This window comes from Pongo pygmaeus, chromosome 3 (assembly GCF_028885625.2).
Source record: "Pongo pygmaeus isolate AG05252 chromosome 3, NHGRI_mPonPyg2-v2.0_pri, whole genome shotgun sequence".
Taxonomy (NCBI): Eukaryota; Metazoa; Chordata; class Mammalia; order Primates; family Hominidae; genus Pongo; species Pongo pygmaeus.
The window spans coordinates 184,239,070-184,311,158 of record NC_072376.2 but is presented as its reverse complement, the minus strand read 5'-3'; the positions used below and the strand labels follow the sequence as shown (position 1 = coordinate 184,311,158).

At 34.8% G+C, this 72,089-nt stretch overlaps 1 long non-coding RNA gene across 1 annotated transcript; it reads right to left on the bottom strand.

The window, feature by feature from the left end:
- Positions 1 to 34,376: 34,376 nt before the first annotated feature.
- On the bottom strand, positions 34,377 to 53,027 carry LOC129035107 (uncharacterized). The gene is made up of 5 exons (XR_008502109.1): positions 52,795 to 53,027; positions 38,117 to 38,179; positions 37,636 to 37,706; positions 37,196 to 37,329; positions 34,377 to 35,657 (listed from the first exon to the last, which is right to left on the bottom strand). It is a non-coding gene; the product is annotated as an uncharacterized LOC129035107 (long non-coding RNA).
- Between the last annotated feature and the right edge of the window lie 19,062 nt (positions 53,028 to 72,089).

The window sequence follows — 72,089 nt, the reverse complement described above, 5'->3', positions numbered from 1 at the left end:
ACACAAAACATGGTTGTGCAGAAAGTTAGAAGGATCCTGATTCATTTACATTATGATTGAGCTACCAGAAAATTTCTAGACACTCTACCCTTAAATTTTTGTTGTGCAAGACAAATAAATCTGTTTTGTAAAAACCACCATGGTAGAATTTTTGGTTTTTCATTGTTGAACATAATTATAACAATTATAATTGATGTATGGGGAAAATAGCATAAAGTAGCTATAAAGAAAATAGATAAAGTAGCAGTTAATACAGAGACCTCACACCAGGAACAAATTAGGCAAGTTCAAGGCTGTGTCATTGGAGCCCAGTGGGTAAGATGTGAGTCAGGACCTATTATGTCTAGAACCTTAGAGTCTGTCCATCATAATTTGGATTATATCATAAATCTAATAGGGAAGTAAAGAAGTTGTATCAGCAAAGTACATAATGTGATATATTTTACTATAATTATTCTGTCTGTGATATAAATAATGTATTATAGGAAAAAGGAGAATAAGGAAGACCAATAAGGAGATTATCAGCACATGTGGCAGAGATTGCTCTTTATCAATATCCATCTTCTTCCCTTCTCCTGGCATACATGTACACTTCATTATCCATATTTCCTTGCAGTTGGATCTGGTCATCTGATTGTGTTCCAGGTAATAAAAAGTGAGAAGTATTGTGCGTCCTGTGAATACCGAATCTATTACATCCACGGTCCGTCTCTCCCACTACTTATTTTACTCCATGATTGTTCCTCCTCTCTGGCTACCTGGGAGGGTAATGCCCAAGGGGACATTGGAAGTTATATATTGAAGATGGTGGAGCTGCTCTCAGCCTGGGTTAAATGATGGAGAGTAGTGGTACTTTCCTCATCTTCTTCCCGAAGAAACAAGAAGAAACAAGAAAGAAATACATGTTTATTTTTATTACATTTTGGGTCCATTTTTTAAGCTACTTTACTATGCTATCAACTAGGTACAATATTAGATATTATGAGAGAAGCTGGTTTCTGAAGCAAGATGTTGAATAGTGTTTTATATTGATTGAGTTTAAACAACTTGAGGATTAGCCTTCTGTAATTATTTGTCAAGTTCAGATTTTCAGGGACTTTTTTTTTCAATTGAATAAAGATTTGAAAGTACTGATTAGAAGATGCAAATAGAGGGTTGACTGGGGAAAAGTGTAAGTAAGAGTATGTCTCAAGAGGTGTTTTCTGATATTGAGCACTAGTGATTAGGAGTTTGTAAATGGGAACAGGATGCTTATGCAAATTTCACTAAGTTTGCTGAGGAGCCTGTCAAGCTAACTAATTCTGTCAGTCCAACTGGGGTTTTGCTTTCTCTTGTGGCTAATTAATTCTAATATGACCATATTATTTATCTTTCAAACTGGGACAATTTTGGGAGTGACTGGGGGTGAAATTAACTAATCCATTGGGAAAATATACATAAATGGGGACAGTCTTGGCCAAACAGGAATAAATGATGAACAGATGTCCATGGCAGTTAATGCAGAACTGGTACAGGTAGGGCTTTTCCTCAGCATCCCCAATTCCAGATGGCTAACTTCCTGAATCAGAGGCTGTCAACAACAAAGCACTCAACTCTCATGTTGCTCATTCAATTTTTATAGGTTATGTCTTTAGGCGTCATGTACATACGCTGTATAAGTTTAATTTTGACAAATGCAAACATTTCTATGAAAACATACAACAGTTGACCACCCCAGAGAATTGCCTCATTCCTCTTTTTATCAGTCTGCCCCCCGAAGTATTGTCTGTTCTGGTTTCTATCACTATAAATTAGTTTGGTCATGGTATGGCTTCGTATAAATGGCTTAGTAGAGTTTGTGCTTATTTTGTGTTTGATCTCTCACACAGCATCATGTCTGAAATACATGTGTCAGTAGTTTGTGCCTTTTTATTGCTGATTGGCTCTATCCAATGTTATTATTAATGCTATTACAATATGTTTTATTCTTTCAAATTGATTTATCATACCTGTATATAGTAGCTCTAAAAATAAGAAAAAAACTTTAGAGTTATAGAGAAAACCAGATGCCAAAGTCTTTTTAATAATTATCTTTATACTTGATTATCTCTATAAATTATCCTCTATGAGTAATTCTCAGATTCTGTATCACTGAGTATAGGAGATTTACCAAGGAGAAATTTATGGGACTAACAGTTTGTTATGGAGTCAATGGAGAGACTCCATAAAGAGAGATACGGGTAGGGGTAGAAAAAAAACCCAACAGGATGAGGTAAACTCCTTGGAGCTAACAACTGAGGAGCCATTACCACCTTATGCTTAAAGAAACCCTGGAAGGAACAAGCAGAGAACCCCAAATAAACTAGCTGTAGGAGATGTGTGACATCTTTGATTTTAGTGGCTGTTATATGCCTTCTCAAGTCTGTTTATAATTCATTTTTCAGGAAAATCTTTAGAGAAAAGTAGGAGAGGTCGATATTACAATATATTTACATTGATTTGGTGAGAGAATAAGGATCATCTTGGCAGTTATAAAACTGATCTTTGTTAACCAAGAGAAAAGTGGTATAATATCAATTTAGAAATATAGGTAAAATATTATGGGTTACAGAGATGCAATAGTTATAAAATCATACACATTAAGACTGTAAAACAATTATCAATGCTAGAGAGAGATATACCTCTCTCTGCAACTACATGCCTTATATTGTCAGAAGTTGATCTAGAAAACATTACTTTCTTTATTCTGAAGTATATTAGCAATATTTACCTGGTAGAAAAATGTCAAATAACAGAATGTATGGTAAGTATGTTAATGCCTTAGCTGAAATAGGAATAAGCCAAAGAAGATGAATTATTGTATAGGACATACAATCAGATGTCTGTTTTTTTCTTTTTAATTATTTATTTTTATTTATTTATTTTTTATTTTTTTCTTTTTATTTATATATATATTTTTTTTTTTAGAGTCGAGGTCTCCCTCTGTCTCTCAGCCTGGAGTGTAGTGGTGTGATTATGGATCACTTACTCCATGCTCCACCTCCTGGGCTCAAGGGATTCTCCTGCCTCAGCTTCTCCAGTAGCTGGGATTACAGGTATGCATCACCATGTCTGGATAAGTTTTTAATGTTTTTTAGAGATGGGGTCTCACTATGTTACCCAGGCTGGTCTTGAACTCCTGGCTTCAAACAATCCTTCTGCTCAATCTCTCAAGTAGCTGGGATTGCAGGCATGAGCCACTAGCATGGCTCTGAAAAAAAGTTAGACCATTCCTTTAGATGATGATAAACAGTATAGATAAATAAGTTACATATATACACAACATTTGGGCAAATTATTTAACTGTTTGCCTCTAATAGTTCTCTTTTTAAAATAAGTAAGAAATAGCCTTATGTTATAGGGTTATTATGGTAATTCAAGAAGTGAATATGGCCAGGTGCCTGTGGCTCACATCTGTAATCCCAGCATTTTAGGAGGCTGAGGTGGGAGGGTTACTTGAGGTCAGGAATTTGAGACCAGCCTGGGCAAAATCGCGAGACCCCATCTCTACAAAAAAGGACATGTAAAAATTAGCCAGGTGTGGTTGTTCATACCTGTGGTCTCAGCTACTCAGGAGGCGGAGGTGGTACAATCACTGGAGCTCAGGAAGTCAAGGCTGTAGTGAGCCATGATTGTGCCACTACACTCAAAAACAACCCCAAATATATGGACGATAACTTAGAGAAATGCCTGTTACATAGCAACTCTTTAATAAAGGTGAGTTGTTGCTAATGTTGTTAGAAACTGTAAACGATTGCCAGGTCCCTTTGGTAAAAAGTATTGTTGCTGACAAACATCTTCACGACTAAATACTGTGGTGAGATAATGCTTGTCTCTTACTTAGTACAAAGTGGAGAAGAATCTGTAAAAATTATGAGAGTGGCATGTGAAGGATTTTCTTTTTTTTTGAGACAGAGTCACTCTCTGTCACCCATGCTGGAGTTCAGCGTGATCTCAGGCTCACTGCAACCTCCGCCTCCTGGGTTCAAGCAATTCTCCCTCCCTCAGCCTCCCGAGTAGCTGGGATTACAGGTGCCTGCCACCATGCCCAACTAATTTTTATATTTTTTAGTAGAGATGGGATTTCTCCATGTTGGCCAGGCTGGTCTTGAACTCCTGACCTCAGATGATCTGCCATCTCGGCCTCCCAAAGTGCTGAGATTACAGGCCTGAGCCACTGCGCCCAACCATGTGAAGGATTTTCTTGTATCCTGTATGATATGAGAATGAACATTTCCCAGAAGCAAGAGATATTTAAATACTAGTGTTCTTGAGTTTCAGCTATAATGTTTATATATTGCCCTTAAATAATAAAAATTGTCTTTCACGATTTGAAAGAGAGAGGACTTTCTAAAAACATAATGGGCATTTTGTTTTTAAAATATAAAATCACCAGTAGAGGTAGTTGCATTGAAATTTCTAGAACCTCAGAGATAATTTATTGCTGTTTCATTTTAAAAGTTGTTGATGGAAACACCTTCATGTCATATAAAATGGACATCATTCTAATCACCAACTCCCCCAACTTCTTGACACACACACACATTCCCAGTTCCAGGATTCTAAAGCAAATAAGTCATTGTGGCTAGCAGTTCCTCCAATTATCTGTAAAACCCAAGTCTACACTTCTTACTTCCACAAATCTTCCACTTTAGAAAATGCCACATTGCTGTCTTCTTCTTTTAAACATTGGTGTCTTTGGGGTCATGTTTTTTGTTTAATTATATGATGACTGAGCTTATGTAATCTTTATACATGTTTCAGAATTATGAAGGAGAAAATGTTTTAAAATTTGAACAAGTATTTCGAAACGTTGTGTTTTGCCAACAAAATCAATTTGAAGTTAATTTTTATATTGCTCAATTTGAGTTATATTACTTAATGCTATGAATCATTCAAGTCCCATTATGAAAAAGAGAGGGAGAGAGAGAATCTCAGAGCTTTTTGAGTATATACATAATGAAAACTTCATATGATAGTTGCAGCGATGATCTTTAGTTCAATGATGTCCTCTGTGTGTGCACCCCCAGCTTCTCACCCTGGGTTTGATCGTGTAACATGCTTTGGTCAACAGTACGATGAAACAGTGCAGAGTCTTGGACAGTATTTGAACACTGAAGATTTATTTCTGTTGCTATACTCAAGACTATTTCCACCCTGATGTAAAAAGCCTGTGAAAAAGCCTGTTCTCACTTATAAGTGGGAGCTGAACAATGAGAACACATGGACACAGGAAGGCAAACAACACACACTGGGGCCTGTTGGGGGGTGGGGCTGGGGGAGGGAGAACATTAGGAAAAGTAGCAAATGGACGCTGGGCTTAATACCTAGGTGATGGGTTGATAGGTACAGCATACCACCATAGCACATATTTATCTCTGTAACAAACCTGCACATCCTGCACACTTACCCCAGAACTAAAAATAAAAATTAAAAGAATGAAAAAGCCTGAAATAGCCTACTGGTTAATGAAAAGCAGGTGGCCCATTCACTTTTATCCTCCCACCTGATAGGCAATTGAACTTCTGGAGCAGACCTATGTAGGTGACCAGAGGCACACTGCAGATGTGTGCGGAAGCCCAGCCAAGACCACCAGATGAGCTGCTTAACTCAGTCAAGCCCAAATAACCGACCCACAAAATCACCAGTTAAATTAATAGTTGTTTCTTTAAACTACTAACTTTTGGGCTGTTTTGTTTTGCATCAAAAACTTAATGGTACATTCATAATATCATTTTGAGTATCTGATTTTTTAATCTCCCACTGATACCAATTACTGCATTTCTAAGTCAACAGCAAAGATATGGCACATTTGAATAAGAAGAGCTTATAAAAAGTCTAATAAAGTGACTTTATATGTATATATAAACATACATTTAGACAAACTGTAAGAAAAACATAAGAATTAGTGCAGTATCTCAGGATTTATAATTTTCAGAACACTTTCGCACCCAAAGTGGTGAAAGACTGTGAATATGAAGTTGTTCTGAAATGCAGTGACAGAGAGGAGTCAGGACTTTTGTTTGAGAAATACAACAAATTTATGGAAAATCCACATGGCATCCTGTCCTAAAATCACTATTCTCTTTAACACCAATTAATATAATTGCTATTTGCTCACACAGGTTCATTCATTTGAGACATGTCATCAAGTAGTATGCTTAAGTTGTATGTAACTGAGAGTGTGTACATGTTAAACATGTAAACAACTAGTAATTTCTACTTAAAGCTTATCATGCTTACGTGTTTGGTGAAGTATATTGGTCTGATATGGGCCACTCTGAAAGTCATCAAAAACAAGATGTGCTAATGAGGGTAGAAGACTGGTTACATGAAAATATATATGATTAAGCAAATATAGCAAAATATTCGTAGTAAAACTGAGGTGATGAGTATACAGGTATTTACTGAATAATTCATTTAACTTTTCTGTATGTTTAAAAATGTTATAATAAAATGTCATGAAAAGATGAAAGAATAATGAAAGATATTCCAATATGAAATAGGCATGTAACTATTCTAATATCAGAGAAAGGAAGCTTTAAAGCTTACTTTGGGGACATTGAATAACAATGAGGGTTCTAATAACTTGGAGAATATTGCAGTTTTAATGTATACGCATTTAATAACTTAGCTTCAGAATTTATAAAGCAAATATCACCAGATCTAAATGAAGAGATAATTATCCAAGCAAACTGAAAGATTTTAATATATCTGTTTCAATAAATAATAGAGAAAGCAGGCCAGGCACAGTGGCTCATGCCTGTAATCCCTGAAATTTGGGAGGCTGAGATAGGCGGATCACCAGAGGTCAGGAGTTCGAGACCAGCCTGGCCAACATGACCAAACCCTGTCTCTACTAAAAATACAAAAATTAGCCGGGTGGTGGTGGGTGCCTGTAGTCCCAGCTACTCTGGAGGCTGAGGTAGGGAGAATTTCTTGAACCCAGGAGGTGGGGGTTGCAGTGAGCTGAGATCCCGCCATTGCACTCCAGCCTGGGCGACAGAGTGAGACTCTATCTCAAGAACAAACAATAACAAAAAAATTAAAATAGAAGCAGCAGATAAAAACTCAACAAGGATGTAGATCTCACCCAAGATACGCATGTGGACAGTAAGAAGACACATGGATAAAACATTGTGTGTAACACAGAGAATACAAACTAATTTTAAATGAATGTAGATTAGTTATAATGCCCATATTCTAGGCAAATAATGTAAGCCTCAACAAATTTTAAATACTCAAATTTATTTTGACAACATTCTTAGACAAAGGTAGAATTTAAGTATAATTTTATTTTAAAAAATTAAAATATTTAAATATTAGGACCAAGCAATAGAAAAAAATTTCTATGTTTATTAAAAAATATATGTACATTAGTTCTATTGGACAATTGGGGTGATTTAAAAGTATTGCTGGAGGAGGTCTATCAATACTATTCAACTTTATTAAAAAAAGTTTGGCTTTATTAACATTTTTCTGTCATGCATATTTTTCTATTAATTTCTGCAGTTTAAATCACACATTGGTCTAAAGAAACCAGGATGTAAGTTAAAATATATAAGCTAGCTTAATGATAGTGATAATACAGTAGTTTAACATTTGTAAGATGCTACTAAAATATGTCTATACAAAAAATAATAATATCAAATACATGTATTTAATGAAAAAAGTCTGGAAGTCAGTGATCTAAATCCTTACCTCAAAAAAGTAGAGTGACATGAAGTAAAGGAAAAAACAAAACAAAGAGAATAACAAACTGCAGAAATTAATAAAACAGAAAAATATAAATAGAAAAAATATAAATTTTTGGTAGAGAATCATCAAATGATAATTTTATAGAAAAATTATAAACAAATTTTATTTATGATAAAATTTAAATATAGAAATATTATATTTCTCTATAGAAATATAGAAAAAATATAGATAAAGAAATCATATAAATGATGGAAAAATATATATTTTATAAATTTATACAATAGACAAATTATAAATAAAGCCAAACTTTTTTATCAAGTTGAATATTATTAATAGATCTCCAGCAATACTTTGAAACCAGCCAAATTGTCCCATAAAACTAATATTTATGATTTTTTTGAATAAACATAGAAATTTACTCTACCTGGACTTAAAACTTGAAACTTACATTTTTCTTATCTGAGTTTCTTTTTCAGGAAACCAAACCTCAGGCAAGGACCTGAAACACAGTAGATCACCACATCCAGACAATCAGACCCCAGACCTCTCATCCATCATGACTGCTTTGTTATCCCTTCCTAATTCCTGTTTTCCTGCTGCATTCCTTCCCACAGGTAGTTATATTTCTTCCCTGTTCTATAAACCAACAATTTTATTCAGTTGGGAGAGATGGATTTGAGGTTTGGTTTCCATCTCTTTAGCTGACATCACCTGAATAAAAAGCCTCCTTCTCTGTCAATACTCATTGTCTCACTGATTGGCTTTCTGTGCAGTGAGCAATGGAACCTGGTCCAAATCCTTGGAGTTACAGTAACAACTTATTATGGATTAAAAAAAGAGTATAAATGACCATTACATGAAATAAAAGAGACATAACTAAAATTTAAAAAGATGTTATGGATATTATGAAGATAGGAGATTATATCACCTGCAAATGTCTGCCAGTAATTTTAAGTACTACATAACAGTAACAAGTTTCTTGAAACAAGCAAGTTATCAAAATTATCAAAAGAAGAAATAGAAAATCAGAGTATTTATTTAAAAATTGTAAGTAGTTCAAAGCAACAAGAGAAATGTCAAAAACATACTCTCACATTTATGAATATTTCATTTACAGTGAAGTTGACATTGGTAATGCATTGGAGATAGATGAAAATTTTTAATAGATGTTACTGGCTAATTTGTATATCCACATAAGAAAAAAATAAATCATTAGCCATACATAATAATATCAGTACTTAAGGTAAATATCATAGTAGCCAGCAATAAATAATTTTTAAAAATTGTTAGATATTTGAAGCAGCCAGAAAGTATGACCAATAACTAGGAAAATATTCAGTTACTATAATCATACATAAAATAAAAGAGATGATAGATATAGAATACAGTTATTAAAGTACCTATTTAGAGTATTTTCAAGTAGTTAAACATCAGTGTAAAGAGATGGAAATCAAAAATTTAAAAAAAGTAAATTAAGGAAAATGTACTAGGAGAAATACAATGCCTAAAATGAAAAATTCTCTGAGTAGAATTAATGGTAAATTAGACGATGAAAAAGATAAATGAACTGGAATACATAGAAATCAACAGAAACAGCAAGAAATTAAAGGAGAAAGAGAGAGAAAATATAGAAAGAAATCTGTCTCAGGAAATTAATAGAGACTATAATGTTTGGATTAATGTCAAGTGGTCTAACATAGGTATAATTGAAGTCTAAGAAGGAGAAGAGAAAAGGGAGAAGCAGAACAAAAATCTATAAAGAAATAAGGGCTGAAAATTATCTAAATGTGATGAAAACTCTAAATGTGCACATCCAAAAAGCTCAAGTAAGTGCAAGTGGCATAAGCTCCAAGAAAACTACACCAAATAGTGGTATAATCTAATTGATTAAAATTAGTGTTAAAGAGAAAATCATAACAGCCACTGGAGACAAAGATACATCAAGCAAGCTTAGAGGGAAAACTATAGGAATGACAGCCAACCTCATCAGAAACTAGTCAAACCAGGAAATAATGAAAAGTTATTTTTAAAATGCTGAATAAAAAGCATTTATAAAAGAACCCTTAAAACCCAGAATTCTGAACAGAGTAAAAATATGTTTAAAAAATACATACAAACAGAAGTTGAGAGAATTTGTCAACAGGAGACCTACATTACAACATGGAAATGTGGGGCTACACAAAAGAATTAAGATTGTGCCAAATGGTAAATATGAGGGTATCTACAAAGAAGAGTTTTATCATTTTTATATCTCTATGAAAAATAATTGATTTTTGAGCTCCACATAGGATCAGAATGTCAAAACAAACTCACAGAACCAGAGATCTTACCCAGTATCATGTTTTACTAAATTATTTTAAACATAAAACCAACAACAACAACAAAAATGGTTCAGATAAAAAGAGCGATCTGGGACATCAGGGAACCCTTCCTCCATCCAAGATATGCCCCTTTGTCCTAGAATAGAAGAGATCTCTAGCTAAAGCTCACGAGGCTTCTCACAAAATGGGGATTATTTATATAATGAAACAGCCCAGAGGGTTGTATAAACTATGTGACATTTGCAGGGATTATTTCTCATATACACTAGGTTCTATAGGTTGGTGCAAAAGTAATTGTGGGTTTTGTCGTTACTTTTAAAGGCAAAAACTGCAACTACTTTTGCACCAACCTAATATTTACGATGGAACATTCAACTAAGGCTATCTCAGGGATCAAAATTCTTCTTAACAATGTATTTAACCTATTTGATGTCTAGTTGGCAAAGATGCTTCTCTGGGTATTTACTGTCCCTTCTTCCTCCTAGAAACTTTTCTCAGGTAAAAGGAGACAATGGATCACCATCCAGCTACTTTAACTCCTTCCTTTCAACTTTTGGAAACAAAATTAATAACTGAAATAGTCTGTTCTTACATTGCTATAAAGAAATACATGAAGTTGGGTAATTTATAACGAAAAGAGGTTTAATTGGCTCACAGTTCCACAAGCTGTACAGGAAGCATAGTGGCTTTTGCTTCTTGGGAGGCCTCAGGAAACAGCATTATGCTGGAAGGCGAAGGGGAGGCAGACATATCTTACATGGCCAGAGAAGGAGCAAGGGAGAGAGAGAGAAGGTGCCACACACTTTTAAACAACAAGATCTTGTGAGAAATTTGTCACAAGAACAGCACCAAAGGGATACTGCCAAACCATTCATGAAGGATCCACCTGCATGATCCAATGACCTCCCACCAGGCCCCATCTTCAACATTGGGAATGAAAATTTAACATGAGATTTGGGTGAGGAAATAGATTCAAACCATATCAACGATGATTTATTTTTGCTTTTGTAACCTATGTAGAAGTACAATATCTGTCAAATACAGCAAAATATTGGATCATGGGGAAATGGTATATTATTGTAAAATTCTTATATTATACCTGAAGTTATATACTCTTATTTGAAATGTGACTGTGATAATTTAAAGATGCATATTTAAAACTCAAGCAGCCACTAAAACAATAAGATAATTGCACCTAAAAATAGTAAAGGTGCAAGAGAATCTAAATGCATACACTAATCCAAAATAAGGCAGGAAATGGGGAGTGAAGGAATAAAGAAACCATTTTAAAAAACAGAGAATAAATGTCAACATGACAAATAAAACTTAAAGAGTTGTAGTAAATGTACATAATAAAATAATTTTATTAAAAGAAAGATTTTCAAATGGGATAAAAAACCAGGATCTAACTAGATGTTGTCTGCAAGAAACATAATTAAATATAGAGATACACTGGCTGATATACTGTGCTATGAACATTCTTATCACAATAAATATTAACTGGGAAAAAGTAAAAACAAGAAATGTTGTTAGAAAATAGAAGCTTATTTCAAAGTGAAAAAAAGAGTCACTTTTATCAAGAAGACTATCAAGATAGTGGCTGTATGCAGCCACTATCAGCACTTCAAAATACACAAAGCAAAAACTGAAAGAATTGGAAATTTAAAAGTAAGAATTCTCAATTATAATTGGAAATCTAACACTCCTCACATTAGCTGAACAATTAGCTTCCATAATGGCTAAAAATCAACACAAAAAAATATGTTGCAAGTGCACTACTAAACAGTGTGAAGAGTAGAGTGAATAACTAAAATGTGATATTTTAATAAAATACTGTATGGCAAGAAAATGAATTTCTATAGTTATACACAAAAATATGTATGATTCTCACGGAAATTATGTTGCATTAAAGAAACCAAATATAAAAAGTGCATATTAAATTTACCATTTACACAAAGTTAAAAAAAAAAAAAACAGAAAATAACCTAGGTTAATACTCAAGAGAGCGATTTCCTGTGGTGGTTTAGTGACTGAGAGCAACATGGGTCTTCTCAGATGCTATTAATGTTTAATTTCTTGATATGGGTGCTAAGTAGGTATATTCACTTTGAGAAAATGTTTTGATAAATATATTTATAATTTCTCTGTGCATGTTAAACTGTAACAAACTTATATTAAAAAAAAAAAGAAAAGAAAAGAAAACCGGAATACTGGTACGTGACATGTAAAAAATGCTTATTAATAGAGACATTGATGTGTGTTTATGTGTGTATAGCTATTTATATATACAGTGTGTGTGTATAGATATAGATATGAATAGATATAAACCTGGTTGAGGGCTACAGTTATGCCTTTATATAATTGTGAGACTTTAGTGCAATCACTTAATTTCTCTTGGTTTTATATTTCCTTCTGTCAATGACTAAGTCTGGCTGGATAACATAGAAGATGCTATTTCATTTAAGTGTTGCGTATTACAATATATGAGGTAATCATGACATAAATATAACAGACTACTAACATGATATTGATCCAGGAAATATATAGGACAATTGAATTGGATGCCCATTTGTTTAAGTAAAAATTAGAAGTAAAGGAAAAACGAAATGCCAGAACTGCCTGCATTTCACTTTCATGTATCCACTTATGTGTAATTTAAAATCTTTAACACATTTCTTTTTCAAGATTAAAAAATGTGTTTGCAGACAGCTTGGTAATGTATCCGGCTTGGAGGTTTAAAACCACATATGTTATAAAATATGTATAAAATTATCCTTCTGTTTTTTAAACAGATATCATACAAATGCCAGGAACAGACATTATGTTTTCTTTATGATTTTAATTTGCATTTTTTCACATAAATGATAGAATATTCTTAATACGCCTTTCTTAAACTGGCCATCTAGCAAAGCATTGAACAACTCAATTCTGTGGTATATAAGCAAAATAATGTTTATTTTAATATTGAAAATTAAAGCATCTGATATTTACATCGTGATATTTCTCAGTTACCCTCAGGATCTGATGCTGGAAAATCTATAATTTTACTTGGAATTTGAACCACATAGAATACATAGAATTAAGCATTATCTTTCACAAAAATGTTGAATATTTTGCATGTTTACTTTAAATATATATAACTTTTACTCCATGCATGAAGAAGAATTACACAATTCCTTTCTATTGTATTGAATTTCAATATGCCCAGGTAGAATATCTTCTATGCCCTGTCCTTCTTCATTTTTTGAAGACATTATTTGTTAGAGGGTTTTTTTTTCTGTTTTGTTTGTTTGTTTGTTTGTTTTAAGAAACAGGACCTCGCTCAGTTGTCCACTGCAGCTTCTAGCTCCTGGGCTCAAGTGATTGTCCTGCCTCAGCCTCCCAAGTAGCTGGGATTGCAGGCATGTGCTACCATAATCTGGCTAATTTTTAATTTTTTTAGAGATAGCATCTTGCTATGTTGCCCAGGCTGATCTCAAACTCCCGGTCTCAAGCAATCCTCCCACCTCAGTCTCCTAAAGTGCTGGGATTATAGACATGAGCCACTGCACCCAGTCTTGTTTTTTGTTTTTTGTTTTCCTTTAAATCAGAATGTATGATAAGAAAATATTTCCCAAATTGGTTATAAACACCTCATCTTCTTAACTCTTAAAAAAACTTGCATTTATACACTCTCATATATGCATACACACATATGCATTATGTATATATATACACATATAATATGTACATGTACAAAAATTATATGCATGTGTGTGTTTAAAACTGTATATGTAATGCAAATACAGCATGCATAACTATACATTATCATAGGTTGCAAAATTAAGCAAAACTACTCCCTACTCCATCAAAGTAACAGTTTTTTAGGATTACTTCATGAAAAAAAATTCACATACCTGTTTATATGTTTTTGAGTATGTACAGATGAATGTCTCTTATTTATACTACCTTAAGTAAAGAGCTAACCAGATTCCTGGGAACAATCAATAAGTCTCTTTGGTACTTTTCCTCAAATGTTCTTCCAAGCATTACCTGTGGAACTAATGATTCCCTTCCTTTAGCCGGAATGTTGAGCAAACAGCATGAATTTTCCAGTCATTTTTGAATAACAAAAAGTCTTCTAGTAACTTCCAGTCCTCAAAACATTTTCACTGCAGTGTCATTTTATTCTACTTTAAAACTTCTCTTTTCCCCAGTTTGGGCTTGCTCCAGGAGGGTGGTTAGTGGTGGAAACCCCACTGGGCCTGGGTGGAGGAGAGAGGGTTGTCTTTCTCATTGTCTTTTGTTTTACACTTTCTCCTTCTCCCTTTTCTGCCAGCTTATTATGTGTGATTTCCAAATTCCACAGGGTCAAAACAGTATAGGAAGGTGGAAAACCTTAGGAGGCTGGAAAGGTCTTACTACACTGAAATGCACATAAAACTAGCATACCTGTTCTCTGAGCTTCTCAGATGAGTGTTTTTGTTCCACAGGGCCTCCTCATCACTAGACTTTTCTTGCCTGAGTTTTTCTCATGGCAGATGCAGGCATTTCTCTAGCTAATTGCCAACAGTCCATGGCTGTCTGCCTGTAAACCTCTAGTCTCTTTTAGCTGAGGCCTCCTTCCCTTTCCAGGTCAAACTCCCAAGCCAATTCCAAGATAGCCCCTTGCCAATACTCTTGGGGCAGAGGTGATGTCTCTTGGATCCATTGACTTTCAGGACCCTCTACTCTTCTGCTCTTTACTCGGTAGCTTCAGGCCACATCCTCAAGGCTAAACTCTGTATCAAGTGTAAGTAAATCACCAGTCAATGTCAATTCATTTTAATATCTGGATAGTAACGCATAAAGTGGAATGCATGATTTTATTTCCTATTTGTTGTTAATCACAGACAGTTAACTTTCTTTCTCATAATGACATTTGATGCATTTTTAATTCTTAGAAATACTAGCAAATTGTCTTCTGAGAGTTTACACTCCTGCCAACTAACAGTAGGCAAGAGTATGTATTTTTCATCACCATAAGTTATACTAGCGTAGCAGACACTGTCATTTATCTTATTTTTCAAGATATTCTTTCATTTTTTATTAATTTATAGTATCCCAGTGTGCCCAGGTCAAGGTGAGGAGGCATGACTGTTCTAAGCTAGTAAATGCAATTTAATTATCTTCCACCAGTTTTGGAGAGTGTGACTAAGTTAGCCAAAAGGAGATAAATTAGTGAAAAGGAAAGCCCAATAAAAGATTCACCTCTCTTCACCATATATGAAAATGTAATAATTAGATCTGAGGCAATCATATTAGAATCCTGCTAATTTCGTTTAGCAAGATCTCCCCACCATTGATAACTAATCAATATCTAATCAAGTTCCTCTTAGTAATTTTCCCTCCACTGTCCCCCTCACTCTGCTTGTTGGCTATAGATATCCTCAGCTGTCTTTGCTGTGTTTGGAAATGAACTCAGTTCTATACAGAAATTGCATCCCCGAATTGTGATAGCTTACCTAAAGTCTGCCTTGCCATTTTTAACAAGCGTCTGATGCAATTGTTTTATTTTACACTGGTTTAAGCTACCAAGGTATTAGAAAGCATGAAATGCTATCTCCCTCAGTATTTATATTTCAAGAGATGAAACCCAGATGTGGAGACATCACTGGTTCATAGAAGCAAAAGTCACCTAGAGTTTATTTGGGACTTAGAAAGGCATATTTACATTTCAAAAGATTAGGCGAGAACCCAGGATTCTTTCTAACTTATATCAAAGGAGGAGAATTTATTTCACCCTTCTCTCAAGAGGGGTTTGGAGAGACAGCTGCTTTTCTCTTGTACATAAACAGAGAATTGATACTCCTGAAAATACTGGAGGTTATAATTCTTCCCCTTTAGGTCATATCTTACTAAAATCAAGACCAAGATCAACCAGTCCTTTGGTAATCTAGAAACCGATTTATTTTCTCTCAGTAATTTGACCCAAAATTATTTGGTAAGTTAGAGGTAGGCCATGTTCAAAAAAATAATAAAGGGAAAAGCAAAAATGAGAAAAGATGAAGCAAAGTAGAAAAAGAGAGAGAGAATCTGGTATGCAAAGAGAAGCAGAGAAAAGAGAAGCTAGGAGACACCAGAAAACAGAAATATTAACCTTAATTCTTGTCTTTCCATTTATAATCACCCTGTTATAATCATCTCTGTTTTTGAATACCAACCCTGTAATTTATGTCTGATTTGCCTATTTGTTTTTAGTAACCATTACTGCCTCCCATTCCACATTAAAATTAAGTTACTTTGAGTAGATTTATGTCTCTTGAAACACCTGACCCTTGAGTAAAATATTTTGTTCACTTAGGTCTAAAATTTAAATTATATATCAATTTTAGAAAATGTCAAATTAAGTGGTGGAATTTCTGTGACTATCATTTTAAATTTTCTCATTTCTATATAATATATTGTTAGTATATTTGCTGTATTTGCCCAAAGTTACCTACTGATACCATCAGTGAGTATATTTTTGAGAAAAAATTCTGACAACTCTCCTCTATATTAGGTTTTTCATCTGCATTTCATTTTAGAAAACTGCACTTTGAACTCATAAGATGGTATATAGAAGACTTACCTTTGTTAAAAAACATATTTCTTTTAGCAAAACTATCACTCTTTATGCTATAACATTAAAGTTTTTGCTTTTCAGATAATGGAGCTAGAGAAATTTATTTATATATTTAATACTGAGTCCATTATTATGAATCAGTGTTTCCTAAATGTTTGAATAGCAGAATCACAAGTAGACCTTTTAAAATACATATTATTGAGCTTAATTCCAGTCCAACTAAAGAAGTTACCCCAGGTCTAAGTCTGATTCTATTTTATTTAAATTACTACAAAATATTCTAATGATGTCATGTTAGGGAGCCAATGTTATACTTCTCGAAATAAGCGGTAGAGTATTATCACCTGGAAGCATTAAAACAACAAACAAATAAAAGCTGATGTCCAAACCTACCCTTAAGTACTCTGAATTAACTGGTCTGGAGTGAAGCATGAGCTCTGGTATTTTTTCAAAACTCCCCAGGTGATTCTAATGTGCAGCCAGATTTAAGAACCTTTACTCAGGTATGCTGCAGAGGCTATCATGCTTAGAATAAGCTTTTATTTGAACTGTCCCTGGAGAATTTAGTGATATTGTTCTCATCCGAGCTCTATCTCTGTTGTAATTGCTTCACTATTCAGAAACTACTGGCATGAGAAAATATCTCAATCGAAATCTCACAGCACCCAGTGACAACATTGCTCCATGTTACATCTGCAAAAGGGATAAAAGGAAATGAACCTTTTTAACAAGCATGAAGGTTTGTGTGCACCTTAGAAAATGTGCTTATTTGCTCATCAATTTAATTCATCCCATAATTATTTATTGAGCATCTACTATGTAGCAGATGCTATGGTAAATATTGGGGGTATGAATTTAAATCAGGTTAGAAAAAGCGTCATTAAACAATTATAATAAAAGCTATAAATGAAGAAGGGCAGGTTGACAAGAGAATCTACATTGAGGTTAAATAGCCTAAATCAGAGGGTCAAAGTAGACTTTTTTAAGTGACATATAAGGATTTGAAGAATGACTTTTTGTATTATACATATAAAGTACTTTATTGATGGCCCAGAGGCAAGAAGAAGAAAATGTCTTTAAGATTGAATTGAAACAAGTATAACCTGCAACAGTTAGCAAAGGAGAGAAACCTATAATTAGGCAGGAGAGATGGGAAGAATCAAATTGCAGAGCTATGTTTATTCTGAGTTAATTTTTATTCAGTTGCATAGTTTAAAGCAACTAAGCACATATGGTAATGTGAACCACAATGGTAGCAGTTAACAAGTTGGAGATATAGTTGCCAGAACTGGCAGAAGAAGATGATTTGATTGCATATAAAGAAAGAAAGAGATCCAAGTTTTATCTGAGAAGTCCTGGATGCTACATGAGACTGATGGGGCATCAGTCTGATTAATGGAGAAAGTGAAGGTTTGGAAGTATCATGAGTTAAGTTTGTATATAAATACATGTGAGAAATTCAAAGAGAGGTGTTGTTTAGGCAATTGGATATGTTACCTTAGAGATCAGAAGACCTGCAGCAGTCTAGATACATTTAAGACAGCGCCTTTGAATGTCTGGAAATGGATGCCCTATCAAAGGTAGAAGACATTTTATAGGAGAGACAAACTCCTGAGAATCTCCAAAGTTAAAAGATCAAGAAGGAGGCCGGGCACGTTGGCTCATGCCTGCAATCCCAGCACTTTGGGAGGCCAAGGCGGGCAGATCACAAGGTCAGGAGTTCAAGACTAGCCTGACCAACATGATGAAACTCCATCTCTAGTAAAAATACAAAAATTAGCAAGGCGTGGTGGCGTGCACCTGTAATCCCAGCTACTCAGTAGGCTGAGGCAGGAGAATCACTTGAACCAGGGAGGCAAAGATTGCAGTGAGCCGAGATCATGCCACTGCACTGTAGCCTGGGTGACAGAACAAGACTCCATCTCAAAAAAAAAAAAAAATCAATAAGGAAAAGGGGATCCACTGATCCACTGGAGAGGTAAAAGGAAAATATGGAATTATGGCATTATAGTGATATAGTTCAGCTCTCTGTCCCCACCCAAATTTCATCTTGAATTTTAATCCTCATATGTTGAGGGAGGGACCTTGTAGGAGATGACTGGATCATGGAGGCAGTTTCCTCTATTCTGTTCTCGTGATAGTGATTGAGTTCTCACAAGATATGGTGGTTTTAAAAGTGGCACTTCCTCCTTCACTGTCGCTCTCCTGCTGCTATGGAAGACATGCCTGCTTCCACTTCACCTTCTGCCATGATTGTAAGGTTCCTGAGGCCTCCTCAGCCATGTGGAACTGTTAATCTATTGAATCTCCTTTCTTTATAAATTACCAAGTCTCAGGTAGTATCTTTATAGCAGTGTGAGGACAGACTGATACATATGGCATGCAAGGGCAGAGTGTATTCTAAATAGGAAGGAGTGGTAGAGTCAGGAAATTACTATGAACAGTTTACTTTTTTGAGCTATGCATTTGAATTTGATAACAGCTAGTGAAGGAACCATTTGACATCCACATTCCAGTATTAAAAAAACACCTTTTATGTCATTTTCTAAATATCCCAAATAATTTCATTCCCTCTTATAATGAGCAATAAGAAAGGCACTTTTGAAACACTGGCTAAACATAGTATCCCATTTGGTACAATTGGGGATTTTTACACTCTTCCCTGGTGTTGTTATTTGGGAAATTATCCATCACTAAAATAGAGGTCTTAGAAAGAGGCCTCTGCACATCTTCTCTTTCTAGGCCTAGGAATACCCAAGCAAATTCTACTTTGCAAAAACTATTCTTTTGGTCAGTACACTGTATTTGATAGATGGTGCTGCCCTAGGCCTTATATATAAATGTTACTGAGATCAATAGAAAAAATGTATTAAGGAGTAGTATGACAGGTAAAACAAGGTGAAATTTCTTGATAATGAAACGAATTTAAATGTTGATGAATAAAATGGAAAATGATCAATTATAGGCTATATTGATTGGTGGATAAGTCTCACAAAAAGAGGCGAATTTTAAGATAAAACCTTAAAAATTATAAATATGTTTTCTTTAGCTTTTTAAACTATTTTAAACTAAAAATGAGTATAAATGAGAGGTGAAGCCAGCTGGGCTTCTGGGTTGGGTGGGGACTGGAGAACTTTTCTGTCTAGCTAAAGGATTGTAAATGCACCGATCAGCACTCTGTGTCTAGCTAAAGGTTTATAAACGCACCAATCAGCACTCTGCTAGCTAAAGGTTTGTAAATGCACCAATCAGCACTCTGTAAAATTGGACCAATCAGTGCTCTGTAAAATGGACCAATCAGCAGGATGTGGGCAGGGCCAAATAAGGGAAAAAAAGCTGGCCACCCAAGCCAGTAGCAGCAACCCGCTTGGGTCCCTGTTCCATGCTGTGGAAGCTTTGTTCTTTCGCTCCTCACAATAAATCTTGCTGCTGTTCACTCTTTGGGTCCGCACTACCATTATGAGCTGTAACTCTCACCGCGAGGGTCTGCAGCTTCACTCCTGAAGTCAGCAAGGCCACAAACCCACTGGGAGGAACAAATAACTCCAGACGTGCCACCTTTAAGAGCTGTAACACTCACTGCAAAGGTCTGCAGCTTCACTCCTGAAGTCAGCAAGACCACGAACCCACCAGAAGGAAGAAACCCTGGACACGTCTGAACATCTGAAGGAAGAAACTCCGGACACACCATCTTTAAGAACTGTAACACTCACTGCAAAGGTCTGCGGCTTCATTCCTGAAGTCAGCGAGACCAAGAACCCACCAGAAGGAAGAAACTCCGGACGCGTGAACATCTGAAGAAGCAAACTCCAAACACACCATCTTTAGGAACTGTAACACTCACCGCGAGGGTCTGTGGCTTCATTCTTGAAGTCAGCGAGACCAAGAACCCACCGGAAGGAACTAATTCCAGACACATAAATAGATCATGTTGAAAAATTAACTTTATAATTACTAATGAATTTACAGTTTCACTAAATTATGTCACTAGACGTTCTAAAATTCTAATAAATGTCAAGCATCAAGATTTTAAGATAAAATGTCAGTTAAGTTATAGTACCCAAGATAATCTTGTTAATGTAGATTCAAGTATTCTTTCTTTTATAGTTCTCCTTATTTTAAAAAAATTTTAATTTCTAATTTTTGTGGCTACACAATTAAGTGGCTAAATTGTCTGGGGTAAATACCCAGGGTTCATCATCCCACGCCAAGAAAATTTAGCACACAGATACACAAGAGGAGTTTAGGAGTGGAGGCTTAAGAGGCAAAAGAAAGAGAAAGAAAAACAGCTCTTTCTCCAGTGAGAGAGAGGGGACTTCTGAGAGGAAAAGGCCAGCTGGTGGCAGTTCCACTGGATTCTATAGTCCAACTTGAGGAGGTGGTGTCTGATTTACATAGGGCTCACAGATTGGTTTGATCAGGTGTGACATTTACATAGCATGGGGGAAAGGTTGGTCACCCCACCATAATCTTATTATGCAAATAATAAGATTATTATTGTTGGCCAGTTCCATCTTGTCTGCTCTTTACTGTACTCATGGCTGGCAGAGAAGTGAAGATGAAGCCACCATTTTGAACATGTCTAGTCCCAGGCAGTTCTTTCCTGTCAGCATTCACTCATGCAAGCTCCCAGCTTGCTTGTCTGTGTGTGCAGCTCAACTTCACAGGTTGCTCTGTGTCAGAAAATGATTTGTGGATGCTTTCCATTAGAAAGAAAAACCTTACTAAGGACTTTCATACCCTCACTATCTGCCTAAGTAATTTCTTCTTAACTCCTGTATCAATAGTAGGTATATATATTTATAGAGTAGATGAGATTTTTTGACACAGTCATTCAATGCCTAATAATTACATCATGAAGAACTAGGCATGCATCACCTCAAGCATTTAGGCTTTGTGTTACAATCAAATTATACCCTTTTAGTTATTTTTAAATGTACAATTAAATTATTAGTGACTAGAGTCATCCTGTTGAGCTACTAAATATTAGATCTTATTCATTCTATCCATGTTTTCACAAAATGGATATCTTAAAATATTTTTTGTTTTTCTCCTTTTTGATTGATATGGTTTGGATTTGTGTCGCCACCCAAATCTCATTTCAAATTTGAGGAGGGGCCTTGTTGGGGGTGACTGGATCATGGGGGCAGATTTTCCCCTTGCTGTTCTCATATAGTGAGTGAGTTCTCATAATATCTGATGGTTTAAAAGTGTGTGCTGCTTCCACCTTCACTGTCTCTCTCTCCTGCCACCATGTGAAGAAGGTTCTTCCTTCACCTTCCCCTTCTGCCATGGTTGTAAGTTTTCTGAGGCCTCCCAGCCATGCTTCCTATTGAGCCTGTGGAACTGTAAATCATTTAAATGTCTTTTTAAATAAATTACCCAGTCTCAGCTAGTTCTTTATAGCAGTGTAGAAACAGACCAATAAAGAAAATTGGTACCTGGAGCGGGGTACTGCTGTGAAGATATGTGGAAACAACTTTGGAATTGGGTAACACGGAGAAGTTGGAACCATTTGGAGGGCTCAGAAGAAAATAGAAAGATGACAGAAAGTTTGAAATTTCATAGAGACTTGTGGAATGGCTTTTATCAACATTCTGGTAGTGATAGGGACAGAGATGGCCATGCTGAGTTCTCAGATGGAGATGAGGAACTTATTGGGAACTGGATTAAACGTCACTCTTCATATGCTTTAGCAAAGAGACTGGTGGCATTGTGCCTCTGCTCTAGAAATCTGAGGAACTTTGAACTTGAGAGAGACAACTTAAGGTATCTGGCAGAAGAAATTTCTAAGCAGCAAAGCATTCAAGAAGTGACCTGGCTGCTCCTAAGAGCATACAGCTATATATGTTCATAAAGAGATGATCTGAAACCAAAACTTATATTTAAAAGGGAAGAAGAGCATTAAAGTTTTGAAAATGTGCAGGCTGACCATGTGGTAGAAAAGAAAAACCCATTTTTTGTGGATAAATTTAAGCCAACTGGAAAAATTTGCACAAGTAAAAACAGCTTAATGTTAATACCCAAGAAAATAAGGAAGACGTCTATAGGGCATGTCAGAGACCTTTGCAGCAGCCCCTCCCATCACAGGACTGGATACCTAAGATGGAAAACTGATTTTGTGACACAGTCTCAGGGCTCCGCTGCTCTGTGCAGTCTTGGGACAAGACATCCTGTGTCCCAGCCTTCCCAGCTCCAGCTGTAGGTAAAAGGGGCCAATGTACAAATGGGCCATTGCTTCAGAGGGTATAAGCCCCAAACTTTGGCAGAGTCTATGTGGTATTGGGCCTGTGGATATGCAGAATGCAAGAATTGAGGCTTGGAAGCCTCTCCTTAGGGTTTCAGAGGATTAATAGAAATGCCTGGATTTCCAGGCAGAAGTCTGCTGCAGGGGCGGAACCCTCATAAAGAGCTTCTCTATTGGGGCAGGGCAGAGGAGAAAAGTGGGTTTGGAGCCAGTGCCTACACAGAGTACGCATTGGAACACAGCCCTAGTGGAGCTGTGAGAAGAGAACCATTATCCTCCAGACCTCAGAATGGTAGATTCATGGATAGTTTGCACTGTGAACTTTGAAAAGCCAAAAGGCACTCAATATCACCCCATGAAAGCAACTGTAGAGGCTGTTCCCTGCAGAGCCACAGGGGTGGAGCTGCTCAAGCCTTAGGAGCCCACCCTTTGCATCAGTGTTGCCTTGATGTGAGACATGGAGTCAAAGGGGCGTATTTTGGCACTTTAAGATTTAATGACTGCCTTGTTGGGCTTCACACATTCTTGACGCTTATAGCCCCATTTTTGATGTTGTTGTTGTTTTGCCAATTTCTCCCATTTGAAATGGGATCATTTACCCAATGCCTGTACATCCACTGTATGTTGGAAGTAACTAACTTGTTTTTGCTTTTATAGGCTCATAGGCAGAAGAGACTTTCCTTGTCTCACATGAGACTTTGTACTTGATCTTTTGAGTTAATGATGAAATTAGTTAAGACTTTGGGGGATTTTGGGGAAGACATGATTGTGTTTTGCAGTGTGAGGACATGAGATTTGGGAGCAGCCTGGGGCAGAATAATATGGTTTGACTCTGTGTCCCCATGCAAATCTCATGTTGAATTTTAATTCCTAATTTTGGGGAAGGGATCTGGTGGGGAGTGGGGATCATGGGGGCAGATTTTCCCTTTGCTGTTCTTGTGATAGTGAGTTCTCATGAGATGTGGTTGTTAAAAGTGTGTAGCACTTCTCCCCTTGCTCTCTCACTCTCTTGCTGCCATGTGAAGACATGCTTGCTTCCCTTTTACTCTTCTGCCATGATTGTAAATTTCCTGAGGCCTCCCAGCCATGCTTACTGTGCAGCCTGTGTAACTATGAGACAATTAAACCTCCTTTCTTTATAAATTACCCAGTCTCAGGTAGTTCTTTATAGTAATGTAAGAACTAACTAATATAGGAATCAAATCGAAGTAAGAGCAAGAAGAGTTTGAAAAACAGAAGAAAATATTTATTTATTGAATAAAAGACCTATGACAGTATAATCAATTTAATGTTCCTATTTTTTAATCAAAATATCAGTTATTGAAAAACAGCCTGCTACATGGTAAAAGTGATGCCACCTTTATGCAAAACCTCCATGACTGATGTTTCAGTCCTGTCTACCAACATGTTCCATAGCATGGTCTTAAAGTAATGCCTATAATATAAATAACTCCTTGTATAGATTCTTATCTAACCTCCCAATGTAACATTTCAATGGGTGCTTCTTGCCTGCTGCACAGCAAATCTCAATACACTATGACAGGCAAATCTCAATACACTATGACAGCGGGTGTTGCAGCAGAGAATGAGCCTAATAATCACAAAGCAGCCAGGCAAGAAGGACACAAGCTATTTCTCAAATCCATCTCCCTGAGAATTTGCAGACTTGGATTTTTAAGGATGATTTGGTGGGCAGGGGCTACAGAATTCGTTCTACTGATTGGCTGAGTTAGAAATGAAATCACAGTTTTGAAATGCCAAAACTCTCTTGGTGTGCTGAGTCAGTTTCTGGGTGTGGTCACTGGTACAGCTGGCATCAGTTGGTCCACCAGAATGCAAACTTAGAAAAATATCTCAAACTCCCATCTTAGGTTTTACAGTAGTCATGTTATCTATAGGGTCAATTAGGAAAGTTACAAATTTTATGACCACCAGGTAGTTACTATGTGTTAATCTATTCTAATATTGCTATGAAGAAATATCTGAGATTGGATAATTTATAAAGAAAAGAGGTTTTTTAATTGGCTCATGGTTCTGCAGGCTGTTGAGGAAGCATGATGCTGGCCTCTGCTTGGCTCCTGGGGAAGCCTCAGGAAATTTACAATCATGGCTGAAGGTGAAGGGGGAACTTGCACTTCATATCCCAGAGTAGGTGCAAAAGAGAGGGTTGGGAGAAGTGCCACACACTTTTAAACAATCAGATCTTATGAGAATTCAGTTACTACCACAAGAACAGCATCAAGAGGATGATGCTAAACCATTCATGAGAAAGTGCCCTCATGGTCTAATCACCTCCTACCAGGCCCCACCTCCAACACTGGGGATAACAACTGAACATGAGATTTGGGCAGGGACATATGTCCAAATCATATCAGACTTCTGAGTTATAAGCATTTACAAAAAGGCAAGTTAGAAAACAATGACTAGTTATTATTTAACTATGCCTAAGTCTTGGCAGAATTCAAGTCTCTAGTATAATTCTAACCTTGTGGCCTTTCATTAGTTTTACAGAAGTGGTTTTAGTCCCTGACCAAGGAAGGTGTTAGTTTTAGGAAGGAACAATCATCATTCTTGCTTTAAAGTTAAACTATAAATTCCTCCCACAGTTAGCTTGGCCTACATGCAGGAATAAGCAGAGGCTTATGAGGTCAAAAGTAAGATGAGGCCAGTTATGTCAGCTTTCTCTCAATGTTATACTTTTGCAAGTATGGTTTCACCCAGTGGTCATGAGTTTCAGCAAAAGGTCTGAGATGTGACCAACCGCATATGTCTTTACCCTAAATGCTTGCTAAATGAAGGACATTTTCTGGAGAGTGAGTGTGGAGATACACCATCTTGTGGCCTTTCAAGACATTCCTTCTGTTCTTACATCTCTACCAAATCTTTCCTTCTGATAAACTGGATTTGTCAGCCTCTTTCTTCAACCTTTCAGCTCCCTCAGACTTTGAGGGTAGGTTTGAATATATCTGCTCACCATGGAGCATCAGTGTTATTGAAAAATGTCAGTGCTTCATACAATTTCTCTAAAATATCTTCAAGATGGATACTACATCAGTTACCAACAATTAGAAATAATCTAATTATTGCTCTGATTTCATTCTGAGTTAAAAGTTAATGAATTATAAAATATTATTATATGGACTTAGATGACCATGAAGAATTACCTTATATTTAAACAGTATTTATGTCTTACATTACTTTGAATTTTACAAGAGAAATTATTTGAAAATCTGCATTGAATTTTCATTGTGCCAAGAATGATTTGTGGCAGATTGGTTTTCTCTTTCTCTATTTTCTACATACAAAACTAGACGGATATTCCCTGCCTTCCTTTCCATTAGATTTGACATGTGACTTAGTTGGGATGTTCGTCCTAGTCCCAGGTTTGGCCAATCAAATTCTTCCATGTAAAAGCCTCCTTGTGCTTTATCCCACAGCTGACTTCTTATAGGTGAGCTTAGCAAACTTGAGCACCACATCTTGGAAACAACAATTCTACAAGATGAAAAGAGGAGTCTGGATCAACAAAATGTTTCTTAGAGAAGATATGTCTGCAATCTGAATCTCTCATTAGATTTTTCTATTAAAAGTAAATACACATTTATTTTGTTAAGCTATTGAAATTTTTGGTTTCATTTATATCTGTTATTATCTATCTGTGACACATTATCTGTGTCTCTATGTATGTATGTATATTTTTTCTTATTTCAGTATCTTTTGGGGTACAAGTGTTTTTTTGTTACATGGATGAATTATATAGTAGTGAATTCTGAGATTTTAGTGTACATTGAACCTAATGTGTAACTTTTTTTATCCCTAGCACCTCTCTCACCCTCCCCTTCTGAGTCTTTAAAGTCCATTATATTACTCTGTATGCCTTTGTGTACTCTTAGCTTAGCTGCCACTTATAAGTGAAAACATGTAGTTTTTGGTTTTCCACTCCTGTGTTACTTCACTTAGAATAATGGCCTCCAGCTCCATCCAAGTTGCTGCAAAAGATATTATTTTGTTCCTTTTAATGGCTGAGTAGTTATATATATATATATATATATAAAAATATATATATAAATATATATATATAAATAATATATTATATATAATATATATTATATATAATATATATAATATATGTTATATATAATATATATGTTATATATATGTTATATATAATATATATATTATATATAATATATAATATATAAAATATATTATATATTATATAATATATATATTAAATATATATTATATATTATATATTATATATAATATATAAAATTAAATATTTTTATATAAATATTTTATATAAATATTTATATAAAATAATATATATATTTATATAAAATATATTTATATAAAATATATAAATATAAATATTATATTTATAAAATATATATAATATATATAATATATATTATATATAATGTATAATATATTATATAGAAATATATTATATATAATATATATAAAATATATATTATATATAATATATATAAAATATATATTATATATAATATATATAAAATATATAATATATATAATATATATAAAATATATATTATATATATATTTAAGTTTTTATTTTATTGTGGTAAGAAAATGATATGAGACTTTTCTATTAATAAATTTTTAAGTATACTGTGGAGTGTTTTTAACTATAGGCACAACATTATACTGAAGATCTCTAGAATTTATTCATTTTAATTAACTGAAATTTTATGCCTATTGATTAGCAACTGCCCATTTCTCCTTCCCACCAGTCCCTGGCAACAACCATTCCACTATATGATTCTGTGGGTTTGACTATTTTAGACACCTCATATAGGTGGAACAATGCAGTAATTGTCCTTCTGTGACTGGTTTATTTCACTTAGCATAATGTCGTACAGGATCATCCACGTTGTCACATATGGCAGGATTTCCTTCTTTTCTAAGGCTGAATGATATTCTGTTGCATGTACATACTGCATTTCCCTCATCTACTCATCTGTCAATGAATCTTTAGGCTATTTCCGCATCTTGACTACTGTGACTAATGCTGTAATGAGCATGGAAGTACAAATATCGCCTTGAGACCCTGATTCCAGTTATTTGGACAAATATCAGAAGTGGGACTACTGGTTGATATGCAAATTCTGTTTTTGTAATTGTTCCAGCTGTACCATTTTCCATTCCCATCAACAGTGTACAAAGTTTCCAATTTCTCTACATCCTCCCCAACACTTGTTATTACTATTTTGTCTATTTTTTTATAATAGCAATCCTAACAGATGTGAGGTGATACCCCATTGTGGTTTTGATTTGCATTTCCCTGATAATTAATAAGTAACATTGAGTATCTTTTCATACACCTTTTGGTCATTTGTATGATTTCTTTGAAAAGTATCGAGTATTTAGCCCAATTTTTAATCAGGCTATTTGTTTTTGTTTGTTTGATTTTTACTACTGACTTGTAGGAGTTCCGTATCTGTTTTAGAATGAACCCCTTATCAGATATATGTTTTGCAAATATTTTCCCCCATTCTATAGTTGACTGTTTACTCTGTTGTTTTCTTTGTACAAAAGCTTTTTAGTTTGAGGTAGTCTCATTTCTCTATTTTTGCTTTTATTTTCTGTGCTTTTGGTGTCATACCCACAAAATCATAGCTCTGTCCTATGTCATGAAGCTTTTTCCCTGTGTGTTTCTTCTAGAAGTGTTACAGTTTCGGGTCTTACATTAAAGTCTTTTCATTTATTTAGTTAACTTTTTTCTATGATGTAGAATAAGGGTCAAATTCTAATTTTCGCGTGTGGATTCCCAGTTTTCCCACTATTTGTTCAAGAGATTGCTTTACCTCACTGTGTATTCTTGGCACCCTTTTTAAAGATTAGTTTGACCATATATGCAAGGGTTTATTTCTGGGCTCTCTATTCTGTTAAGCCTTTGAATCCTGAGCATAGGCTGTCTTTGCATTTGTTTATTCCTTCTTTCATTAATATTTTGTAGTTTTCACTGTATAAATCTTTTATCTCTTTAGCTTATTTCTAAGTATTTTATTATTTTTGGTGCTATTGGTAATGGTATTTTCTTAATTTCTTTTTCACATAGTTTGTTGTTAGTGTATAGAAATACAATTGATTTTCATATGTGAAGTTTTTTACCCTGCAACTTTATTGAGTTTTTGTATTAGTTCTAACAGCTTTTAAAAAAATGAAGTTTTTAAGGTTTTCAATATATAAGGTGAACTTAACAGCACATTAAAATTATCCTACACCATAATCAATTGGTGTTTATCCCTAGGATGCAATGATGGTTCAAAATATAAAAATAAATTAATGTGATAAACTACATTAACTGAATAAGAGGTAAAATTTCGTGATCTTCTCAATAGATACATAAAAAGTGTTTTATAAAGTTCAGCATCCTGTGTTCATAAAACTCTTAAGAAACCAGAAATAGAAGATAATTACCTCAATATGATATAAAGACTGAAATCGAAAAGCCCCCTTAGCTAATGTCATATTCAATGTTGAAAATAAAAGCTTTCCATCTAAGACCAGGAACAAGTCGAAGTTTCCCTCTTTCACCACTTCTATTTAATATAGTACTAGAAGTCCTAACCAGAGCAATTGGGCAAGAAAAAGAAATAAAAGTCATACAAACCAGAAAGAAAGATGCAAAATATGCTTGTTTGTGATCAGCATTACCTTAAGAAATATAATAGAAAAAGTTCCTAAGGATCTTAGTTCTTTCATTTGTAGAATACTAGGTAGGGTTAATTAATCCATAAATTTCTTCCCAAGTGCAATCATTTTTTAAATTTCCTTCTACAAATACTATAATACAATGTTTTAAAACTTTTTATATGTCTTTGTCTTTTTAAAATTTATTGCGGTTTTCTTGAATTCTAGAGTAGAATTCAATATGACCAAGAGCAAATAAATGTCTTAAAGATGTAGAAAATATCACTTTGTATCACTTTGCTTATACAATTAATTTCAAACCAGGTTTTTTTTAAACCTGGAAAATGATCTTAAAATGTAAATAGTTTGTTTATGATTTTGTTATTAACTACCCAACTCTGGTCACTGATCAATTCTCTAATTTTCTAAAATTATAATGATGGTGAATTTGATTTCTTAGTATTACAGCTATACATCTCGTACACTGGCATTATATTAAAAGTAAATAGAACCATTCATAAACATCATTATGAATAATATTTGTACTGATTTATGATTAGTATTGGTTTAAAAAATGAATTACTAGTCCTCCTGTCTAGCCTGTAAACTTAGTAAAAACACTGAAGTACAATTATTTGTATCACCAGCATGTAGCATAGTCAAATTGTTGAATGATTAAAAGGCTTCCATCATCTAGTGATTTTGGAGAAAGTTATAAAATAAATTTTATATAAAAAAATTCTCAAGAAGCGATTTTAGAATATTTTAATCTTTATAATTTGCAGTGACTGCAGTAAAAATGTTCTAAAGTATTAATATTAGACTTTAATAAGCTGATGTTTCCAATACATTAATGTTTCTGGAAAGGCAGATTTTATTCATAGTTTGCTACTTCTATATTTTGATAATTGTACTGTATAGGTTTTCCCTTCCCTATGGTTTCTGTGAATTTGCTTCACAATTTATTTACCTGTACAAAAGTCCATGCCCAGAAACAAAGTCACATACATAATAATGAAACTCAGGTGGTCCCTGGGTAGCCAAGGAAGTCTGAAGAAGAGCCGGAGGGAGAGAGAGAGAGAAATTGATTTTCTATGTGGGGTGGTTCCCACATAGATAACTTTTATAAATATATTATGGTGTTTATGTTATCCAATTTTGTTATGTTGGGCTTTAGACTTTGATTTGCTGCTTATTCATTAATTCTATTATGCTTTAATGACATTGAATGCACTCAGCCAGGGCCAGTCCAGCTTCCTGCAATGGCAGCCATGAAAAATGCATTAAGAAATATATTGATATGTCTGTATGCACTATCTTTAAGATTCATTATGATGTGTGGTTGTTAGCATTCAGGGAAACCCTTTAACTGTATTATGTTAGTAGCCTGGTGTTAGCACACAGTAAGATAGCTCTATAAAGATTTACCAGCTCATCTAACTAAAGCCAAGGGCTATAATCTAGGAATCCCCAATAGACCTAAGTATAGGAAGACCTAAAGTACCTGAAGCCTGGCAATCTTCTGCATTCTGAGTGCAAAGGACTGATGTATATTAGTGATAAAAATGTCAGGAAAATGGACAAATAAAAAGCAAAGGAAAGCAACAAACCACAGGAGCACAAAAGAAATGAGAGTCCAAAATAATAGAAAAATAGTTCTGAGACATCAGTTATCAACAAGAACCACGAGGGAAGAAAACAGAAAGGGTCAAAGCCAGGCTAAAGAGATAAATGTCTCCACAGTACTGAGAAGCTAACAATTCTCCACTCTCCATCCATCCCAAATTCTTTACGGAACAGTCCTAATAGTACATTAGTGGCAGATGGGCCATTCATTCTGCTTTCTGCTGGGACATTTAAGAAGACAACCTAAACTATACAATAATAATAAATAAAAATATTTAATCATTTGAATATTCTTAGATCCCTGTCATCTGGGAGTTCTCTATATGGCCTCAATAGCTGTAGAAGTTGTTACTACATTCTAGAAAGACATGTGATACTATCACTAAATATTAGGGCCTAGCAGAAATTTGCCATGAGCAAAAGCAATTTTGTCTTGAATTCAGCGCCATATATTAAATATTTTGCAGAGAGCTATATTATTACACAAATGTGAAGAAGATAACAATAAGCAAAATTCTAATTTCTTACAAAGAATTTTCTTATTCAAAGAAGTCACATTTCAGATTAACTCCTTAGACTAGATAACATTCAGCACTATGCCCTATAGCATCAACATCCACTATCTTATCTATCTTATCATGAGCACAATAATCTGATTTTCAAAATTATGATCTTGTGGATTGTATTTTAAGTTGATTTTCCTTGTATTTTATTAAGAGAAGAAACTTCAGAATTTGCTATATTTAATAAGCTTTATTGCAGTAAAATGTTAGACTTCAGTTAACAGGAAAACCTAATTATCTGGGAAAGGTCATTCTTCAGTGATATTAACACAACATAGTAGTAGCGACCATTTCCTAAGAGAGGTAAGCATTTTTTTCCTTGACTTTTCATATTCACATTGAAGGAAATAAAAAACTAAGCTTTGGAATTAGAATTTCCTCTGAAACATAGGTCTTATATAACTAGGCTTAAGAGATCTATACAGTAGAACTGAACCTTGAAATGCCACATTTGCAGTTTTCTCCTTAAGCTTACTAGCGTAATCATTATTCATTGAGGAGAGATGTACTCCTAATTTGACATGTGCTTTCTTTCTTCAAATTCTTTCAAAACCCTGCAGTTTCAGGAAGCGTTGCCAGTAATATTTACATTGGAGTTTTCTCTCTAAGTAAGCTACAATTCCTTCTGTTTTATGGTGTTACGTTGAATGAAATTGTAATTTTCCATGTATAACCTAAATATTTATTATTAAAAATAATTAATAGGCAGCTGGAGAAGTAATCACAACCTAGGTGTATGCTTTTATTCTTTCTATGTAAAAATATTTTACAAACATAAGTTGGCAGAAACATAGACATAAAGCATATTTTGTGACATAGAAGTAATTTTAAAACAGTCAAGAAAAGCATGAGACAGATGAATTGAGTTTTGGAAAATTTATGCACTTGAAAGTGAGATTATTATGGTGTCTAAGAGCTCACAATCAACTTCTCCATGAAGTGAAATACCTGGATTTGTTTCAAAGTATATTAATGTATTACTATGAAAAAAGTACTAACGATTTTATAGTATATAACAGCAAAAAGGTAGTTCATGTTGATTGTAGGAATTAATTTTTATTTCAAAAGGAAATCTATAATAAGCCCCATCCCAGTCTTCTCATTTTCAAGCATAGATACAGACAACACTGATCTGACATAGGAAAAAAAAAAAGCTACTAATAGCCCAAGGAAATAAATAAATGACAGTAATAAATAAATAAAATAAAATAAAAATCCCTTGTAGAAGCAGAAATATTTTCTTTTCATAGCTTTCAATAGTTTTTGAAGAGTTACCAGTTTCTGCCAGTTAAATAGTTCAACCAAGCAATAAAACTGAGATAAAATCCAGGTATTATTGCTCTCCAGGTATTATTACGTTGGATAAATATACAATGTCCCACCATTTTTGAGAACTGATACGGCCCCTTTGAAGGCTTAATTAAAAATCAAATAGCATAGCCTAACACAGAGCACATATCCAGCAATACCCCAGAGTCTCAAAAACTGTGTCTTCGTATTTTAGCTGTAAATTATTTAAATCAGGTTCATCCAACAATATTGCTGCCTTTATTTTTCCTTGCAGTCTTCCCTGCCATCTCAGAAAAATTTTTAGTCCTGTTTCTTTGCCAGAGGAACTTATAATGAACTACTGCCAGACACTGAGCAGTAATTACCCAGCTGGTTTGTTTATTTCTAATGCGCATTTTTAAATAGAAAATTCTATTATATTTTGAGGGCTGCCATAACAGAGTACCACAAAAAGAGGTTGTGTCTGAAATAATTTTGCCTTCATATTTGAAAGGATTTTTTAATGGTATGGAATTTTATGTTGACAGTTTTTATTTCATTACTTAGAGAAGTTTCTCTACTGTCATTTGCCTTGATATGAAGTCAGCAGTTTTAATTTTCTTTGTTCCCTATACTTAATGTGCATTTTTCTGTGACCTTGTTTATGATTTGTCACTGATTTCTGAGCAAACTATTAAGCTGTGTCTTTGTATCGTTTTCATCTATTGTTTTCAGTTTCATTGAAATTCTTGTGTCTGTGAGGCTATAGCTGTCATCAAATGTGATATATTTTTAGCATCAAATTTTCAAAATTTATTTTAATGTACCTATTTCTCTTTTTTGCTTTGGGGACTCCAGTTATTTATATTTTAGGCCCCTTGAGGCTGTCTCACTGCTCACTTATGCTTTATTTTTTACTTTGTTATTTCATATTTTGTTTCGTTTTGGGTAGTTTCTACTTGCATTTCTTAGGATTTTGGATGACTTTATAACCTATGCATTATCTGCCATGAATCTCATCTGGTATATTTTCTCAGAATTGTAGTTTTCAGGTTTGAGAATTTGATTTGGCTTTTTAGAAAAATATACTTCGACTTTTGCACAAACTATATTCAGTCTTTCCTCTAGCTTCATGAACGTGATAAAAACAGTTATAATAACTGTTTTATTGTCCTCAGCTACTAATTATTGCTTTCATATTTACTAGGTGGGCCACAACGTCCTCAATCTGAAAATACTTTTGGCACCATTACTTAGTCAATGATTCTCTGTTTTCCCTACTCTATGCCCCTTGAACTACCTGTGTTTCCATTCTAGTTGATAGAAGTGTTATCAAGCCAACGGGGCTCACTGCCCCATGCACTAGAAGACAATACTATGACATCAGGATTTTGAGAAAAGGAAAGCTTTATTTTGCAAGTTGACTCACAAGACAGGCATGTCAAACTCAAGTTTGTCTCTCCATGCTGGCTTCAAAGCAGTATTTGTATCCAAAAAGTTTCAGGAGGTGGATTCTGAGATGACCAAATAATTGGTGGAAGGAAAGAGAAGGTCTAGAAAGTCCTTGGGCATACAGTTAACTTCATACTATCTTATGGCTCACATGTGCAAAGTTGGAGGGAGCTGTTATGAAACATGCAGTGAAAATTCAAGTTGCAATGTCAGCAAGCTCATTCTTTGCAGACTCTAGTTGGCCTTATTGGGTCCAACCAATTTCAGTCAGTGTTTTTTAGTTAATAAGCAAAGGGAGTTTCAGTGTTTCAGCAAATTTTTGTTGTTGTTGTTGTTATTGTTGTTTTGTTGTTGTTGTTTCCTCCTCTTCTTTTTTTAATCTGTCAACCTGCAAACTCAATAACTTCTTTTAGCCATTGGATTCTTTAACTAACTCTTTGGGTCGTGGTTTCAATCCCCCCTGTTCTACGTGCATTCTTCAGTCATGAGGGATTATGGGCAACATCCATTCTAGCTTTTTCCTAATGACTAGGGGTGAAGGTTTGGGCCTAAAGGATGAAATCGTTTTGCATTAAGTTGAAGATATTCTCTAATATCTGGTACATATTAACATTTAGCATTATTAATACATTGGTTTATCTTTTAACAGTTTAAAAGTTTAACATCAGAGGCAGCATTTGATAACCAAATGTCCAAAAATGAGCATTAGTAATAGGTAAAGTCTTAATTTTAGTATGGCTTGGGGGCATACATTGAATTCTATGTGGGATTCAGAAAAATATATCTGAGAACCAGTTGGCACCTGGTTCTTCCCTGGGAATTCGTTGTAATTAATTAGCTTGTTGTCTTCTTATTTCATGTGTGTTTCAACTTCAGAAGATGTATTGATGTAAACACAACATGATATGTTAGCTACCATATAAACTCCTTCCTGTTCCACCCATACTTAGTCTAGGGGTATTCTGTTATCCATTACTACTGTGGCTAAAGAGTTTAAAGATTTTTGTTGGGCAGCTATGGCTTTAGCTGCTTCATTTGAGAAGTTACACAGAGTGATTGACAGATTTATAACCGTATGTTCATGAGAGGCTACTCTCCATCATGGCAAGAGAATATTGCTAAACATAGGCCAAAATCTATCTTCTTGGTTTGCAGGTAGGGTTTGTCTATTCCTGGAAAATAGTTTTAAGAAACTGGTCCAATATTGAGAAGCAGTGAAGCTATAAATAGAAAGAAGAGTAGTCAGATAACCTAGTAAACAATTAACTCTCATGCACCAGCTGTCAACACATGCATAAAGCCATGGGTGGTCAATATGTTGACAAATAAATGCATATTCAGGAGGTGCACATAGTGTCCCTGATAAACACGGAAAAGTCTTCAGTTTACTCATAACAAAGACAGGTTAAAGAACATGTCATTGGTATTGGGTAGGATGTAATCAGTTTGATTTTAAAAATAAGAAACAAATAGTAGGTACCGACCTTAACAAGATGGAAAAGAAATTCCAACATATATTGAATTATAATTCCTAGTTTAAGTAGTACTTCAAAAATAGATCCTATTCCTGATGGAAATCATAACAAGAAGTTTTTAAAATATATTATATGCAGGTTCATTAGGGACACTTATTGAAGCCAGGAAAAATTCAGGATTCAGTCTTGATTATAACAAATGATAAAAACTTAAAAACAATGGTCAGTGTTGGAATCCAATAACAGGTGTGTTATAGTTTGCTGTTGAAATATAATTCATCTTTCTCAAGTTTCTCATTTTTATCAGAACAAATCATAGGACTGACTTGTTTGTAAAATAAATTTTAGTCTTATATCTACCTGGCATGATTATTTGCATAAAGTGCAGCAATAATTGGCCTTATAAACTTCTTTTTTAAAATTAGCTTTGTTGGAACCTACTTATAAGAAATTTTAGATTTTTAAAAGCCTTGAGGCTAGTAAAGCCATGGTTAATCCATCAGATTGTGGCTGTAAAATCTGTATGAATGAGTGTATTCCTCTCTTCTCAAGGTTCCAAAATATCTTGAGGTTCCCAGGCCTCTCAGAAAGTGATACTCTTTAATTACCAGAAGGACAGAAACCCTGTAAGGGAACATTGTAGACAAGATACCAGTCCAGTCTTTCTAAGTTTTTCATTGGCTCTATGAAGTCAGCACCAACTTCTCAAAGCAGCCTGATCATATCTGAAAATATGCCATTCTAATCAAAGCCTTGGTAAAATAATCAGTGTCTCCAATTGGATCCTGTTACAAAAGGAAACAGATTCTTATTGAACGTATGCAAATAATTGTATTGCCATCAATTAAGAATACTCACAAATGGCTTCCAAATTCTGGAGAAATCAGGTAGAGAGAAATATAAATACCTCAAATTTTTGTCCACAAAAGTGTATTCTATCTAATGTGTTGTCAATTAAAAATAAAGAAAAGGTTATCTTGACTCTGGAAAACAAAATATAAGCAGAATCAGCAATTTCAAATGAAAATGTCATGAATAAAATCTTTGTATTCTTCTATCAGTTCAATCCTGTGTAATTAACTTTTGTTCTGCTTCATGTTAGATTAGCAGTTCTTATTTTAGCTTTTGACTTAGAGTCTTCAAAGTTTTTTCTACTCTGATGGTATGATGTCCAAAGTAATCTTGTGTTCAAGAGTACTTGTCAGAGTCCTTTCCATGAAAAGTAATTTAGATCACAGTTTATTGTAATTGCTTTTAGAGAAGAAGTTTAAACAATAACTCACCAGATGCCCCTCCTACCCGCCAGTTTTGGGCATCATGTCGGGACCAGGCTGTGGTGGCCTTGTGCGCTGGCCATGGGAGAGTGGCTAGGGCTGAGGGCCAATGTGCCCTGGACATGGCCACTGAGTGGCAGCTCCTACCCTCCAGGAATTGTGGGTGACAAAAACTTGTAATAACCGTGGTTAAAATTGGTTGAAAATTTTCAATTGGCAATAAAATTTAGCTATTTCTATTATATGTAGCATAGTAAGATAAAAACCAGAATCATCACATCAGATCCACCAGACTTCCATACATTTGACATGATCTTTAAAATATTTATATTAATATCTATATAAATATAACTTTAGAAAAGGTTTAATATAGTCAAAATTATGACTGATAGGATATTATATTTTTATAAATGTATATAATTTTTATAGAATTTATATGAATAACATACCTATAAATGTAACCAAAAGAAGATCCAGTATTATTTATCCTTTGATGATATTTCCAATATAATTTTAGGTCCTACCAAAGATATCAAAAGGTTCAAAACATTTAATCAAAACAGAATCACAGGTCATTTTTACGTAATGGTTACTAATTTAACTAGCATGATAATCAGAAGTCCTCAAAAGCAATACAGGAAGTTACAAGGTTGTAAAAATCTTAACCCTTTTAAAGCTCAGTTTTCCCAAGTAAGAAAAATAACCAATGAAGACAATGTATACATTGCCATAATAAAGCATAAAATCTTTGTTTTAGACCAGTCATCAAAAAGGTAAAGAAAAACCTCCTGCGGTACGATTGCTTCCCCTTATGGAAAGCCCATTTAAATAACCCAGAGTTAAAACTGATGAAAAGTGTACCTGAATTTAAGTAGACATAAGAAGAATGTATCTAAGGTTATAGAGAAATTTTAGCATTAAAACTAGTACCTTTAGCAGAAAGCAGGAGGAATACCTGATTCTTAGTGACAGCATGGGAAATTTCTTGGTTACCTGAAAGTGTTTAGACATATCAAAAATATATTACAAAATAATGCTATATTTGAGGAAAGCATTGCTTTTTTTAGGCTTTCAAGGTAAGGTTTTTAGCATTATGTCTTACAAACAGAATTGGAATCAGGGGAAAATATTACAGGAAGTGACTGAAAATGTTGAAAGAGAGTTATCATTCCAGCCAAGCAAAAACACATACTTTTCAAGGGAAAAGGAACAGAAGGCAATGATGTGATCTGCAAATTATAGGTAACAAAATACCAGATAAGTTGAACTTCTGTGGCAGAAATCTGAGAAGCTTTATAAAGACACAGATTTCAGAATTAAAAGTCAATATTTCTTGCAATATCACTGAGAACAAATCAACACTTTGATAAAACCTTGTTATTTTAACCAAAATTTTTAGTTTTTTATTAGGGCACTTTTAATGATATAGCTAATTTTAACAAAAGTTTATATACAAATCTATCCAATTGCAATCAGTTTTGACCTCAGGGTAAGATTTCCATAAACCTTTCATAACTTAGTTTTTTTATTTTCCCCAACTTTTTATATACATTTAGGTTTATCTGTCATTTAAAAAATTTTCTTTAAAATAACCCTTAAACACCTCCAAACTAGACAAAAATCAAATTTTCTTAAGCAAAAATCATATTTCTATTTTCCTTATACATTGCAAATATGTAATTGTTTTATTCAGTAGTTTTAGTTACATATATCAATCACTGTATTAATGCTTAGTAATCCTTATTTTAGTGAAAAATCTAGGAAGCAAGAAATCTTGAATTGTCTGTCATATTTTACAGTATTTTACACATGAGAACCACTTTATAATTTTAGGAACATCTTTCCCTATAACATAAATCTTCTTAATTTGGAATGACCCAGATATTTAAAGTATATCTCTTATTTAATTTGACATAACTCTAATATTTCAAAAATATATTAAAATTTTATTTATTAACATTTATTTTATTTATATTTATTTAGTTTATTTTTAATAATTCATATAGATTATGAAAACTAAAATATTAGACAAAGCTTGTTATATTTTAAGTTATTTCCTTGTTAGCCATTTTATAGCCTGTAAATATTAGGTGTTCACCTAAGCAAGAACTTTAAATTACATGGACATTTTGCCAATAGCACAGAAGATCTTATTAGTTTTGTTAAATCAGTAATATTAAATCACTCTTGTTTATAAAAAAATTATATAAATAAAAATCATTATGTTTTCACTGGGTTTATAGCTTTATAACTTTCATGCCAAATTCTGACATCTTAAAACGTCTAACAAATGTAAATATAAAACCAGTAAACACAGGCAAACACGCATGCAGACCAGACAATTCTGAAAATATTTATATTTTTATTAATAATTTTAAAATTATTTTTACTTACCAGATGATATGGTTTGGCTGTGTCCCCACCCAAATCTCATCTTGAATTGTAGTTTCCAAAATACCCATATGTCATGGGAGGGACCCATTGGGAGGTAATTTGATGATGGGGGCAGCTACCTCCATGCTTTTTCATGATAGTGAGTGAGTTCTCATGAGATCTGATGGTTTTATAAGGGGCTTCCCGCACCCCCTTCACCTTGTACCTCTCCTTGCTGCTGTTATGTGAAGAAGGATGTGTTTGCTTCCCCTTCTGCCATGATTGTAAATTTCCTGAGGCCTCCCCAGCCCTGCAGAACTGTGAGTCAATTAAACCTCTTTCCTTTATAAATTACCCAGTCACGGGTATTTCTTCACAGCGGCGTGAGAATAGACTGATAGACGGGAGAATACTAAAGTCACATGAACCTGAAAAGCATCTGAGCTAATTTGCTTAATTTATGAGTGCTCCTTTATTTATAAGCTAATTTGGCACCGTGAAGATGCAACATGTAACATAATACATGTGTATATATAAACAAGATGGTTGAATCCTACTTACTTTCCTGACAAAATTGAAACTTTTTCACATGTCTAAACTTTATTTACTCAATGGGTAAAGCAGTTTCTATAGCAGCTTGATTTTAAAAGAACTTTTACCTTTTTTTTTTTTTCCTTTTGCCAAGCATCTTAGAATTAGTAATATCATAAAAAGTAAGTTTTATCTCAACACCAGTAGAAAAGTCAGCAGATTCAAAATGGGAAGAAAAAATATAGATATGTGAAATAATTTAGACTCTTTTGTTGTAGGGTCTTCTTTTCTTTTCTTTTCCCTTCCTTCCTTCCTTCCTTTCTTTCCTTCTTTCTTTCTTTCCTTCTTTTCTTTCTTTCTTTCTTTCTTTCTTTCTTTTTCTTTCTTTACTTTTTTCATAATAACTATTTGGGCTCTGAATTTTCCTTAATGTAATTTGGCCATATGGTTTAAAATGCGCCCTAGAACAGGGCATAATAAGTAGCCAGTTGGAGTCCCAGCAAACCTAGACTGCCTTAATGTTTGAAATTCCCATTCTGGTCATTTCTATGTTGTCCCCTTTAGTAAAGCCCTCCCATCTAGGGAGATGCTTGCCAGAGTGCAGACCAAAGTTTGATTGTCTGGTTCCTTTTTGTTTTAGTTTTAGATAATTTTTTTCTCACTGTAAGAGCTCAGCAAAGCAGGTACAGTAAAGCAGCAGAACCTTTTATTTTTGTTAGCTTTTATTTTAACCTTTATTTTAGGTTCAGAGGGTACATATGCACATTTGTTATACAAGTAAATTGCATCTCCCAGGGATTTTTTGTACAGATTATTTTACCACCTAGGTAATAAGCATAGCACCCAATAGGTAGATTTTTTGATCCTCACCTTCCTCCCACCCTCCACTCTCAAGTAAGCCCCTTTTTCTATTGTTCATTTCCAGAATGGCTATTATTAAAAAGTCAAAAATTAACAGATGCTGGTGACGTTATGGAAAAAAGGTAACACACACACACTGCTGGTGGGAATGTAAATTAGTTCAGTCATTGCACAAGGCAGTCTGGTGATTTCTCAAATAACTCAGAACAGAATTACCATTCAACCCAGCAATCCCATTACTGGGTATATAATCAAAGGATTATATACCTTCTACCATAAAGACACATGCACATATATGTTCATGGTAGTAGTATCCACAATAGCAAAGACATGGAATCAATCTAAATGCCCCTCAATGGTAGACTGGGTTTTAAAAACTGTGGTACATAAACACAATGGAATACTATGCAGCCAATAAAAAGAATGAAATCATCTCCTTTGCAGCAACATAGATGGAGCTGGAGGCCACTATGTTAAACAAACTAATGAATGAGCAGAAAACCAAATACTGCATGTTCTCACTTATAAGTGAGAGCTAAACTTTAAATTCATATGAGCAAAACCTCTTAAATCCAGATTTTTAAAATCATAAACTTTATTCCTACACTGAATCTTGGCTCCCCAGAAAGACAGAAACACCATAGGACCAGAGCAAAGATGGGAGGAGGAGGAAGAGACAGGGAAGGAGAGGCAGGGACACAAGAAAAATGAGTTGAGTTTGTAAATTTTTCACATGCACCATTTTCTTTAGGTTTTTGTAGTTCATGGAATCTCTTTCTTCCTATTGAGCATGTAGATAAATTAGTTTAGAGGTATCATATCTTGTCCTGCATTGTTTTCTAAGTTTTGGTAGACTGTTGTTTCATAAATTTTGTCCAGTTCTTTTTTATAAGCTGGAGGATAAATAAATATGGTACCTGCTTTCCATATTACCTAGAAACAAAAGTACCCCATTCCACATTGAAATTGCAGGCTGTTATCTTCTTTTGTTATATCCTGAGCACCTAAATAACCTAAATATAAAAAGCTATCTGAAGTGTTTATTAAAACAATAAACCAATAAATAGACAATAGATTTGTCATATAAAAAAATTGAGACCATATTTTCTTCAAGGCTGTGTAAATGTAAATCTGCCCTTTTGCTGAAACCCTCAATCTCCAAAGATGGTCACATCTTTACACGTAGACAGGCACACACAATTAGAACTTCTTTCATGTTTACACACATCGCTCTTTCCATTTACTGAGAAAATTATTTGAGATTGAAAACCACATTAATCTCTCTTTGGTTATTAAAACAATCTACCATAGACTGGATTTGGCCTCTACTGTTTGGTGCTTTATTTTATAGAAAACATGTCCTTATTACAGAATCAAATACTTATTTTAGCTCTTATTCTATTTGAGCACTTTTGAGAATTTGATAATGTGAATTACCTTCTTCATGAAAATTTGTTTCCCTGTCTCTAATTTCTTGCTACTGTTCTTTCTCAGATGCTGACACCCGACTCATTGGAATTGATTCTGTATCTCATATGCTAAAGAGGAATAATTTTACTTCTCAGTTTTCTTTAGCGCTCTCTTACTAATCTCTACATTTTGTTGATGTCATCCTTAGCTCTTTTATTTTTACCCCCTGCTTTCCCTTTACCTATAATTAGTCTTCTGAGGTAAGCCCATATTAAAGACAGGGGAACACCATACAAGTACTTTGGTTGCCGTAAAATGAAATATTGCTGGCTCCAGAAAAGACATATATATTTAATATACTTTGTCACGTTACTGCCCTTTGGATGCAGTGTTTTTATAGTAATGATTGCATATAATTCCTGGTTTAAAAATCATTGTCTTTCATAGAGAAAAAAAGCATAATAAATGCTTAATATTTTATTATATTATTATACATTATGTAATATATGACTTGATTAGATTACTTGCTGATTCCTCTCTTACTATATATTTTTCTCCTAGTGGAGAATACTTTTTCTTATTAACTTGTGAACTTCTTTTTAAAAAAAGCACCTTATTGAGATGTGATTGACATAAAAAAGCTGCACATACTTGATATAACAACCTGATGAATTCAGACATAAGTATACACCCATGAAATCAACACAATATCATACACATATCTAACACCTCTTAAAGGTTCCTCTCAGCCTCTCTGCTTGCTATTATTATTCTTAAAAATATTTCTGTGCATGATATCTTGTAAGCCTCAGTAAACTATATACTTATTTTAGCTGCCTGGCCCTCTTTTTGCATGGCTGCTCAATTCTTCTTTGTTTGTTCATGGTGGTGAGATTCTTTTTAATCTCCTGTAAACATTTAGAAAAAAAGCTTATTGGAGAACTTGATGCAGTAACTATATTGATTTCCTCTTCTCATTGGGACCAACTAGGATTGCATTGACTTTAGGATTGAACATATTTTGAGATCTTCCTAGCTCTACTAAATTGTTATATTTATTTATTTAGTAATCTCTGATCATATAAATTTTCTGAATGTTAGTACATGTCCAGAACATAATCATTGCTGCGTATCTTTTCTTATCTCTAGAGCAAAAGGCCCTTTACCATGTTTCTCTTCTCAAGGACATGCATTTTGAATAATGTATTTTCAGCTGAGATACAGTGTTATTCTTCCTATCCTCCTATTCTACTGATCACAATGTATACTTTATGTATTTCTAATGCCCTTTCTACTAAAACACTGATGAGAGATCTATCATGTTCAATTGTCACCTTTATTGCTTAACTTACCCATATGTGTGCATTACAGGAAGACAGTAAGGAACTTTAAACTCTTCCCACTTAAATTATTTTAAAAACTACCAGAATCTTTCCTCAATTATTTAATTTCATCTGAGAGTTTATATTAGTAAGAATTATATTTGCTTTCAAGGATTAGAAAAATACAGAATAACAACAGTGGTTTAAGAAGGTATAAATGTAATTCTATCTGTCCTCAAGGAGTCATAACATAGGCGGATAAGGGATGCAGATATCTTGCTATTTTTCTAACCTTAGTATAACACCTGGTGGTTTCATATAGCTATTTAAGTCACAGACACATCTCTTTACAGGCAGCCAACATGAAGGAAAATAGATGAAGAAAATTATCTCCTCCTTTTTAACTTGTTTTTAATTAACATGATGCAAATATAAAAAGTTGCATGAAATATGTAAACCAGTAATGAAATGCCACAAGGCATTTAAAATGTCACCCATATAAAGATATAATTTTGCCACATACCACAAAAGCCCTCCATTTACCACCTCAAAAATCACAATCCTTTTCTTCCTTTCCAAGGGTGATCACAACTGACTTCTATTGTAAAACATCTTTATTTTTCCTTATAGGTTTTTCACTTAAATGCATACTGCTAAACTCCTTGTAATTTACTTTTGCCTGTTAACGTAATATCAGTTTCTTTTAATCTATAAAATCCCTCTCTCTTTCTCATTTTTATTTTTTTGGCTTGCAATGTACGTATTGAAGAACCTAGATGGTGTCTTGTGAGTTTTTCACAGTCATAATCTTACTGAGTTCATTTCCTTGTATAGTTTAACATGTTCATTTGTCCTCTGAGTTATATGTAAATTTTTAGTTGAATCTAGAGACTAAGTCTCATTCAAGAATGATGATTTGCCAAGGTTGACAAAGTGAGAATGCGTTCTTTAGGAAGCACACCAGGGATTGTTGTCTATGTTTGTGAAGTTAACAGCTGTTGATGCCTGATGTATAGCTCCATTAATTTAATAGAAATTGTAAAATGATGATATTATAATTTCACTATTTTTACTTAATTTATTTTCTGGAATACTTCTGTAAAAAGAAACTGTATCTTATCTACTATCTGGTTATCCAGAAGTAAATCTGAACAGGAAATGCAAGAGAAATGCTAAATAGTCTTATTTTATTTACTAGTTAAAAAAAATGGCTACTAGCATAATATAAAGTGACCCAGTCAGTGTAACTTCTGGGGTTGTGTGAGAACCAATATTAACGAATGAATTAAAGCTTATTTGACATTTTTGTATCTAATTTAGGTATTAGATTTTGATGCTTATATTTTATGTTCTTTGGCCAGTGTGAAACTCATAGTTGATTCCAAAATTTGGATGACTTTCACCAAGTGTTACATGAGAGCTACCTTTCTATGTACGATCCCAAAATAACTCAAGTAATCTTAAACATTCCTTGATCTTTCCTATAATCAGCCATTTTCTCAAGAAACCCTGATTCTCTTTAGTAGAAAGTGGCATTTCAAATCAGTATCAGGCTTCAATTGATCAATTTCTATTGAATTGTTATAATTTCTAAGCATTTAGTGTAAAATCTTAGTTCAAACTTTGTGCCTCTTTAAAATTCATTGCTACAGAGTGTTTCTTCAATTTCTACAATCTTGAATCTGAATCTTTTTTATACCAAACAGAGTGTTGTTTTTTAAGAACATTGTGAAGAGAATTAAAGTACAACATAAATAATCATATATTTTAATTTATACTACATGGAAACATTATCAGATAACAATACCTTCAACACCAATAATTTGCTGACAAAAGCTCTTGCTAGTTTCACTTCAGTTTTTCACATTGCACTTTACCTATATTGACAGAGCAGCTAACGATTACAAACTATACATTCTTCCTTATACATCTCATTCACTGTTAGTTCTATGTGTAAATTTATACATTCGACGTTTACTAACAGTCTTTATGTTAATGTCTTTCCAGTTATTTTGATTATCTGATGTCTGATATGAAAACATTTAGATTACTAGAGATAAGTTCCCAGACACAATATTTCCTTATTGCCTGCACAGCGATGAAATTTTATACTTTAGTCATTATACTTGAAAGTCAGTGAGACTGTTTTAAATCCTTACCTTTCTTTGATTACCTTATATATATGTGTATATAACTATACACATATATAGAAATTTCTCTGTCATCTCTTTGTCACTTTTGAATCTGCTATATCAAAGTTTAACAATTACAACAAAATGATAGAGAAATTAACTTATGTATTGAAACAGATGATGAATTTTTCTTCTTTTTCTAATTCTGGATTTTTTATAGTGTTTTGTTTTGTTTTGTTTTCTTCATATGTTCCTTTAAGTTTTATCTTAGCTCTGAAATATTTTTCTTTCCTTTCTGTTTCCTGTTATTCAATACCACATTTTAATTGTTTCTTTTGTGCTCATTTTGTGATATTTTCTTAACATGTTAAACTTTATTTTGAAATATTAGATTATGATTTTTATCTGTTTATGGTTACATCTTTATGGAAAGATAGAATTGCTATTATTATAATATGATTTTCTCTTGGAGAACTTTATACAGGACTTGAACTTGATATTTTTGTTTCTTTGCTGTTTTTGAACAGAAAAGCTTTTCTGCATGAGGGCTGCATTAGGTTAGCTTTTGTTCTGTTTTTTTGGAAACTGAATGGCTTCTGCTGTTTTTGTAAAGTTCAAAAATATGGTGGTGACTTCTGCTTACAGGTTTAATATGAAAATTGCTTGGACTCCATTCCTCCATACACTCCAGATTTTGTTACAAGAAAAATTTGAACAAACTAAAAATCCCTGACTTTTCTTAGACCTATCAGAGAACTGAGTTCACAAGGTAAACTGCCAATCTAAAATCTGGACAGATAGGTACCTCCTAAAATCTGCTTACCCAGGGCAGAAGCCACTACAGCCATAAAAATACAAGAAGATTTAAATAAGATTTGAATACCAATTTTTTGATGAATGGATCCAAGATGACTGAGAACTAGCATGACAGTGAGAAGCTCCTGGGAGCTGCAGAAACTCCTAGGAGCTATGGGTGTGGGGGCAACTTTTCATGAGTCTTCTCTCCCTGAATCACCTCAGTTCTTATGATGAGGAGCCAAGAAACATACTCTCCTGCCTCTGGTTTAGGGAGAGAAAGAGTCACCATCGTGACGAGCCTCTATATAATCCTCTACAAAAATATCCTGTGCTGGAGGATAAAGGACTTTGCCAGAGCCTTATCTATTGATAGGGGAAATCCTCCTCATCCCAGCTCTCTTCAGCCTTCCTGACTTATCTGAAAGAAAAATCACCAACAAAAATAACAAAATAGTTATCGGGTGTCAAAGCTTCAAAACATAGAGAAAGGCTGTTTCAACCAGCATAGATAGTAGAGGGTAAGAAGAAAAACAAATCAACAACAACAACAACAAAGAACCAGCTATACCACTGGAGAAATACTTGTCAAGGTAACATCCCTGAGACACAGGCTCCGCTATACAACTGAGATTTAATGGAAAGATTACAGAATTCTCCTCTTCTCTCACAATTTACTACCACAACAACCAGGCTACACGGTACCTCTCTCTAAGGAGGAGTAAGAAGGGAAGCCCAAAGTCAAGAGGGGAGACAAAACCAAGAACACTACAGGAATTTAAAGCCCCTAGCACCTAAATGTAGCTACAACTCACATTAAGCACAGTCCAACTCCCAGATTAACAAAAATCCTCAGACTAAAGGTCTGTTTACCACAGTTTCTTTTACCCAATACAGCATATCTGGCATTCAACAAAAAATTTCAAGGTATGACTGCAGGTAAGAAAAAACAATCTGAAGAGAAAAGCAAGCATCGGAAGTAGACTCAGGTATGAAACAGATATTGGAATTATCTAACACAGAATGTAAAATAACTGTGATTAATCCTAGGGACTCTAATGGAATAAGTAGATACACACAAGAACAAGTGGGTAATGTAAGCAGACAGTTTAAAATCAAAGAAAGAACCAAAAGGAAATACTAGAAATCAAAACAGTAAAGGCAATAAATAATGCCATTGAAAGGCACATCAGAAAATTTGACACAATGGGCACAAATACTCAGTGAGCTTGAAGATGGGTCAGTAGAAACTTTCCAAATTTAAATGCAAAAATAAAAATAATAAAAAAAGGAAAGCAAGAACAGGACATAAGGTTTAAGTGTAATTGAAACACCAAAAAGACAAAAAATACAGATTAACAGCACTCAGAGAACATCAAGTAATACCAAAAGCCAAAAACAAACAAAACAAAAATCTAAACATATTCAAAATGTAAAAACACAAAGAGAAAAAGAAAATCTTGAAACTGAGTCGAGAGAGATAGAGGAAGCACCTTACCTAGAGTGGAACAAAGATAATTACAGAAAACTTCAGTCAGAAACTGTACAAGCAAGAAGAAAGGGAAATTAAATACGTGAAGTGTTGGGAAAACAAACTATCAACCTAGAATTTTATATCCCCAGTTAAATTATCGTTCAAAATGAAGAGAAACAAAATACGACATCTCATTCTCAGATAGTTCGTGGCTCTGTTTCTTTCTCCCAGTTGTATCTGCAACTTTTCTTTCTTTGTCTCTCTTGCCTTCATCCTGCTCAGGTTAAATTCTACTCCCAGAAGTTGTTTTCATCACGAGGATTATTCTGAAATTTCCTCAAATTTCAACAAAAATAAAAAATCAACAAAACGAGCTTTTATTGATTTTAAGAATTATTTTAGTCATAAAACTACAGATTTAGTTTTAGATTGGTCAAGAGTTTTAACCTCTTTGGATATTACTATTGATTTATTATTATTTATTGACATCACCTACCGTAGAATAATTGCCTCTCTGTTTCAGCTGCTATCGTCAATTTTTCTTGCTGAGTTTTTGATTGAACCCTTGTCTGCTTTTCTGAGTTCTCAAGCTGGACAGCCTCCATATTCCTTACTTCGGAGTCTTCCTGCACAAACGCTATGCCTTGGAATCCTGGGGTAACTGGCACAGTAAAAGTCTTGTAAGTATGGGTGGTTCATGATCATGACTTCCTGTTTGAGGAAACTTTACCTCCTAATTTTTTTCTTATATTGCACATATATTTTTGTTATCCAATTTGTGTTTTTCTGCTTTTACACTTGCATTTCAACAAATTCAAAAGCTATGCCTCAAATATAAACTTTCCACAATCCCTTTTATGTTCTCTCCCTTTAAAGACACTTCCTAAAAGCGGCATGGGACACTTATACATTCCCCTGTTTGAATACAACTTAGTCATATCGCCAAACCCAGCTTCACACGAGCTTTAAACATTTCATTTCTATTCTTGCCTGCCATGTGCACTGCTTAAAACCATCTGTTCATTTCGTGTCCAGAATTGGTGGGCGCTTGGTCTCACTGACTTCAAGAATGAAGTCACGGACCCTCACGGTGAGTGTTACAATTCTTAAAGGCCCCACGTCTGGAGTTTGTCCTTTCTGCTGTTCGGATGCGTTCAGAGTTTCTTCCCTCTGGTGGGTTCGCCGTCTTGCTGGCTCAGGAGTGGAGCCCCAAACCTTGGTGGTGAATGTTACAGCTCATAAAAGCAACGTGGACCCAAAGAGTGAGCAGCAGCAACATTTATCGCAAAGAGCAAAGAAACAACACCCCAAAAGCGTGAAGAGGACCTCAACAGCTTGCCACTACTGCCCCAGGCAGCCTGCTTTTATTCTCTTATCTGGCCCCACCCCATCCTGCTGATTGGTCCATTTTACAGAGAGCCCATTGGTCTGTTTTACAGAGAGCTGATTGGCCTGTTTTGACAGGGTGCTGATTGGTGCATTTACAATCCCTGAGCCAGACACAAAAGTTCTCCAAGTCCACATTAGATCAGCTAGATACAGTGTGTTGATTGGTGTATCAACAAACCCTGAGCTAGACAGAGTGCTGATTGGTGCATTTACAAACCTTGAACTAGATACAGAGTGTCGATTGGGGCATTCACATCCCTTAACTAGAAAGATTCTCCAAGTTCCCACCGGGTTAGCTAGACACAGAGCTCTTATTGGTGCATTTACAACCTTGAGCTAGATACAGAGTGCCGATTGGTGCATTCACAAACCCTTAGCTAGACATAAAGATTCTCCAAATCCCCACTACACTCAGAAGCCCAGCTGGCTTCACCCAGTGGATCCCGCAGGCACCGGGACCACACGTAGAGCTGCCCGCCAGTCCCCCGCCCTGCGCCCGCACTCCTTAGCCCTTGGGCACTCGATGGGACCCGGCGCCGTGGAGCAGGGGGCGGCGCTTGTCCGAGAGGCTCGGGCTGCCCAGGAACCCTGGGTGGGGTGGGAGGCTCAGGCATGGCTGGCTGCGGTCCCGAGTCCCGCCCCGCTGGGAGGCAGCTGAGGCCCGGCGAAAATTCGAGCGCAGCGCCGGTCGGCCGGCATTGCTGGGGGACCCGGCGCACCCTCCACAGCTGCTGGCTCGGGTGCTAAGCTGCTCACTGCCCGGGGCCGGCCGGCTGCTGCGAGTGCGGGGCGGCCAAGCCCACGCCCACTCGGAACTCTAGCTGGGCCGCAAGCACCGCGCGCAGCCCCGGTTCCGCGCGCAGCCCCGGTTCCGCGCGCAGCCCCGGTTCCGCGCGCAGCCCCGGTTCCGCGCGCAGCCCCGGTTCCGCGCGCAGCCCCGGTTCCGCGCGCAGCCCCGGTTCCCGCCCGCGCCTCTTCCTCCACACCTCCCAGCAAGCCAAGGGAGCCAGCTGCGCCCTCAACCAGCCCAGAGAGGGGCCCCCACAGCGCAGTGGCGGGCTGAAGGGCTCCCTGAGCATGGCCAGAGCGGATGCCGAGGCCGAGGAGGCGCCAAGAGCGAGCGAGGGCTGCAAGGCCTGCCAGCACACTGTCACCTCTCAGTTTCATAAGGTACTTTAAAACCATGGGCTACTTTCCTCAGAAAGAATGGAAGTTGAGGAAGGCAGCTAGCAGGACACAGAAATCTGTACAGCTTTGTTCTGGAAGAATGATTCGAAGGGAACACACAGTCCCTCATTCTGTTGCTCGGTAAAGGCATATAGGAAAGAGGCAAATTCACCAGACTGACAATATCAAACCGATTGTTTCAAATCTTTGTTTATTTTATAATTTGCTAAACTATGCTTGTGGGTCTTTTCCCATTTGTTTTTTTGTGATTTCCCCACAATTTTTATGAAGTTCTTATTTAAAATCCTCCTGACAGTTTTGAAGTTTCCTGAAAATGCTTATCATCTTCATAAAATGCCATCTTATTTCTATGAAGAAAGAAAATCTCATCATTATACAAAATATTTATGTAAATATACATTTAAAAACTTGAACCTTCTTTTAATATTTATATCTTAATATATTTACATTCTACATCTTTCTGTGGTAATATAGATCAACTAAAATAAGAGACTAAAATGTGATGATATATAATGTCAATTTCTCTAGCTTCCCTCCCAGTTCTTTATTAAAGCTATATTTGATATTTCTTCCATATTATTTATTTCCATCATTTGGTAATTGGTTGATGTTTAACTCATTTGTCAAAATACTTGAAGGTAGTTTTTTACTGTATAAATCGGCTCAATTTGAAAGTTTACAATGGGTTGGATAATTTGGGGGATGCTGTTTACTTTGACTACACCATGCTTTAGAATAAAACACTCCACCAAATTAGACATTTTGTAATCTCACTAGTAGCTAACTTCTGTTGAAATAAAACAAGTCAGCATGATGAAGTGGAAATAATTTTAAATGAGAAGAGATGCCCGTTGAGTTGTAGACCAAGATATTCCAGTATCTTGCACTGAAGTTCATGTACAGGCACTTATTTCCACTAAATGTTTCTGCAAGTTTTAATATTTCAGGTGAAGATCTATGTAAGTTATTTTTCTGTAACTTAAGATTTGTGATCTAGTTCTTGGCTTCCAAAGCTTTCAACTGAAAGAACATTGCTACTATTAGAGGGAACACAGTTTATCTCTGCCTGGTTGACCTTACGTGTTATGGAAGCTCAGCAGGTATAATATTTCTAGCATCTCATGGCCTCTTTACTTTCTCAACGCAGAAGAAATGGACTTCGCTGATAAGTAAACTTATGGCGGAAAAAGCCTTACGGGGTTCAGACTCCTCTATTTCTTTTCTTCATAAAACATTCCTCCTTCAGAGGTAGGCTTTCCCAACTGTAGTTGGCCAACCCTGGGCCAGATTCCCTGAAGGGCCAGCACTTTCTCTGTCCTTTGGAAGCAGGCTGATCAGGAAAAGGCATGGAATCTCCACTGCTCTCCTCCAAGCAGTAAATTTTACAGCAGCATGCTCTGATCCTTGGAGCAAGGTAGGAAGGCCGTAGTTTTTATTGGGATTAACATCAAAATCCCCAACATCTAGATGATTAGCCTTCAAACTGTGAGAAATAAACAAAGAGTAAAAACTGGGGAAATCAATAGAGCCTGGGTTAAAAAGACATCTTGCACAGAGTAAAGACTTTAAATGTTCTGGTCCTTTGCCACATATTGGGTGATGCAAATTGTATGGGGTAATGCCAGTTGATGTTTAACTTTGAAGGCTTCATCCCTTCACAAATACGTAGGTTAAAATTTCGCAGTAAGGAGGTACCTATCAAGGACAAGATTCAAATAGAGGAAACAGAGAGACTTCCTGTGTCCAGGAGTTTTAGACTTTATCAGGGTGAATATTTGTTACTATTGCTGTTCTTCTCAGCTAGGTCTGCCAGAAAAGTCTTTAAGTAGATAAATCATATATCTAACTATCATAACCACTACAGAGCACAAATATGTGAGGTATAAGGTGCTAACTTGAAATATGGGGTGCCATTCTACATTGTAGTATTATTAGGGTGTCCCTAATTATGTGCTTTTTTTTGAAATGTTGATTTGAGTAGCCATCAGAGCACACTGGGAGGTAATAACACAACCTTGAATCCATGTGGTTTGTCAGCATGACTGGAGTAACCGCCCACCCACCGGGAAATTAGAATTTCCAGGCAAATTCTAATTCCCTCTCCCATGCATGAAGTTTCTATTAGGTACTTACATATAAGAGAGAAACATCATAGCAGATCTCATACTGAATTTAGTGCTCTGTGCAAGAGAGAATGATCTTCAAAGGTGAAATAGTGATTAAAATGTTTAATATACTAAGAAAAACTTTTCTAGAATTTTTCCCTACATGCCTGTATATTTACTGTAATAAATATAAAGTTGTAATTCTACATAACTAGTATTAAGTGTTGACACCCTAGTGAAGCTAAGCACAGAAGATTTTCTATTAGCACTTAGTAACCTTTGAGTTTTTGTAATAGTCTTTGGTAACATTATGATGTTCTTGAAATAAAACTTTACTGGATAGAAATTCTAAGAGTTGAGATGTACCTACTTTTTAAAGTTGGCTATTGAGGGTTTTCAGTGCTTTGATATTGCATATGTTTTGATGTTTATTTGGAGCCTTTAGAGTAGAGATCCACCCATTCGAAATTTGACATTTAATTCATGCAAAGCTAGCTATCTGGAAATAACAGTGACACCCATAGAAGTCCTAGTTCATTGCAATCCTGGCTCAAATTGGGATTGAAACTCAGAACTTTTACAAATGAAACTTTGGAATAAGGAGATAGGAGCAAGAGAGACTAATGTTTGTAACTCATAAAGGAGAAGTTTTGATTTAAGAATTTACTTTCTTTAATATTGATATTTTAACTTCCAAAGATTTGCTTCTGAAGCTTTAATTTCACCTTAGGATTTTGTGGCATCTTTTAGCTGTTGTTATTATATTACTAATGTGTCATTATGCAATTTTCCTAGATTTTTTTCTTTAACAATTATATGATGTTAAAAAATTATAATATCATTTAATATTGTATAACCTTCAATAAGCAGATTGCATTACGTGGCAGAACATGAGTTGAAAAATACAAAAGAAAATAATGTTTCAGGTTTGAAATGAAATACTTTTTGATTAATAGAATAAATATTCTATTCAGATGCACTTGAGAGTTTTTTTCCAGGCAAATTCTAATTGAATTGACAGAATCCCACTAAAATACAGAAAGAGAACTTATTGGTTTTGGCAGTGTGGATTAAGGAATGTGAGAGCAGAACAAATTGCCTCCTATGTCACAGAGAGCCAAAACTCTGGCTAATCATAGGCTTCATGTTCAATCTCAACAGGTAAATTAAGAAAATGAAAAAGAAAAAAACTGGGAAATCTTGAAAAAATATTTTTCACCATTCTTGTTGCTTCTTTTTGATGTTTAAACAAGCCCAATAATATGCAACTGCTGGCCTCTCTTTACCCTTTTACTCATTCTACCAAAAAAGTGTTGGAGCTCTTTAACTGAATGATAAATTTTGGAAGAATCACCAGAGCCTGACTTGCATGTCTTCCAAGTAGACTGACCATGAAGTGATAGAGATCTCTGCTCTTCCAAGGACAAGACTTCCACGTGGTCAAACCTGCCTTAGTCCATAATATCTGCAAAAGGGTACATAAAACAGATCTTATACCAAAGTGATGACCGCCAACTGAGTCCAAGTTATAAGTTGTGTGTTATGTATGTGTGTGAATGTGTGTGTGTTTCTCAAGAAAGTACTGAAAAATTTCAAGATCAAGTGAATTAGAAAATCATAATTAAGTCAAGGAAAACCAGCAAGGTAATTATGACAAGGGCGACATTTGGAAAAGCAAGAGGAGTTGGGCTATTACCTTAATGCCTGTGTAAACAAAACTGTGGGCAACAGATTTTCCTCCCAGTTTGATTCTTAAGAGCTATTATTTAAATAAAGTCATTGCATTTCTTACAGTGAAGGAATGAAGCTAAATTAGTACTTAGATGGGAAATTATAGCACTTAAGGATTAAGTGGGAAACAAAAAACAGTGGCTTGAATTTTCACCTTGGATTTTTAGAATAAGTTTAAAATGAAAAGCAAGCGGCAGAAAGAAACAAATGTGAGTAAAATAAAATAGAAAGCACAATCAGAAGATAAAATCAATGAAATCAAAAGCTGATTATTTTAAAAGATCAATACATTTGATAAACTGCAAACCAGATTCATCAAGACAAAAGAAAGACAAAAATCACCAATGTCAGTAATGAAAGAGTTAACAGCACTGCAGATTTTATAGATGTTAAAAGGAAAATAAAATAACATTATGAATAATATATACAAATAAATTCAGCATCTTAGATAAAATGAACACGTTGCTTAAAAATCACATGTAACCAAATCTCATTCAACAAATAATAGCTTATAGTTTAAAATCTTCCCACAAAGAATCCTATAGGCAAAGATAGTTTTGCTGATTAATTAAACAATTTTATAATATTTTGGTTGAAATATTACCAAACTCTTCAGAGTTGGATTAAAAAGAGCATACGAGGAAACATGAAAATATAATCACAAAACAAAAGAGACAAATGAGAAGTGAAACAGGCCCAAAGTTAATCCAGAAAATTGAGATATTTGGTAAATTCAAAGTGTTCATGGATATATAAAACAAGCCTGACAACATTGACAAATAAGTAGAATATATAAAAATACAACAAACGGAAACTCTAGAGCTATAACATTCAGAAATGTACAATAGGTGGAGATAGGGCATAGCAAATACAAGGCTAGTGTTACTTTTTGCTTAATATTCAAAGCATTAACTTTGCTTTTGTAGAAAGCTAGGGTCAGTAACAATCCAGATTACTTTAATCCGATTAGGGATTCAGTCTTTGCAAAGGCCAATAATTTCTAGTTCATTCTTATTGCTATTGTCTAGCCTTTCTGGGCCACAGATTACGGGATTGCAGGTGGTGGGAGAATGTGGTTACCAAATGCTTTTTGTAGGTGGTCCTGAACTTCAAATTGCCTTCCTGGTTTTATGAACTTTCTAATGGTTCTGCTCAACTTCTCAATTAGTTAGGCACATCTGTAAGGAAGATGCATTTGGTCATATGCTATAAGTGACTCCAAATATAAGATGAATCCACTTATGCTTTTTTCTTTCTTTTGGTCCTTGCCTCATAAGTTTACATTGCTTTTTTGTAGCTCTCTGTTGTCTCAAATTACATTTTCTTACTATTTTAAACCAAGTTTCTAATTATTTTCCACATAACTAATTTTCTGAGTTACCTTGTCTATGGATATCAGAGGTAGTGCTTAAGTGTAATACAATGACAAAAATAAACTAAGGTATTTTTGAAACATGATTGGTTCACATACTTGTTGCCACACAGTTCATGTTATACTACCAGATGTCTTCAATTGGGGGGGTTCTCTATGGCAGTTGCCCAGTGATTGACTTGAATTCAGCAGGTTACACATTCGTATTTAAGAATGTTTGCGGCCTGGAGCAGTGGCTCACATCTATAATCCCAGCACTTTGGGAGGCCAAGGTGAGCGGATCACGAGGTCAAGGGTTCGAGAACATCCTGGCCAACATGGTGAAACCCCCTCTCTACTAAAAATACAAAAATTAGCTGGGTGTGGTGGTGCACGCCTGTAGTCCTAGCTACTCAGGAGGCTGAGGCAGGAGAATCGCTTGAACCTGGGAGGCGGAGGTTGCAGGGAGTCAAGATCACACCACTGCACTCCAGCCTGGGCGACAGAGCGAGACTCCGTCTCAGAAAAAAAAAAAAGAAAAAGAATGTTTGCAATGTGTTTTGACACACTGGAATCTATAGTAAACATAAATTAGTTCAGTGATTGCCCACTCAGTCTCTGGAATCAGACAGACTGAGTTTATGTGATGTTATACTTACTAGCATTTTGACAGTGGGCAATTTTATTTTATTTATTTATTTATTTATTTATTTTGAGATGAAGTTTCACTCTTGTTGCCCAGGCTGGTTGGAGTGCAATGGCGTGATCTCTGCTCACCGCAACCTCTGCCTCACGGGTTCAAGCGATTCTCCTGCCTCAGTCTTCCGAGCAGCTGGGATTACAGGTGCCCGCCATCATGCCTGGCTAATTTTTTGTATTTTTAGTAGAGACGGGGTTTCTCCATGTTGGTCAGGCTGGCCTCGAACTCCTGACATCAGGTGATCCGCCAACCTCGGCCTCCCAAATTGCTGGGATTAAGGTGTGAGCCACTGAGCCCGGCCGACAGTGGACAATTTACTTAATATTCCATGACTTGGATTTTTCAACTATAGAATGATGAAAATAGTATATTATTCTTATAAAGTTTGAGTAAAATATAAAAGCAATAATGACACTGTGTATTCTTATGGACCAAAGCCTCCTCCACCAGCTTTAAACTATTTCATTGATTATTTTACCTTATATATTACACTGGAATTCATGTGTTTTGTTTCTGAATAACAGCAGTCTTTGCTGTCAAGAATTAGTCTATCAGTCAAGAATTTGACAGAAGTACATTATTTTAAATAATTTTGTTAACAATCTCAAAGCCAGATATAAAGAAACTGACCATCAGATAGGTTAAGAAATATAAAGTCATGTAAGTTTTTTTTTTCTTTATCTTCAATAAATAAAATGAAAATAGGGCACACGGTGTGCAAAGATAAAACCCAAACAAAGGCAAAAAGCAGCAGCTTTGGCTGAATATAATGAATATTTCAGAGGATAAATAACATCACTGACAACAAATGTCACCAAGAGTAGAAAGAGTACTAGAGAGAAAGAAGTTCAATAGCAAAGAGTCAATTTGGCTAAGAAAGTTTACCTTTTTCACCGGTCTTTCAAACAGTAACTATCTGACTCAATAAGTACATATAATTTTTTGCTATGTCTAGATGTTCTACAGACTTTCATAATGATTCAAAATGTATTAGTCCATTCTCACATTGCTTTAAAAAAGTTCCTGAAATGAGTAATTTGTAAGAAAAGAGGTTTAATTGGGTCACGGTTCTGCAGGTTGTACAGGAAGCATAGCAGCTTCTGCTTCTAGGGAGGCCTAAGGAAGCTTCCAGTCATGGCAGAAAGCAAAAGGGGAACAAGTACATCACATGGCAAAAGTAAGAGCAAGAGAGCGAGGGAGGAGGTGCTACACATACTTGTAAACAACCAGATATCATGGGAACTCAATGACTCATATGGGGACGGCACCACAGGGGATGCCTTCATCTGGCATTCATTTCTTAGGAATGCCAAACCATTCATAAGAAATCTGCCACCGTGATCCAGTCACCTCCCACCGGACCCCACCTCCAACATTGGAGATTACATTTTAATATGAGATTTGGGTGGGGATATACATCCAAACTGTATCACATAACTTTCCCAAACCTCTCTTTTTCTTGAAGCAGGGAGAGAGAACTATACTTCTTCCACAGAGTAGTTTTCTCTTCAACAACCTACCCCTGCAAGTACCATCCAAGAAGGGTATTCAGTAGCATGATACTGTATACCCTTGACTACTCACCAGCCATATTTGGATAGCTGCTATACAGAAATTAAACTTTCTCAGTTTGGGCTCTAAAAAAGTTTAAGAAAGACTCATCAACATCCAATAAGCCCCTAAGTTTTGTCTTTTCTACTTCCAAAATATGTGCTGCACACGCTCATCCCCATCTGGCCTCATGGCCACCATCTCTGTGAAGTACATCAGCATCTTTCACAGGCACTGAAGCAGCAACAATCTTGATCATTCTAACCCATTCTTCACAAAGCAGCTGGGGTGGAATATTTAATAAGAACTGATCATGTTACATTCTTGCTTAAAATGAATCAGTGCCTTTTCATAGGCCTTAGAATATAGTACAAGCTCATACCATAACTTAAAAGAATCCCCTATAAGAGACTTTCATTACTAATTCTCCTAGCTTCAGCTCAGGCCATGCTATCTTGCACTTTTTGCACCTGACATACTTGACTTTTTCCAGGCCTTTTAATCTGTCAGGCTCATATTTAAATGAGACATATACTAATCGCTTTACCTGGAATACATTTACTGACACTTCTATTGGCCCCACCCCCATCCCCATGGCGATCTCCCAATCATCTGCAAAATATCATACCACCTGTAAAGCTTTTCGTGACCCCATACATTTTCATAAGAAATCAACTACTGCATCTGTACTCTCCTGTTCCTGCTGTAACAAAACATGTTATATAATATAACATGTCTTTCTGATTTGCTTTCCTACGCCCAATAAGTGTTGCAGTGTTTGGTGCACAGATAAAAATGAAAATCAGATTTCTTATGGAATTGTTCTTTCATATTGGACCCAGAAGTCTCTTGTGAACTCCATGTATTTAACCTGCAACTAAGAAATAGAGGATGCTTCTTTACTTACCCTTCAAGTGTTTGTTCTCTGAATCATTCCCAGAGCATATTGGCATTTTAAAAGTATAAAAATATTGTTTTAGAGCATTTCTCATAACACCCCAGAGTAAGGAGATAACAATGCACATCAAGGTTTCAATTTATCTTATGAGCAGCTTCTCCTATCACCCTCTCTAAAAAAAAAAAAAAAAAAAAATTGATTAGCAAGGTCAGGGATCAGGGTAGTGGGAGTTTTAGACCTGAGTGTGAGGTGAAGAATGTGGTATCAGCCAGTTCTCTCAGTTTGAACTGTGCACCATCAACATAGCTCATTTAGAGTATTCGCAAGATCAGTCTAGTGTATACGGAGATTAAAAGGCTAGGGAAAAATGGACATAGTACCCCTTCCCAAGGAGCTTACATGCTAGATAGGGAAATTAACATTAAACCAATAATTATACCAATGAATCTATAAATACAAACTGAGATATGTGTTGTAAAAATATAAAACATAGTTTCATGGGAACTTAGAACAAAAGACTGTAATCTAAACTGTTATTGGAAGGGAAAGCTTAAGTTGAAATCAGAAAAACATAAAATTTAATTGAGGAACAGGTAGAAAGTATTCCAAGTGCAGGAAAAAATACATGCAAGGACCCTGAATCAGGAAGAATTACTGCAAAACAGTGCAGCTGAAAGAACACAATGCGGGGCCAGGACACAGTCATTATCTGTTTTGGAAAAACTGTATATTAGGCCATTATTGCATTACTATAAAGAAATACCTGAGACTGAGTAACTTATAAGAGAAGAGATTTAACTGGCTCAGTTTTGCAGGCTATTCAGGAAGCATGGCACCATCTAATTCTGGGGAGATCTCAAGTAGTTTTACTCATGGTGGAAGGCAAAGTGGGAACAGGCACGTCACATGGCAAAAGAAGGAGCTAGAGAGAGAGTGAGGGTGGAAGTGTTACATGCTTTCAGTCAAGCAGCTCTCACAAGAACTCACTATCTGGAGACAGCACCAAGGGAATAGTGCGAAACCATTCACGAGAAATCCACCTTCATGATGCAATCATCTCCCACCAGGCCGACCTCCAGCATGGGGGATTACAATTCAACATGAGATTTAGAGGGATCACATATCCAAACTATATCATATTATTTTTTATTTTTATCTTGAGGGCATAGGGAACCCATTTTTAAAATTAAGGTAACATAATCAAATTTGTATTTTGAAACAAATAATTTATTTTTATGTGTGACTTGGTATCTAGAAAAATCATTATTGTTTAGCTGCTCGGTTTTCCCCATTCTAGTTTAGGAAGGCAAATTAAATTATTGAATGAACAAATGGAACGATCAAATCCTGTGAGATCCTCAGTGCTTCCTATGTTGGCAGGAAAGAGTCATTAAATAATTGAACTAAATTCTCCTCTCTTATGCTTCACATATTTGACGCTCAATTTTGTTGGTTTGATTTTGGTTTTTTTGAAGTTGTGAATCCTTTGAGCATAGAATAAAATCTTTACTGCCAGGCATACACAGTAGTGTGATATTTGAAGAAGGAAAATCTTAATTTAATATAATAGGAAGAAACAAGTTTCAAGGCATCTTTAATAAAAAAGAGCTTCAGAGGTCAGTATTTTGTGTCAGAATTCAAAACAACTGTAATAACCAGAAACTAGATAGCAGTATAAACACTATTGCTTGCGGAAAGTATGCATGCTTAAAATAAAAATACATGGATATAAACATGATATTTAAACGGGTTTAGCAAAAACAGTATGATCAGCTATATACAAAGTGATTTAATCTAAAGCTAAATATTTTAGCATTTGCATTCCATTTTCCACACTTCGTAGTTCTGCCATGATGCTACTTGCCTCTTAAAGTTTCAAATCATACTAAATCAGCTGGATGCTTCAGCAAATAATGAAAATGAAATTTAAAGTTCTTTTTTTCAGATGATAAACTATTCTGATCTAAGAATGAATATAATTTTGTGGGTTTTCTGAGTATAAAAGGCAAAGATCTCAAGTATAGTCTAGGGTTTGTAAAGCTTAACAATTTTTTATGTTTTATTTTGAATATTTATTATTTTTTGTAGTTTATCATTAATGTATTTCAGAGTAATTATAAAGTTAAAAAGTCAAAATATAATGGCAATGACATAGTTTATGTTACTGATAGGGACAAAATTTCATTGTTATTATCATTTATTAGGTAGAAAAAACAGGCTATGGAGTTAGGATTAACATTGAGTTCAAGCTCTTCCACCTTGGAGAAATTGCTTAACCTCTCTAGGCCAAAATTTCTTCAATATGCAGCATACTTCCTTCAAAGTTTTACAGTGGCTATTAAAAATCATGCATATAGATGAATAAAATATGCCTTGCCCATAGGAAGAGTATAAGCATTTTGTGTCATAGTGGGAACTACATAACACTCCCAAATTGGATAGTTTGAAGAGAGATTTTATAAAGAATTCTTGAGAAAGAATTGTCTAGAGTTTAAGAAAACCACATGATGTAGGGAAGTAATCCAGGGCTATAACCCACAAGATAAAGGGATTAGATTGAAAGGCTCACATAGCAAAAGATTTGATCTTCAGTGATGGACACAGCCCACCTTACACAGAGGGAACTATGTATTAAACACACTGATCTTACTCTTATTTCTCTTCTTCTCTATGGATCTTCTAGCACAGCTTATCTCTGACTGAATTTAACTAGAAGCTAGAAAATAAAGAATACACTGATTCAGGCTTTACAGTTCAGCCTTCTGGGACACAGAGGAAGGCAGAGCACACAGAAGAACGAGGCAAATGGAAGATGTACAGCTTAATAAATATCAACAGGTTTTTGTGTGTGTGTAAACTTTTCTGGCTAATAGAGATGTTCAACAGACAATAAATACATTTGATAAATTTTTACAAAGCAATTACCAACCAATTTCAAGAAACAGAAATATAAATTAATGGTTTCAGCAATGAGAATATAGCACAAAGTGTAGACCAAAAAAAAAAAAAAAGGAAGTTATTTTTCTTGAGCTTTTCCTCTCAAAACTGAAAGTAATTGCACCTTGCTTATTGGCATGAAGTCCCTCTCTCCTCAGATGGTCCCTGGTTGTTTTCAGTGTTTCTACCTTGTATCCAGCTGCTTTAAGGGGAACGGCCTTTAGCAGTGGAGCTGAGGTCCGCCTGTGTCAAAGGGAACTGAGAAACACGGGCATCTGTCTATGCTGGGAACTTGAAGGAGGGCAGAGACTCAAACTTTTATTACTCCTCTGGATACAGAAATGCAGGACACTATTGTATCCACTCTCATGGGGACCAGTTTCATTTGGATTCAACCGTTGGGGTTTGTTGAAGGTCCATACTGAGGGAAGTTAATGTGAGCTCATGTTATGGGTAGAGCTCTTTGGGCCAGTTCAATGTCCTGCTTTTGAGCTTTTATATGGGAATATATAGTAGAAATTAATGTGTTATATTCTTACATTTCTTCATCTCATAAATGGCAAAGGAGATATGATAAAACAGTAAGATTCATGTCGCAAAGTGCCACTGGGACAGACAAATCATTCCCAAAGCTTTTACGTCCCCCCGGCTTTTTCCTAGGTGGTCTCAGCCTCCCGAGTAGCTGGGACTACAGGCACTCGCCGCCACCACGCCAGTCTAATTTTTTATATTTTTGGAAGAGACAGGGTTTCACCATGTTAGCCAGGATGGTCTCCATCTCCTGACCTCGTGATCCACCCACCTCGACCTCCCAAAGTGCTGGGATTACAGGCATGAGCCACCGCGCCTAACCTGGAACCTGTGTTTTTATTTTAATTTACATTTCTCTTTTTTATTATTATACTTTAAGTTCTAGGGTAAATATGCACAATGTGCAGGTTTGTTACATATGTATACATGTGCCATGTTGGTTTGCTGCACCCATCAACTTGTCATTTACATTAGGTATTTCTCCTAATGCTATCCCTCCCCCAGCCCCCCACCTCCCGACAGGCCCCAGTGTGTGATGTTTCCCGCCCTGTGTCCATGTGTTCTCGCTGTTCAACTCCCACCTATGAGTGAGAACATGCGGTGTTTGCTTTTCTGTCCTTGTGTTAGTTTGCTTAGAATGATGGTTTCCAGCTTCATCCATGTCCCTGCAAAGGACATGAACTCATCCTTTTGTATGGCTGCATAGTATTTCATGGTGTATATGTGCCACATTTTCTTAATCCAGTCTATCATTTATGGACATTAGGTTTGGTTCCAAGTCTTTGTTATTGTGAATATTGCCTCACAATAAATATACGTGTGCATGTGTCTTTATAGTAGCATGATTTACAATCCTTTGAGTATATACCCAGTAATGGGATCACTGGGTCAAATGGTATTTCTAGTTCTAGATCCTTGAGGAATTGCCACACTGTCTTCCACAATGGTTGAACTAATTTACACTCCAACCAACAGTGTAAAAAATTTCCTGACTTTTTAATGATCGCCATTCTAACTGGCGTGAGATGGTATCTCACTGTGGTTTTGATTTGAATTTCTCTGATGACCAGTGATGATGAGCATTTTTTCATTTGTCTGTTGGCTGCATAAATGTCTTTTTTTCAGAAATGTCTGTTCATATTCTTTGCCCACTTTTTGATGGTTTTTTTAAATTGTAAATTTGGTTAAGTTCTTTGTAGATTCTAGATATTAGTCCTTTGTCAGATGGGTAGATTGCAAAAATTTTCTCCCACTCTGTAGGTTGCCTGTTCACTCTGATTATAGTTTCTTTTGCTGTGCAGAAGCTCTTTAGGTTAATTAGATCCCATTTGTCTATTTTGGCTTTTGTTGCCATTGCTTTTGGTGTTTTAGTCATGAAGTCTTTGCCCACGCCTATGTCCTGAATGGTATTGCCTAGGTTTTCTTCTAGGGTTTTTATGGTGTTAGGTCTTACATTTAAGTCTTTAATCCATCTTGAATTAATTTTTGTATACAGTGTAAGGAAGGGATCCAGTTTCAGCTTTCTACATATAGCTAGTCAGTCTTCCTAGCACCACTTATTAAATAGGGAATCCTTTCCCCGTTGCTTGCTTTTGTCAGGTTTGTCAAAGATCAGATGGTTGTAGGTGTGTGGTGTTATTTCTGAGGCCTCTGTTCTGTTCCATTGGTCTATATATCTGTTTTGGTACCAGTACCATGCTGTTTTGGTAACTGTAGTCTGGTAGTATAGTTTAAAGTCAGGTAGCGTGATGCCTCCAGCTTTGTTCTTTTTGCTTAGAATTGTCTTAGCTATGCAGGTTCATTTTTGGTTCCAAATGAAGTTTAAAGTAGTTTTTCCAATTCTGTGAAGAAAGTCTGTGGTATCTTGATGGGGATAGCATTTAATCTATAAATTACCTTGGGCAATATGGCCATTTTCATGATTCTTCCTATCCATGAGCATGGAATGTTCTTCCATTTGTGTACTTTTTTATTTCATTGAGCAGTGGTTTGTAATTCACCTTGAAGAGGTCCTTCACATCCCTTGTAAGTTGGATTCCTAGGTACTTTATTCCCTTTTTATTAATTGCGAATGTGAGTTCACTCATGATTTGGCTCTGTTTGTCTATTATTGGTGTATAGGAATGCTTGTGATTTTTGCACATGAATTTTGTATCCTGAGACTTTGCCAAAGTTGCTTATTAACTTAAGGAGATTTTGGGCTGAGACGATGGGATTTTCTAAATACACAGTCATGTCATCTGCAAACAGGGAAAATTTTATTTCCTCTTTTCCTAATTGAATACACTTTATTTCTTTCTCTTGCTTGATTGTCCTGGCCAGAACTTCCAACACTATGTTGAATAGGAGTGGTGAGAGAGGGCATCCTTGTCTTGTGCGAGTTTTCAGAGGGAATGCTTCCAGTTTTTGCCCAGTCAGTATATTGGCTGTAGGTTTGTCATAAATAGCTCTTACTATTTTGAGATACGTTCCGTCAATACCTAGTTTATTGAGAGTTTTTAGCATGAAGGGCTGTTGAATTTTGTCGAAGGCCTTTTCTGCATCTATTGAGATAATCATGGTTTTTGTCGTTGGTTCTGTTTATGTGATGGATCACGTAATTCAACATGTGCAAATAAATAAATTTACATTTCTTTAATGACTAATGAACGGCAGTTTGGATATGTATAATGTTACTGTTGAAATTGTTGCCTATTTTCATCTTGGGCTGTTTTCCTTTAGGTAAATTTGGTTTACTCTCTGATTTCTTAAAATGAATTGTTTCTAGACATGCAGGCACATTTTCTGATATTTGAGAACTTTGAATTACAGGTCAAAATCTGGAATATCATTTTAGATTTTCAGTTAAATGTACTTGTTGTAACTATACATTTGGGAATTCTTATCTTAGTTACCAAGTCTGTATGAAGCCATGCCATTAAGAGAGTAATCCTGAAATATGTATAATTGCATTACCTATTTCCCTGGACATACACAAAAAAGAGATTTGTTAAATAGCACAAAAAAGAGCCTTGTTGTGTATTTACAATCTCTGCTGACATTATCATGTTCTTTAATCTTCTCTGTCAAAGTTAAGTCTTTTGTACTGAAAACCTTGCCCCCAAATTACTGTCTCCTTCCCAAAGGACCACAACAGATTAATTCTATTCTCATTTCTCCTTCAATATGCCTTTGATAAATAAAATACTTGAGATGCATATAGAATTTTCAGTAAGACTTAATTTTATGCAGATGGCAATTCTCTGCAAATATATAAATTTTTTATAATCTGAAAAATAATTCCCTAGAATTTCAATATTTGTAAAGTAACTTTCAAAGGAGAAATAGGTAAAGTAGTTATACTGAAAACGTAATAGAAATTTGCCCTACCATATTTTAAAATGTTTTGTAGAGCAACACAAAGTAATCAAAGAGGTTTCTAGTGCCAAAGGAAAGTTGGATTAATCACAAGAAGATAAGATATGTGATATATCAAATAAGTGATGTGTCAAGTTAAAAAGAAAAAAATCAAAGATCATTGTAATTTCTATTAATCAAAGAGAAAATTGCAAATCGCAATGAAGTATTTGTATCTATCTAATTAACAATTAAAATTGTTAAATTTCTATATAATTTAGGGTATGAAAAAATATATTCTAATACAATACCTATAGTTTTAATACTACTATATTTCTAAAAATATCTTGATAATATTTTAGTTTCAGTATTTTCTCTTCCAAGAACTAATGAAAGAAATTATTAGCCAAAGTATAAAAAGGTATGCACAAAGAGTGACCATATAAGCATTGATTATTGTATGGAACATCTTCTTTTTAAAGGACCTTGGTTAATTAATATGTTATGTTAGAAAAATTAAATTTTAAGTCATTCAAAATATTTATCTAGTTATACATTTGATGAATAAAATTTCATAATTATTTGTAATGGAAAAAATCTAAAATACATGACAGCATAAATTTTTACAAAAATATAATTTATGTATGTGTATCTACATGCAAAATCTATTATCATATACAAAAAGAATCTTAATTTTCTCTGGAAGGAATATAGATGACATTTTTACTTATAAAATTCATTAGCTCACAAAATTTTTTTATATAAGCTTTTAAATTTTGGGCATTATTTTATTTTATAATAAAAAATCTGTTTATAATGTTTTAAAATCAACTTTTAAACAATTTTCCCCAGAAGATTATGAATTAATTATGTGTCAAAGACTATTTTAGGAATTTGTAAATGACCTATTTCTAGGGATGACAAATAATTTGTACTTCATAAAAGCTGAAGTAAGTTATCATTATGGATTCATTCAATTCTAAATTCTGAGTTTACAGTTAATTTGTATATATATATAGCATGCATAATATACGTAACATATATGCTTATAGAAACACAAAATTATATTAATAATTAGCAGAGATGCACTTGATTATACAGTGGCTAAATAATTGTTAAGTCCTTTCTTTTTGTCTGCTTCTATGTCATAATTTATTTGTGTAAAATCATTTAAAGTAGGACACAGGTCCTAGAATTTAATTGTATCTTTCTATGTTAGAAATCATAATTTTATCAATCACTATTAAAAAGACAAAATGTAAGTTTCATGAAGTCCAATCCTTTGTTTTCATTACTATTTTTGTTAGATCCAGTATCTAGAATGAATCTGGCACATAATGGATACCCAATAAGTATTTGTTAAATAATGAAAAACATTTGGTAATGAAGATTAAGTTATCAGACATAAAGTAAAATAAGAAAATGGATAATATTTTATATATTTTATATTATATTATATTACTTTCTTTCCATGCAATCATAATTTATCAAAAACTTATGGGATTTATAATTACATTTTTTATAGAACCATCTTATATATAGCATTGGAATAGTGTTCTGATTTTTTTATATTCAATATTACCTTCCAAATTCTACGTTAAAGCAAGATATTTTTTAAACTCCTTGGCCTTTGTAAAATGCCAAGTTGGATTGCACTGAGAATATGAGCAGTAGTTGTCATACTGTGAAATTATAAAGCCAAGAAAAAAGAGACAAGAAAGTCAGTGATATCGCAGTGAACCGCAGCTTATTGACTGAAGCTGAGTCACATAATAAAACTGTCATTCAAGTGTGGAAAGGAAAAACTCATATATTGCTTCTAATTTTTCTCCAAGCTAAGTTTGTGGTAGGAAGTCCTGTGACAGCTGTCTGCTACTAGCCAGCTGATGTAAAATGGTCTTTTTATTTGCAGAAGTAACCTCTTTGGAAACATTTTCATTGAGATTTTCTTCAGTAAATACATACACAAAATCTGACCATTCATAATTAATATAAATGAAAATACGTTAGCACATTAATCATCATTCAAACGCATGTCAGATTTCTTAAAGACTTGTTTTTCTAGATGTATAGATTGCATTGTGGGTTCCTAAAAATTAGTATGTTAATGCTTTAACCCCCAACATGACTATATTTGAGAGAGGGGCCTTTAAGGAAATAATTAAGGTTAAATAAGGTCATATGAGTAGAATCCTCATCCAATAGGACTGATGTCCTCATAAGAAGACAAGGAGGCACCAGGAGGGTGTGTACATAGAGAAAAGACCGGGTAACCACACAACAAGATGGGAGCTGAGAAGGAGGCCATCTGCAAGCCAAGGGGAAAGGCCTTACCAGAAACTAACCCTTCCAGCACCTTGATCTTGCACTTCCAGCCTCCATAACTGTAAGGAAATAAGTTTCTGTGCTTTAAGCCATCTAGTTTGGTATTCTGTTATGGCGGCTCGAGCAGACTAATATACTAAGTCTATGAAACATATATTCACGTCAAAATATTCTTTCTCAGCTTTTGTTCTCTTTATTATTCTAATGTAATTTAGAGTTGAATTTAGTGAAATTCCAAGCCAAGTTGCACCCAAGTATGTGTTCTTGGGAGTTTCATTATCCTCAAGCACCACCTCTACTTTCATTTTTACCAACTTTCAGAGCACTGTTTCTGTAAGGTGTTGGTCACAAGTGCCCCTGGTTCATTGTGGAGTACACAAACTGAGAGCTCGGCAGGTTGTCAGGACAGAGGCATGCTTCCTAGAAGTGACTGGTGGAGGTCTCCTAAGAGAATATCTCCAGATTTCAAGAGACATCATTTACCTCTCACGTGGTTCCCTTAGCAGGACATCTTCATGCCATCTCTGTGAGTGAGTCCCCTAGGTCTGTTTCTCTCTTGCTGTGTTTTTACTTTCCATTCATGTAGCTGGAGTGCCAAATAAGCTGTAGTTCACAAAAAAACTGCTCTTACTCTAGTTGGGTAGAAAAAAGTCTTATAAGCAAAAAGAACACACGGGTGGAAAAAGTCCTTTTAGGATAACAGATGAATCAATGTTAACACCTACTCATTCACAGAGCCGAAAGTTTTCAAGGTAAAGGAAAGAAAGAACTATGAATAGGAACTATTTTTCCCAATATAAATTTGTTTTATTATTCCCATTTATTATTATTTTTGAGAAACATTTTTCAGAGTCAGAGAGTGTTTAATTTTTTAAAAGAATGAAGCATAAGAAAAAATAATTTATGGTGAAAAAATGTTTTTATATAAAATGCTGATCCCTCCATAAAACTTTAAAACAGTGAGGTTTTTAAAAAAATTTTTTATTATACTTTAAGTAGTGGGATACATGTGCAGAATGTGCAGCCTTGTTACATAGATGTACACATGCCATGGTGGTTTGCTGCACCCATCAACCCGTCATCTACATTAGGTATTTCTCCTAATGCTATCCCTCCCCTAGCCCCTCACTCCCCAGACAAGAACTGTTAAACTTGCATAGTGATAGTATAAAATAGTACGTCTTGTCTAAAAGAACTGGTTCTCATCAGTGGAATAAAAATACTGGTATTTGGCTGTGCAATTAATTGCTGGAAAAAGGGAGTCAAATCAAAAGGCAAATAGGAAATGTCTAATTAGAGAACAGGGCTTTTGACATTCTGTTATAGAAATTCCTTTAATCCACAACATACACAAAACTTCAATTAACATGTTGTTAATAATCTAAAATGAATCAGATTAAATAAGGAATACTTTTTTCTTATATAACTGCTTCAATGATGTAAAATAAATACACACCAGAAATCATGCAACTTTCCCAATAAGAGAGTTTGATTATATAGTCTCCAAGATTTCATGAAGATGACATTCCACAATTTTAACCCAAACCTCAACTGTAATTTTAATTCATTTTCATTAATACAAGACATAGCTGACTCCCTATTTTCATATTCCTTTATATTGCAATAAATGGCATATACAAAATGTACACTCAATAAAACTTTGTACAGAAGAGTACAGTCAACAACTTATTTCAAAGACAACAGAAGTGTAACCACCATGTCGAAAAAATAATCACTTGTACACTGGAAACCCTGCTTATTCCCTACCCAACCACTATTCACTTTAATTCCTCCCCCTAAAGAAAACTTTCATTCTGACTTCTATGCTAATCATTTTCTTGCTAGTTTTTAGTGTCTAATTTCTTCAACAAGTGTGCTAAAAAAACTAAAATGGATGGAATTATACAATTTATACATTTTGTGGTTAGCTTGTAGCTCAATATTACATTTGAGAGAATCACACGTTTTGTTCACAAGTACAAGTATCTCTACTGGGTATAACTTAGGAATGCATTTTCTGGGTGATAAGATATGAACATCACCAGATATAAAAATGTAAATTTGCAAGCTGTTTACCAAAGTGGTCATACTAAGTTACATACCCTGTAGAATTGTTAGTAGATGTCTGTTGTATGGTATGTTTTCTCTTTTAGCAATGCAAGTTAGTATGCGGTGGTATTGATTTGTGGATTTAATTTGCATTTCTTTTATTACTGAAGTTGAATTTCCATTTTTGGCTAATTAGCTAGGTTGAGCACATTTCTATCTATAAATCCTCCATTGTGAAGACCCTGACAAGTCTCTTGTTCATTTTTCCCTTGGATAGGTTGGTTTGGAGGAATCATTTATGAATTATTTCTTTAGATTTTATATATTGATTACGTGTGCCATAAATCTCATTTCTTTTTCAGAGTGTTCCTTTTCATCTCCTAATGGTGTCTTTTGATAAACAAAAATTCTTATTTTTAATGCAGTATAATTAATCAAGTTTTTCTTTATTATTGGTAACTTTTATGTCTGGCATAAACAATCTTTTTCAATTATCATATAATAAAGGTATTATTCAATATTATATTTTCAAAGCTTTTTAATATCAGATCTATATTCAAGTAAAATTAAGTTTTTCTGAATTTGGGGGTAGACATCAAGTTTCTTTTTTTTCTTTCCTCTTTATTCTTTGGGGGAAGAGGGAGAATTATGTAATTGTCAATATAGTAGAATATTTATCTTAAAGATTTGTCCACCTTTACTGCTGTGAAATTCTACTTTGTACTTATATATCCATGGGTCTATTCTTCAGCTCTTTTTTATTCCACCTCTCTTTGTCAATCACTGAGCCAACACTCACTTATTGAATCACTCAAGTTTTCAAATGAATTAATGTCATTTATAGCCATTTCTCCCTCTCATTCCTCTTCCAGAATGTCTTACCTACTCCTCACTCCTTGTATTTCTATAATTATTTTTAAGTCAGCTTGTCAATTACCACTCAAAACAACAAAAAACTTTTAGTATTGCGACTGAAATTGCTTTACTTGCAGAGTTCATGAATAATTGATATCTTTAAATTTTGATTATTTCTGTCAATGAATGTGGTATATCTCCAAATTAATTTCTCTGAATAACAAAAGGTATTTTTTTTGTTTTATTTGATGTTTGTTACAGGATTTAGAAATGTAAGTGCTTTTTCTAAATAAACTTTTTATATTTCCAACACTGACTAACATTTTCTTTCAAATATTTTAGTCTACATTAGATTTTCCTAACGTTTACTTTCTGCTTATACACTTAAAATATTTTTAAGTTTTTTGGTTATAAAATGGAATAAAAAGTGTTTCCACTTTTTCTGTTCTCTGGGAATAATTATCAAATAGGGGATACATATTTTTTAGATGTGTGATAGGATCTGCTGGTGAAGCCATAGAAGCCTGAAATGGTTTGAAAGAGGGTTTAATAATTGTTGAATTTAATGCTTTTAACAATTATAAGATGTTCAGATTTTCTCTGTAAATTTTCGTGTGTTTTTCTAGGCCTTTGAGCATTGCCTCTGACTTTTAAAATGTACTGGCTCGGTATTTTTTATAATGTCCTTATTTTATATTTGAAATATCTGTAGCTATTGATCTCTCACTTTCATGGCTGAGGTTTGTTGTCTGTGCTCTTGCTTGTGTGTTTCTTTTTGTTAATCTCCTCTGAAATGTATTGAATTTATTTAATCCTTTCAAGAAACTACTTTAGGCTTTGTTGATATCCTTTAGTTTATATTTATTTTCTATCTTCTCCATTTATGTTCTTACTTTTTAAAATGTATTTCTTTTGTTTTTAATAAATCGATTTGCCAGGTATAAATGGATTCTATTTCAAATCCATCTCACACACACCAGAGCTATTACTCAATATCACACTTTACTCATCTACACTTTTGTTGAAAAAGAGATATTTTACCTTCATTTCTGAAGATTT